General features: G+C 39.1%; 5 protein-coding genes and 1 pseudogene across 7 annotated transcripts; 1 reads left to right on the top strand and 5 right to left on the bottom strand.

The window, feature by feature from the left end:
* Positions 1-17,813: 17,813 nt before the first annotated feature.
* On the bottom strand, positions 17,814-33,886 carry LOC121967682 (cis-3-alkyl-4-alkyloxetan-2-one decarboxylase-like). 2 transcript variants are annotated; one of them, XM_042518054.1, is made up of 11 exons: positions 33,379-33,884; positions 28,249-28,324; positions 27,212-27,294; positions 24,683-24,776; positions 24,535-24,611; positions 23,642-23,769; positions 23,003-23,074; positions 21,514-21,584; positions 19,592-19,667; positions 18,429-18,572; positions 17,814-18,043 (listed from the first exon to the last, which is right to left on the bottom strand). In XM_042518054.1, the coding sequence occupies exons 1-11, from the start codon at positions 33,664-33,666 to the stop codon at positions 18,004-18,006; spliced, it is 1,149 nt and encodes a 382-aa protein (XP_042373988.1). In that variant the 5' UTR covers positions 33,667-33,884; the 3' UTR covers positions 17,814-18,003. The 2 variants fall into 2 exon arrangements, with proteins under 2 accessions (XP_042373988.1, XP_042373989.1); XM_042518055.1 differs by lacking the exon at positions 27,212-27,294 and having other exon boundaries at positions 33,379-33,886.
* Positions 33,887-35,591: 1,705 nt separating this feature from the next.
* On the bottom strand, positions 35,592-40,374 carry LOC121967681 (calcineurin subunit B-like). Its single transcript, XM_042518053.1, has 6 exons — positions 40,080-40,374; positions 39,885-40,009; positions 39,693-39,789; positions 39,503-39,612; positions 36,692-36,766; positions 35,592-35,804 (listed from the first exon to the last, which is right to left on the bottom strand). The coding sequence occupies exons 1-6, from the start codon at positions 40,147-40,149 to the stop codon at positions 35,754-35,756; spliced, it is 528 nt and encodes a 175-aa protein (XP_042373987.1). The 5' UTR covers positions 40,150-40,374; the 3' UTR covers positions 35,592-35,753.
* Positions 40,375-40,567: 193 nt separating this feature from the next.
* LOC121967680 (probable polygalacturonase) lies at positions 40,568-43,596 on the top strand. Of its 2 annotated transcripts, none has more exons than XM_042518052.1 (6): positions 40,568-40,806; positions 40,888-41,247; positions 42,141-42,261; positions 42,390-42,564; positions 42,673-42,743; positions 42,820-43,596. In XM_042518052.1, exons 1-6 carry the CDS (start codon positions 40,780-40,782, stop codon positions 43,524-43,526), a joined length of 1,461 nt encoding a protein of 486 aa, XP_042373986.1. In that variant the 5' UTR covers positions 40,568-40,779; the 3' UTR covers positions 43,527-43,596. The 2 variants fall into 2 exon arrangements, with proteins under 2 accessions (XP_042373986.1, XP_042373985.1); XM_042518051.1 differs by having other exon boundaries at positions 40,592-40,806; positions 40,879-41,247.
* An 11,742-nt stretch (positions 43,597-55,338) lies between these two features.
* LOC121967679 (probable receptor-like protein kinase At5g24010) lies at positions 55,339-58,434 on the bottom strand. Its single transcript, XM_042518050.1, has one exon. The coding sequence runs from the start codon at positions 58,153-58,155 to the stop codon at positions 55,639-55,641; it is 2,517 nt and encodes an 838-aa protein (XP_042373984.1). The 5' UTR covers positions 58,156-58,434; the 3' UTR covers positions 55,339-55,638.
* A 712-nt stretch (positions 58,435-59,146) lies between these two features.
* LOC122055223 lies at positions 59,147-60,216 on the bottom strand (annotated as a pseudogene).
* A 1,587-nt stretch (positions 60,217-61,803) lies between these two features.
* On the bottom strand, positions 61,804-63,134 carry LOC122055222. Its single transcript, XM_042616593.1, has 4 exons — positions 62,319-63,134; positions 62,201-62,255; positions 61,984-62,099; positions 61,804-61,920 (listed from the first exon to the last, which is right to left on the bottom strand). The coding sequence occupies exons 1-4, from the start codon at positions 63,132-63,134 to the stop codon at positions 61,804-61,806; spliced, it is 1,104 nt and encodes a 367-aa protein (XP_042472527.1).
* Positions 63,135-71,421: the final 8,287 nt, after the last annotated feature.

The raw sequence follows: 71,421 nt of genomic DNA, 5'->3' as shown, positions 1-71,421 counted from the left end.
CTATCTCGGCTCCTACCCGAAGGCCCGCGGTCGCTGACCGCTTTCGGTGGGCAACAACTATAGTTCGTAAAGACTATTACAAACTAAGTACAATTTAAAGCAGTAATAAGAATATACCGGCAACAAAAGACTAAATTTGAAGCTTCGGGTCGTCGGGGTGTTCTTGCAGCACTTAGGGATGGTCGAATTCGCAGCACGTTGCAGAAGATTGCTTGAGAAGGTGTTTTTGAGAGCTGCTGGTCGAGACCTCTTATAAAGGCTGTTCAAGGCGCCTTCTACTGTTCACCAAGGCGCCTTGAATGAGCCGAGTCAGCCGCAGAGATAAGGGGCAAACTGGTCGAACCTTATCACAGATTCAAGGCGCCTTCCACTGTTCACCAGGGCGCCTTCATCTGTTCAAGGCGCCTTGAACAGCTTCTCGCAGCCAGCTCCAGCCTTGCACCCGAGGCGCCTCCAAGCTCCATGAAGGCGCCTCGGACACTGTTCATCCGAGGCTTTAGGTTGCTCCTTTGCACCTGCAAGATACGTTAGTCCCAAACACTACCCTGCAACACAAAGTTAGCACAATAAATATGATAAATGAAGTATAGACAGTCTCCAGACTGTCCGAGTCTGACTTCGGGTTTCCAACCGGAAACCCTAGGTCGACCCGACGCCTACTGTTCCCTCTACGAGGAACGCGTCCTCACCTACTCCACTCAGGAGATTTACCTGTTGCCAGTGCGATCCTCTAGATCGACTGGACTTTTGCTCAGCACTCGACACTTCCGGACTTTCTGCTGGACATCCGCTTCCCGGCTAGTCCAGTCTTTCACCTGGTTCGCGACACCAGGACTTTCCACCTAGGGTTACCACCCCTAGGACTTTTGCCTGAAGCCATCGACCTGCCAAGACTTTCCGCATAGGGTTACCACCCCCTATGACCTAGGGTTACCACCCCCTAGGGTTTTCCCTTTGCTTAACCGCAGCTAGGACTTTTCTCCACCTAGGGTTACCGCCCCTAGGACCTAGGGTTACCCCTAGGGTTTTCACCTGCCTAACCGCAGTTAGATAACAACAAGACTTAACTTTGAACCCTTTGTCATTATCAAAACTTGGGTTCAATCGTCGGATGCTTCCCGCACCAACAATGCGACAAGGAGTATCTCAACTCCTTGCCTGTATTGGTCAGGCCGAGCTATGGCAAGCCGCTTTGGATCTACCTGTCATCCACCAAGTATACGGTTGGTTCGGCATTGATAAAGTAGAACGACCACGAATAACCACCCGTATATTTTTTGAGTCATATATTGAAAGATGCAAAATCTCATTACACGTGTCTTGAAAAATTAGCATACGCATTGGTGCTAGCTGCTTGGATACTCCACCCATACTTCTTGGTGCATCCGATTGTCGTGATGACCAACAGTGCCTTGGGAAGGGTCCTTAACCCAGAGGCATCTGAGCGGCTGATCAAGTGGACAACCGAGCTGAGTGAGTTCGACAATCAATATCAGCCCCGAACGGCGATTAAAGCCTAGGCATTAGTTGACTTCATCATCGAAGTCCAAACTACCAAACTAGATGAAACCTAGAAAATTTACATCGATGTCTCATCCACTCGATAGGGCAGTGGGATCGGTATTCTGTTGATTTCACTATGGGAGGACAGGATGCATGCATTGTCCGTTCGTCTGGATTATTGGACCACCAATAATGAAACCGAATATGAAACCTTGATAGCTGGTTTATAGGCAGCTCTGCATGTCGGAGCTAAAAAAATCCTTATCAACTTGGACTCTCAGTTAGCCGCTTACCAGCTATCAGGGGCGTTCGAAATAAGTAGCTCCCGACTCAAGCTATATGCATAAGCCTTCGAGAAGTTGAAGGCAAATTTCCAAGAAGTCATTATACAGAAGATCCCCCGAGCAGACAACTAGGCAGCAAATGAACTGGCTTAGTTAGCTAGTTCATTATCCTTGGTCATGATAAGTCAGCCAATCGAGCAGGTCTCATTGGTGGCGCATATCGATCAGATGGAGGGAATCTCCTTTCTGAGCGACTAGAGGACACCATTGATTAAATTCCTCCGATCAGGCGACACCCCGACCGATTAGGAAGTAGCTCGTCTATTGTAAAAGAGGGTTAGGCGATTTACACTAATCGGAGACCAACTTTACAAGCGAGCTTTCTCGAGGTCGCTGCTCAAGTGTGTGGGATCAGAAGACATAGAATATATCCTCCAAGAAGTACATTAAGGCTCCTGTGAAAGTCATCCGGGTTGTCGATCATGTTAGAGTGTATACTAAAAGTCTAGCTTTTGTAAATATTTATTTTTGAAATAAAAGAATCACATTGATCAAATGTCTACATTTATTTGTTAAGTGTAATTGTTCAATTAATTTATATCATAGATAACATGGTGTGTGGTGTCACACACAGAAGATCGTGTTATCAGTTCTTTATAAATTATAAAAAGTTGCTCACGACTAAAATGGAAAGGAACAAACCGTTGGAATAGTCGTAGTGTAATTAGGTAGTAGCTTATCTTGACTAATAAATTACACTAATACACTCTAAGTGTATTGAGTAGGACCATTTAAGGTAAGTTCTTTTTATACTGACTTAATAAAAGAACTAGACCTCAGTTATTATGGAAGTGTGTGCTCTTAATCCTAATATAATAACAAGCACATATATTTAGTATTTATTTCTTTGACTTATCAAAGAGTGAGATTTAGCTCGATAAATAAATAGGTCTGATAAGTTGGGAAATGATATTACTTATAGTGTGTGTTGTTGATTATAGAAGGAAACTGTGTCCTAGTTATCTAGGTTGAGAATGTCCCCAAGAGGAGCTCATAAGGATTGTCATGTTAAACCTTGCAGGTGGACTTAGTCCGACATCACAATGAGGTTGAGTGGTACTACTCTTGAAATAAGACATTAATTAAAATGAGTTGTCAGTAACTCAATTAATTAGTGGACATTCGATATCTTAAACACAGGGAGACTAACACACTCATGATAAGAAGAAGCTCATAATGTAATTTGGGATTGGTGTGGTAGTGCAATAATAACTCTTTAGTGGAATGAGTTATTGTTGATGAACTTGAGTTGTGTGCTCGGGGCGAACACGGGATACTCAAGCTCATCGGAAGGCCAAAACAAATTTCTCCTCTAGGTCCCTGTCGTAGCCTCATTAAAGCCTCAAGTCCATCCAAATAAAAACCCATCTTAGTGTCCAAGAAGGGGGCCGACCCAAGGCTTGGTGACCAAGCCAAGGGTCGACCACCATCTCCTCAAGAGGGCCATCCCTATGCTTGGTGCCCAAGCAAAGGAGGGGCCGGCCACAATAATTCAAAATAAGGAGAGGTATTTTAAATTTTTAAAATATTCTTTTTGTAGATATCTACAAGTTTTAAAAGAGAAATTTTAAAATAATTTTTTTTTCTTATTTGAATTAGGCCACATGGTTTAAAAGAAAGTTTAAAAATTTGAAAACTTTCCTTTTTTAACCATCCTCATGGTTTTTAGAAAAAAGGAAGATAAGTTTTAAATTTAAAACTTTCTATTTTTGTAACCATGTTAAAAAAGAAAATTTTAGAAGAAAAGTTTTAATTTTTAAAACTTAGTTTTTAAATTTTAAAATTTTCCTTTTTTAACATCCACAAAAGGAAAGAGAGTCTGTAAAATTTTATAAGAGGATTTCTTCTTTTATAAAATTTTTTCTCTTCATGATGATGTGGCCAACCACCCTTGCTTGGTGTCCAAGCAAGGGGCCGGCCATTAAAAGCATTGAATCAATCAAGAGAAAAAAAAGGAAAAATAAAAGGGGAAAAGGAAAAACATGAGGATGATTTTAATTTTTTGTAAAAATCATTCCTTATTTGCCTTGGGCAAATATTATAAAAGAATGGGAGGAGAGGCCTCATGAGATATCAATTCTTATTCTCTTGTTGGAGCTCTCTATTGTGGTCGGCCCTCTCTCCCTTCCCTTTCTCCTTGCTCTCTTTGGTTCCTTGGTGATGGTGGTGGCCGAATACTAGAAGGAGGAGGAGCTTTTGGGTGGTGTTCATCTTGGAGGATCGTCGCCCACACGACGTCCAAGAGGAGGCGAGAAATACGGCAGAAGATCTCGAGGTTATTAGCATACAAAGAAGAGCTATAACTAGTAATTATCTTCCGTATCATACTAGTTCTTCTTTGTTATAATACCAAACACAAGAGGCATATGATTCTAGAGTTTCGGATTTGTTTCGAAGTTGTGTTTTTTTTTGTTTTTCAAATTTGTGATTCGATTGTTCTTTTTTTGTTAAAGCTAGAGTTATATAAGGAAATTAAATATTAGCTTTCCTTAAAAGGCTTTGTCTAGGAAGTGGTGGTTGCTCCCATATCCAAGAAGGCCTAGTGCCTCGCCATGTTTAACCTGGAAGCCAATTTTGGAAATTAATATTTAATTGAATTTATAACATAGGTGGATTTGAATCAATAGTGTTAATTTCCGCTTGCGATCCAATTCTAAACCATTAAGAACAGATAAGTTAAATTTGGAATCAATAATGTTAAGTTCCGTTTGCGATTCCTAATTTAACTTCTAAAGAACACAATAGGTTGTTTAGGAAAAGTTCGACACGTGTATAAAATTTTTGTATAGTGGAACCGATACGATCTTCTTAGGACCAACCAACAATTGGTATCAGAGCTAGGGTTTGCATTTGTGTGTTTAGTTTTCAAATAGATTATGCACATGTCATACATAATTTAGGTAGGATAATAGTAGGATGTGCTAACTTTGTGGTTGCAGGCTCCAACTATTATGACATATAGATATTGTGTGTGATTGGACCCTTGGTCATGTCAAGGGCATTTTATTGTGTGTGCATGATTGTAATATTTGTTGGTGCGGTTAGCACTAACGATTTAACCCAGGTTTTGATGAATGACAAATAAGTTAAGTTAGTTTTGTTGTTGTCTGACACTTTGATCAAGTGTACAGGAAAAGTCCAGACAGGTCGACGGGCTGACCGGATGTCTGGCACGAAGTCCAGCTAGGTCGACGGGCTGACCGGATAGCTGGCAAGAAGTCCAAGCGGGTCGACGGGCTGACCGGACGCTTGGCGAGAAGTCCAGCTAGGTCGACGGGCTGACCGGATAGCTGGCGAGAAGTCCAGACGGGTCGAAGGGCTGACCGGACGTCTGGCAGGTAAGTAAGGTAAGTCACTGAAGGGGAGTGACTGCGAGGACGCGTTCCCGGAAAGGGAACATTAGGCGTCGATCCGGCTTAGATCCATTTCGGATATCTAAGTCGAGATCGTGACTAGATTCCGGTCTCGGAAGGACGGAATCTAAGTCATACTTTGCTTATCTATAAAACTGTGCTAACAATCTTTGCTGCAGGGTACATTTGCCTCGGACTAACCTTTTCTTGCAGGAGAAGGAATTTCTGGAGAAGAGGGGTCCGGGCGCCCGGAGGGGATCCGGGCGCCCGGAAGGGATCAGGGCGCCCGGGAGGCAAGTTTTATCCCGATTGCGCGTCGCCACGTGGAGCTCACTGGTTGGACCTGCCACGTCCCACCAGGGCGCCCTGAGCTTCATATAAAAGAAGGGGCAAGGGTGGAGCTTCAATAAGAACTCAGAATCCAAGATCTGCTGCTCTGTGCTCTTGCGACGCCACGAAAAGCTCTCCGACTCAGTGCTGATTTTGTTTTAATTCTATTGTCGGTATTTTCTTTATCTGTCAATTCTTGTACTTAACTTTGTAATATTCGAATTGATAGTGATTGCCCAACGAAAGTACTCACGGAGTACGGGCCTTCGAGTAGGAGTCGTCACAGGCTCCGAACGAAGTAAAAAACAACTGTGTTCATTTACTTTTCCGCTGCGTATTTATACTCTTGTTTTTCGAATCGATATTCACCCCCCCTCTATCGAATCTAACGGTCCTACAATATTAAATACAGCAGGAGCTGTATTAGTTATTAGGATTTTACATTTTTGTTTCGATCTAGATTACATGTACATTCCTTTATGGAATATAGGATCGATATATGTAAAATTCTATTTTTGTCGCGGATCGTATCCTTGCGAGGCGTGGTGCTATTGGAGGACCAGAGGCGCAGTAGAAAAAGGAAGCTCGATGGACCCGACAACATGATCCCTAGGGATAGCAGCACGCAAAAGACAGTGATGGAAGAAGTCATAATAGTTGGAAAATTAATTTCCATATTTATTGCTTTTATTTACTGTGATGTGTGTTTGCATGTGATGTATGCTAGCATAGGTTAAAATTCCTAACCTTAAATAACTAAGTGGGAGAGAGATTTTTAAATAAATTCCACGGTCTCCATTACTGGTTTGTAAGTGATGCAAACAAACTTGCGCATTGGCTCTGAGTGCCTTCCTCCATATCGGATGAGTTTGTTTGCGGATCACTAGATCAAACTTCCATTTTGGATGACTATAGGAAATTAATCAAGAGCGTGTGATCTTCCCCATCGGAAGGGGCACAATCTTATTAATGGACTAGGTGTCAAGTAATGGTATACACTTAGGCACGTCTAATAGTATCCTCCCCATCGGAGTCACTGCTATTATTTGTGTGACCGAAGGAAAATCAACTATTAATTTTATTTGTCATAAAGTTAGGTTGACAAGAATAAAATTAATGGGTAAATCACCTCTTACAAATGTTTGATTTTGTATACGTCCACACTATCATGACATGCAAAATTCACGGTGATTTGAGGTGTTGGTTAATTTAAATAGTATTGTTTGATGAATCAATATTATTTTAAATTTAGAGTCTTGACCAAAGTTTATTTTTGTGATTCTTACGATGTCTTTCAACCCATTGGCTATTATACTAAAAGAGAACAAACTTACTAGCCCAAACTATATAGATTGGAAAAGAAAGCTGGACATTGTTCTTGCTGCTGAGGGCTATAAGTTTGTACTGTCAGAGGAGTGCCCTAATGCGCCTAATGGTGAGTCTACCCAAGAGGAGATTGAGAATCATAGGAAATGGGTAAAAGCAGATGAGATGACGCGGTGTTACATTCTGGCTTCAATGTCAAATGTGTTGCAACATCAGCATCAGAATTTACCAACAGCTTATGATATAATGAACAATCTTAAGGATCTCTTTGGTCACCAGGATCGGGCCACTAGGCAAGAAGCTATAAGAAAGTTAATGACAGCCACCATGACAGAGGGGTCTCCCGTAAGGGATCATATCCTAAAGATGATGGCTTATCTGAACGAAATACAAATCCTTGGAGGAGAAATCGATGGGGAAACCTAGGTCGATATCATTCTCCAAACGCTACCCAGAAGTTTTGAGCATTTTCTCCTGAACTATAATATGAATAAAAGGATGTATTCATTGGCGGAACTGCTGACAGAACTTTAGGCAGCAGAAGGGTTATTTCGTCAGAATTCTCAGATGCACTATGTTGAAAATGGTTCTACTTCTAAGTCGAAAGGCAAGAAAAATAAGAAACAGGTTGTCTCAGAAAAGAAGGTGAATAAACCTCAGGGTACATGACAAAAATTGGAAGGCGGACTGCCCTCATAGGAAAGAGAACAATAAAGGTATATCTCATGCTCTAGTAGTTGAAACATGTTTAGCGGTGTTATCTACCAGCACCTGGTGTGTAGATATGGGAGCCACTGATCATGTCTACAACTCTTTGCAGGGGTTCCAGGAAATCTGACGACTATTTGAAGGAGAGATAACCGTCTACATGGGCAATGCTACTAAGGTGGCGGCTGTTGCAGTGGGAGACGTCTACTTATCTTTTGATAGGAATAGAAGTTTGATTTTAAGAAATTGTCTTTATGTACCCAGTTGTAGAAAAAAAATTTAATTTTAGTTTCTAAACTGTATTTGGATGGATATTCTGTTTCTTTCAATAACAATGTAGTTATAAAGAGAAATAGGATTATTATCTATTCTGGTGCATTGGTTGGCAATTTATATACTTTAAATCCAATTTCTCCCTCAAGGCAACAAATGGAAATTAATAACACATCTTCTAACTCTAATAAGATAAAAGAACCTTCGGAAATGAATCAAACATATCTTTGGCATCTAAGGCTTGGTCATATTAACTTAAGTAGGATTCAAAGGCTTATAGCCGATGGACTCTTGGGTTCATTAGAGTTGGAAAATTTTTCAACCTGTGAATCTTGCTTGGAAGGTAAAATGATCAAGAGACCTTTTAAGGCCAAGGGGTATAGAGCCAAAGATGTGTTAGAACTGGTTCATTCTGATTTGTGTGGTCCTATATCTATCCAGGCAAGAGGTGTTTCGAATACTTTGTCTCTTTTATAGACGATTATTCGAGATACGGATACATTTACTTGATGTGCCGCAAGTCTGAGTGCTTTGATAAGTTCAAAGAGTACAAGGCTGATGTAGAGAAACGTCTTGGTAAAAGTATCAAAACACTACGGTTTGATCGTGGTGGCGAATACCTCTTAGGAGAGTTTAGGAATTACTTATCAGAGGCCGAGATTCAATCTCAGTTATCCGCACCTAGTACACTCCAACAGAATGGTGTGGCAGAACGAAGGAATAGGACTCTTATGGAGATGGTTAGATCGATGATGAGTTATTCAAAATTACCAAATTCGTTTTGGGAATACGCTCTGGAAACGCCAGTGCACATTCTAAACTTGGTACCTTCTAAATCAGTATCCTCTACTCCCACAGAATTATGGAATGGGCGAAAGCCCAGTCTGAGACATATTCGGATTTGGGGTAGTCCAGCACATGTGCTGAAACCAGATGCTGATAAGTTAGAATCTCGTACAGAAGTTCACGTGTTTGTGGGTTATCCTAGAGGAATGAAAGGTGGTTTATTTTATAGTCCTAAAGACCAAAATGTCATTGTTAGCACCAATGTCCAATTTTTAGAAAAATACTATATAATGGATCACAAGCCCAGTAGCTAAATTATTCTAGAAGAAATTAGAGAGGACACGTCTACTTTAGTACCAACAGTACAAGATGAAGTACCACAAGAAACTACAACACGTGTCACACATGATACACAACCACAGACAGTGCTTCATCGTAGTGAGAGGGTTGTGAGGCAACCTGAGAGATTTATGTTTTTGGGAGAGTCTTCGGACTTGATTCCGGGTAAACATAAACCTGATCCCCGGATATATGATGAAGCACTCCAAGATATAGATGCAGCATCTTAGCAAAAGGCGATGAATTCCGAAATAGAATCTATGTATTCTAATAAGGTCTGGGAGCTTGTAGAACCACCAGATGGTGTAAAAGTCGTTGGATGCAAGTGGATCTACAAAAGGAAAAGAGAGACAGACGGGAAGGTAGAAACCTTCAAGGCAAAGCTTGTTGCGAAAGGGTACACTCAGAAAGAGGGAATCGACTATGAGGAGACCTTTTCGCCAATAGCTATGCTAAATTCTATCCAGATACTCTTATCCATTGCTACTCATATGGATTATGAGATTTTGCAAATGGATGTCAAGACAGCTTTCCTCAACGGAAGTTTTGAAGAAAATATCCATATGAAGCAACCAGAAGGGTTCATTGAAAAGGGCAAAGAGCATCTAGTGTGTAAGCTGAATCGGTCCATTTATGGACTGAAGCAAGCTTCAAGATCTTGGAACATCTGGTTTAATGAAGTAATCCAGTCATATAGATTTATTCAGTGTCCGGATGAGTCTTGTGTATACAAGAAGTGTAACGAAAATGTGGTGGTATTTCTTGTACTATACGTAGATGATATTTTGTTAATTGGTAATAATGTCAAAGTGTTATCATACATAAGGGTATGACTGTCCAAACAATTCAATATGAAGGCTTAGGAGAATGTGCACACATCCTTGGGATCAAAGTCATAAGGGATCGGAAGAAAAGGATGTTGTGCCTATCCCAAGCTTCATATATAGATACAATCCTTGTTCGTTTTAGCATGCAAAACTCCAAGAAAGGTTTCTTACCTTTTAGTCATGGAGTAGCTTTATCTAAAGAGATGTCTCCAAAGACATCAAAGGAGATAGAGGACATGAAGGTAGTTCCTTATGCTTCGGCTGTGGGAAGCCTAATGTATGCAATGCTGTGCAAGAGACCTGATATCTATTTTACCGTGGGCATGGTTAGCAGATATCAGAGTAACCCTGGACAAGGACATTGGACTGCTGTAAAGCATATATTGAAGTACCTGAGAAGGACTAGAGATTATATGCTAGTTTACCAAGCAGACGATTTGCTCCCTGTGGGTTACACTGATTCGGATTTCCAATCAGATAGGGACAACAGTAAGTCTACATCAGGCTATGTGTTTACCCTAGGAGGTGGAGCCATTGCATGGAGGAGTGTCAAGCAGAAATGCGTTTCAGACTCAACCTAGAAGCTGAGTGTGTGGCAGCCTCTGAGACAGCCAAAGAAGCTGTATGGCTCAGAAACTTCCTAATGGACTTAGATGTGATTCCTGATTTGCCCAAAATCATCACAATTTATTGTGATAATAGCGGTGCAGTTGCAAACTCGAAGGAACCACGAGCTCATAAGGCGAGTAAACATATAAAGCGTAAGTACCACCTGATACGAGACATCGTCAAGCGAGGAAAAGTTATCGTCGTCAAGATTGCATCAGTAGATAACCTGGCAGATCCTTTCACTAAGGCCCTTCCAGCGAAAGCTTTTGATCAGCATGTGGAGGGGATGTGAATCAGATGTATGGCAACAGATATGGCAGCTTAGTCTTTTAGTATAAGTGGGAGATTGTTAGAGTGTATACTAAAAGCCTAGCTTTTGTAAACATTTATTTTTGAAATAAAAGAATCGCATTGGTCAAATGTCTATATTTATTTGTTAAGTGTAGTTGTTCAATTAATTTATATCATAGATAACATGGTGTGTGGTGTCACACACAGAAGATCGTGTTATCAGTTCTTTATAAATTATAAATAGTTGCTCACGACTAAAATGGAAAGGAACAAACCGTTGGAATAGTCGTAGTGTAATTAGGTATTAGCTTATCTTGACTAATAAATTACACTAATACACTCTAAGTGTATTGAGTAGGACCATTTAAGGTAAGTTCTTTTTATACTGACTTAATAAAAGAACTAGACCTCAGTTATTATGGAAGTGTGTGCTCTTAATCCTAATATAATACCAAACACATATATTTAGTATTTATTTCTTTGACTTATCAAAGGGTGAGATTTAGCTCGATAAATAAATAGGTCCGATAAGTTGGGAAATGATATTACTTATAGTGTGTGTTGTTGATTATAGAAGGAAACTGTGTCCTAGTTATCTAGGTTGAGAATGTCCCCAAGAGGAGCTCATAAGGATTGTCATGTTAAACCCTGCAGGTGAACTTAGTCCGACATGACAATGAGGTTGAGGGGTACTACTCTTGGACTAAGACATTAATTAAAATGAGTTATCAGTAACTCAATTAATTAGTGGACATTCGATATCTTAAACACAGGGAGACTAACACACTCATGATAAGAAGGAGCTCATAATGTAATTTGGGATTGGTGCGGTAGTGCAATAATAACTCTCTAGTGGAATGAGTTATTGTTAATAAACTTGAGTTGTGTGTCAGGGCGAACACGGGATACTGAAGCTCATTGGAAGGCCAAAATAATTTTCTCCTCTAGGTCCCTGTCATAGCCTCATTAAAGCCTCAAGTCCATCCAAATAAAAGTCCATCTTGGTGTCCAAGAAGGGGGCCGACCCAAGTCTTGGTGACCAAGCCAAGGGCCGACCACCATCTCCTCAAGAGGGTCGGCCCTTTGCTTGTTGCCCAAGCAAAGGAGGGGTCGACCACAATAATTCAAAATAAGGAGGGGTGTTTTGAATTTTTAGAATCTTCTCTTTGTAGATATCTACAAGTTTTAAAAGAGAGATTTTAAAATTAAAAACTTTCATTATTTGAATTAGGTCACATGGTTTAAAAGAAAGTTTAAAAATTTGAAAACTTTCTTTTTTTAACCATCCTCATGATTTTTAGAAAAAAGGAAGATAAGTTTTAAATTTGAAACTTTTTATTTTTGTAACCATGTTAAAAAAAGAAAATTTTAGAAGAGAAGTTTTAATTTTTAAAACCTAGTTTTAAATTTTAAAACTTTCCTTTTTTGACATCCACAAAAGGAAAGAGATCTTGTAAAATTTTATAAGAGGATTTCTTCTTTTATAAAATTTTATAAATTTTTTTCTCTTCATGATGATGTGGTCGGCCACCCTTGCTTGGTGTCGGCCATTAAAAGCAAGGGGCCGGCCATTAAAAACATTGAATTAATCAAGAGAAAAAAAAAAGGAAAAATAAAAGGGGAAAGGGAAAAACAAGAAGATGATTTTAATTTTTTGTAAAAATTATTCCTTATTTGTCTTGGGCAAGTATTAAAAAAGAAGGGGAGGAGAGACCTCATAAGATATCAATTCTTATTCTCTTGTTGGAGCTCTCTATTGTGGTTGACCCTCTCTACCTTCCCTTTCCCCTTGCTCTCTTTGGTTCCTTGGTGGTTGTGGTGGCCGAATACTAGAAGGAGGAGGAACTTTTGGGTGGTGTTCATCTTGGAGGATCGTCGCCCACACGACGTCCAAGAGGAGGCGAGAAATACGGCAGAAGATCTCGAGGTTATTAGCATACAAAAAAGAGCTATAACTAGTAATTATCTTCCGCATCATACTAGTTCTTCTTTGTTATAATACCAAACACAAGAGGCATATGATTCTAGAGTTTCGGATTTGTTTCGAAGTTGTGTTTTTTTTTGTTTTTCGAATTTGTGATTCGATTGTTCTTTTTTTGTTAAACCTAGAGTTATATAAGGAAATTAAATATTAGCTTTCCTTAAAAGGTTTTGTCTAGGAAGTGGTGGTTGCTCCCATATCCAAGAAGGCCTAGTGCCTCGCCATGTTTAACCTGGAAGCCAATTTTGGAAATTAATATTTAATTGAATTTATAACATAGGTGGATTTGAATCAATAGTGTTAATTTCCGCTTGCGATCCAATTCTAAACCATTAAGAACAGATAAGTTAAATTTGGAATCAATAATGTTAAGTTCCGTTTGCGATTCCTAATTTAACTTCTAAAGAACACAATAGGTTGTTTAGGAAAAGTTCGACACGTGTATAAAATTTTTGTATAGTGGAACCGATACGATCTTCTTAGGACCAACCAACAATTGGTATCAGAGCTAGGGTTTGCATTTGTGTGTTTAGTTTTCAAATAGATTATGCACATGTCATACATAATTTAGGTAGGATAATAGTAGGATGTGCTAACTTTGTGGTTGCAGGCTCCAACTATTATGACATATAGATATTGTGTGTGATTGGACCCTTGGACAAATGTCAAGCGGGACGTTAAACCCTTGTCTACGCAAATCAACCGTCAAGTGGCTACATTAAATCCTTGTCTACACAAATCAACCGTCGAGCGATGACGTTAAACCCTTATCTACGCAAATCAATCGTCCAACGGAGACGTTAAACCCTTATCTACGTAAATCAGCGGTTGAGTGGCGACCTTAAACCCTGGTCTTCGTCAACGGTCGAGCGACGACCTTAAACCCATGTCTTCATTAACGATCGAGCGGCAACCTTAAACCCAAGTCTTCACCAACAGCCAAGCGGTGGCTATAAACCCAAGTCTACAACGAATAATGACTAATCTGCCACTCTAAAACTAAATCTATGACAAATGAAGAGGAACGACGAATATATAAATTGAGAATAAGGCTGACCAAGAAGCGTGCTGCTCGAAGAAGTAACAGTTTCCACTAATGTAAAGTCGTTCGGTAGCTTTGGAGTGATTGTTCGGGCAAGATAGTGCCTGGTTACATCGACGATCAGACAAACATGGAACCATACTTAGAAATTTCTCACAAAACGTAAGTGGTTTATAGTCCCACTCGAGTTGAGCGACGATGCATGAATAGATGCGATGACCAAGAAAGCAAAGGAATGCTGAGCGGCGACGCGTGGCGATTCTTGAATAGAAATATTCAAATGAACAAAGGTATGCCGAACGGGTGATCTTGCATTTCCACTTAGAAAAATTTTATAAGATATCAAGGGATAGCACAAAAAGAGACAAACTTTGCAAGAGGCAGTTCACTCGATGTAATTCAACATATCATTGGGCAGTGACTTGGTCAGCTTGTCCCGACTGATGACCTTGTTGGTTAGAGTGGCAAGGATATGGCTGTCGCCCTTCAGCTGGTCGAGCGTCCCATTGATGACGAGGTTGAAAAGGCGGAGGGCCCGGTTGGTGAGTCGTTGAAAGGGTCCGAGAGGAGGTAGTCCCGCTTCAGAAGCTCAAACCGGCTTGACTCAGCGCCTTGATAAACCTCTAAAGTTGTTCGGGAGGCCTCCAGTTCGACTTTCATGGAAGCCAATGTGGCATCCTTAGCATCCAACTCTTCTTGCACCGCTGCCTTCTCCGCCAATCGGCTATCCCGCTCAACCTTCAGTGTTGCTTCTGCCTCCTTTAGACTCTGAGCTACGACCTGAGCTTCTTTGTTCTTGAGCTCTAAATCCCGATGGCTCGGAGCTTCCTGGTGTTGACCGAATGGATCTTCGCTTCGAAGGAGTTGGCCTGCTTATTGAGCCGCGCCAATTGCGAAGCCTGCTCGGCGCTTTTGCCCCTCTCTACCTCCATCAGCTCGGAGCTCTTTTGCAGATTGGCCTTGAGCTGTGCCACTTCGGTAGTTAGCTAATCCAAGTGCACCTGGTAAGTCGCCGATTGGCCGCTCGGAGCCCGCAGCTGCTAGACTTCATGCTCTAAAAAAGTGAGCCTTTGGCACGTGGTTAGGCTCTCTACCCGATATTGCAATGACCAAGGAGTGGTAAGAGCCGAGTGGATAAAAACAAGCAAACACAAAGGTAAGATACATACCCCAGTGGACATCTGGGTATGACTATTCGCGAGCTCCCCTGGAGAAGTGGACATATGGGTATGACCGTCGTGCAGGATCGTGCATCAACCCATATTTACGTGAGCGACCCTTGGATCCTTATCTGGTGCTCAGGGGTACGACATACGACGTCATCTGTGTAGGATCGAAAAGAATTTAGATATCTCCACAATGGTATGATATTGTCCACTTTGGGCCTAAGCCCTCATGGTTTTGCTCTTAGGCTCTACCTAAAAGGCCTCATGCCAATGGAGATATCTTTTCTCTTATAAACTCATGATCTTTCCCATGTGTTTTCAATGTGGGACTATGTTTGCAACCCCAACAGTCTGGACCGCGCCACTCATCTATCGACAATTGGATGATTGCCGTTATTTGTCTTTGGCCACTCGGACTAGAGGGCTCTGAAGTAGCTCTGCCCATAGAGTGGGGCGTTGGAGCCGGTTGGAGGCAAGACACTTGGGCCGCCGACAATGATTGTGGCGGCATGAAGGCAACCAAAGGTGCACAAACGGTCCCCAGTGGCAGCTTAGACAACGATGGCATCAGGTCGGATGACACTGAGGTGTGGAGCATTGTGGCTCCTTGCTTGGGAAGAGCAGGCGTGGATGTCTCGCCCCGCTCGGAGGAAGGTCATGAGATGACTTGTGTTGGAATCTGCAGGGCAGAAGTTACAAAACGGGAGGACGCTTCTGCCTGATGCCTCTTACGGTGTTGCAGGGGTTCGCCCGAAGTGGCCGATTCAAAAGCTATCATGATCAACAGCATCGAGGGTCGTTCGGGAGGAAGGTCCACTGTTGCGGCCGCTGCGTCGCTCGCCGTTGTCTGACTTCTCCCTCCTTCGCTAGCTGGCACTTGCGTTCCTTCGGCTCCGTTTAACGGATCCTCATGGGAGCTGACCGACTACAGGCTACGACTCTCCAGCTTGGCCACTACCGCAACATTGATCTCAGCATTCGCGAGTTTGCTCTTGCCAGCCAGACGCACCCTTAACATGATGCGAGCTGTAAAAAAAAAGCAAAATCAATTAGATTCAAGGATGAAGGGAAGAAAGAGCATACATAGGCTGGACGAAACTCGTGTGCTAATCGGGCTCAAGCCGAACACGTAAAGGACGTCTTGTAGCAGCAATCAATGAATGTGGTAGTTTTGACTAGCCAAACTCGAAGCTGCCTAGAGATAGTCATATCGACTTTTATATTTCCTGAGTGAGAGGGGATTTCTCACCTCTAGCTGTCAGGCGGTCGGGAAGTCTGGCCGCTCGGGAAAACGAAGGAAGAAATAGTTGTCCTTCCAATGCTTATTGAAGGACGACATTTTATCAAAGAAAACCAAGCTCACTCGGGCTTGGAACAAAAGGTCCCCGACTCGGATAATTTGAGGCAATAAAAATAATGAAAAGCTCGAGGGGTCAAAAGAATATCGTGTAAATAGAACAAAATTATGACTCCGCATAGCAATCTAAAAGAGTTCAGCACTAATTGTTTGAGGGAAATATGAAAGTATTTATAAATAGTAAAGAATAATGGATGAATAAGAAAATGAAGGTCGACAGTAAACTGATCTATAAAGAAATATAAAAAAAAATCCGATGATGATTCGTGTGGCCATGCCACCTGATTGATTTTTATTTACGTATTTTTCTTGCTACGCAGATCGTGTCTATTGTAACTTTGGAAGGTTGAAACATGTGATAAAAGGTAATTCGCTCGCCCCAGCGCCCCCGCCAACCTGTCCCTAGGTCAACACGGAAGAGGTAAATCATGGATCGCTACTAGCCATTAGTGTAAATGGTCAAGACATGGGAGAGGTTATACTCGGTCACGTTGAGTTTCGACCCCAAGATCTCATGTGGTAACATGAATCAACGCATACAAAATTTGAGAATAGGAAATATCATTTTCTTTTATATAACCTACGTAATCTATTTTCTCTATAAATTTCATAGATTGAACCGGTCACCGCTAAGGTTAAGTTGGGTTTATTATTTTTTTCTCTTCCATATTTCTTTTTAGTACGTATGTTAATTTTTTTTTATAATCATAATATCTACAAATTTTACCTGTGTTTACTTTTTAGTGATTTTTCTCCAAACCAAACCAGATTAACCTTCAATTCTCGGTTTAACTGATCAAACCTGTAGATCCGGTCTAGTCGTTTCACCTTGTGACCTACTCTTCATCTTTGTATGACATTAATGTTTCCATGCTAGTTTGTGAAGACCAACTTTCGGTTCGCATTCCATAGTAATCAGGCTCGCATTTGTTTTAGCAGGTGGACAAGACAACATCATTATAATATTTGCATAGTAAAATCACGAATATGCATCGTGAATGTTGCATGCGATTAGGTGCTACGGCTGCTTTGGCAACCATCAATTAATGTGATTGTCCTTTACTATTGAGACTCTCATTTACATTAGGCAGTCGGCAGGAGCATTCCAATTGTAAAATTAAATGTTTACAAAACCATTGCAATTAACTCACAATTCATTTTTCACTCACTTCTTTTCCCGTTAATCCATTTGTGTTTCTTCTTTTCCTCTAGATTTTCAAAATTTACAGCACTGACAACGAGAGCAGAGCTTTGCATCAAAACCAAATGTGACCAATACAGAGAAGTTATTACACAACCAACACAAGTACCAAATACTGCAATTAGTTGAATCTATTTCTCATTCATCCAAGAAATTAATTTTACAACAATCTATTTACAAAATACAATGTTCATGTCCCTACCCAATCTCATTATTTTCCAACAAATTACTGGTTAAATACCTGATTCCAACCACTCAGCTTTCTGGTAAAGTCGAAGTGATACAAGCACTTCTCCATTGTATCAATCGCATCGTGGAAATCAGATTTCTTAACAAGAATGATGGGGAAACTTTACATTATAATTTGAAACACAGAATCACAAAATCGAGGAATCTTTTCAGAACATTGGCAGCAAAATGATTTGCTACAACTTTAAAAGCTTAGATACAAAATATGCTCATTATCACTATAATAAAATAAGAAAATGAGGAATAATATACAAACTTAAGTATTGGATGAGGAGGATGTTATCAGCATCAAGTCAAATCATCTTCTCTGCGGCAGCCTCACAAAAAAGCTTTTAGAGCATTGACAGTTTTCTCCGGCCTAAATTTATTCCACAATCAAATTGTTAGAAATGAAGCAAGACAAATAATTAGAAGAAAGAGATCGTAGCATCCCCCTAAACTAAGAAGTATTGTATAGAAAATAGTTAAAAGGGAATCTCATTGCCACCCCTTCATGAAAGAGTTAATTAAAAGCACTAATTTATTATATTATTTGTGAGCCTTTGATATCCTAGTTAATAGACCCAACACAGCCACCGTCCATCCAGTCCATATTACTAGGAAAAAATATGAATGATTTACCCCACAGCAATACTAAGATGTGTCATTGCTATCTCAAAAGATGATGAAGCCATGACAAATTACACTATCAAGTACTGGTCTGCAATTACTTCAATAACACAAAATGCATCATGTTAAAGTACCAGTCCTCCTGTGGCATATGACCAGCTCCTTCAATTTTCATTATCTCTACAGCATCAGGATTTCCCTTTTGAAATTCTTCTGCTTCTGAAAATTTGAGATGCTTGTCTGCCACTCCCCATGCAACCAAAACAGGCTTGTCCCAACTGCCGTTATTTAATTCAGGAATCATTTTTAAATAGATATAGAAAATAAAGAAACCTTGAATTGCTACTTTGAGTTTACTGTGCTACATTTGAAAAAATTGTTGCTTTTGGACCAGAAACTATCCATTATTATTGAAATTGACCCTAAAGAAGCCTTTAAAAAAAAATTTCACAAAATAGTAAGATGATAAGAGATGTTGCACGATTATGTTTCTGCATAAAAGATGAGCATGTAGCTGGATTATTGGAGTAGTCTAATTGAAGTGTGATGGAGTGATATGAGGGTTGAGCTAATCATGAAATTGCCAATAGTGCAGACATACACCCCAGCCCTGAATTATTTCCAACATTTGTGGCTTTCCTATCCTGACAATCATATGCCAACCAATCAAGTACTATGGCGATCAGACCTAGAGTCTACTGATCAAGACTTATTTGGTATTTTGTGAACCAAATTGGTCTTCTCATCCAATCTTAGTTAACAATGAAACATGCTATGTGTCATTTGTGTTTGATATGACACTATTTCGACCTGTAAGTATGCTCTAGACTTCTTACCTTACAAAGGAGGAGTAAATAATCTTGTGTGGCAATGCATGCAATGTACATTATCAGCAATGACATATTTAGATCTCTCACTGTGCCACCATATACATATTTAATTTTCTTAAACCACAAATCGACCACTTGTCCAAGAATGAGAGACATTGCAGTTGGTGAAGATTGACAAATTCGACAACTATTTTGACTGCTAGAAGATGTAAATCCAAAACTAATTGCATCATAAGAAACTACAATACGTCCTTCTAAACAAATAAACTAAGGAAACTGAAATAAGTAATTAAATAATCAAAATATTAGAATATCTAAAATCAGTGGACTAGAAGTTTAGAGACATTTAAATGATTATTGTCATAAGAAGACTAAACCATGGTTTTGCAAAATGAGATAGATTTGGAACTCCTTAGCCAGATAGAACAATTGCTCAAAAGCTTGAGAAAAGAATTAGTAAAGTTCACCTATTGAATGAAAATCCAGTAACTATCCGACTTAATACATCTGCAAAGTTTGCTTTCTTTGCTGCTTCTAACAATGCTAAGGAGAAAAAGAAAACAAATTTGGTCAAAAGCATTTAAATAATCCAAAAAAGAATTGTCTGGCAATTTACAGATAGGAGTTCTTTTTTTTTTAATTGAAAGAACACCTGATTTTGGCAAAACACAGTCTGAGCCTTCAGAATGACTACTTTCAAAACAGAAAACTAATAAAAAGAATTGTTTAGGGTGATATTGAATCATGTAATATCCTATGATAAAAGGCAAACATGGGGCCTGCTGTGGATATCCAAATTTGGATTGGTCTTCTTCCAGTAAATCACCTTTATATTATATATTGAACCTAAAATCTCCCCTTGATAGGAGAAACTTTGAGTTTAACAATGTCACCAAACAACTATAGATGTTGATAGTTGCTGTCATTATTTTGATAAAGGGATAATCTGCATAATTGATATCCCTAGCAGTACAAATGTAGGTTGGGTCTCTCGTGATAGCTATGCTTTCTTTATTCATGATTGCACTCTTTACCCATTTTTGAGTCTATCCACAGAGCACACAAAGTTAACTTGCACTAATATTTTGTATATGCAAATTTCATTTAGCATATAATCTTCTACATTTTTTGGTAAGATAAAAGCAATATTTGAATATTTGAATAAAAACTCGGATGCTTAAAGTAAAACTTCACTGAAAAATTAAACATTCAGCAGAGAACAGCAAGATGCTACACCTTCCCCATGGATAATTAGCAATTTTCTTTAGAGTATTTAGTTATTGATAACATAGACAAACTCATTCACCTCTTATCTCTGTATTTTTTATTCATCCCCTCGTACTCATATCTGACACCAAATATCAGCACAGACGCTACTAAGTCCACACTCAACAATCTCAGTAATCTATAAATTTTATGATAAAACTGTGTTGAGCACTTAGATCTACTCCTATATTGGACTCTTGTAGCTAAATCCAAGTAACATTTATCACACGTGCTTAAATGAGATACAATAGAACAGACTAAAAATAAGACCTTCATCAGGTGATGGCACAACAAATATTAGAGCCGTAAGTGGACCAAATTTCCCAAGTGTTTGTTTTAATCAGTGTGGTCCAGTTTTTTAAATCACGTTCCTGTCTCCTTCCACAAGATCTATTAGCTTCAGATATTAAATCATCAAACCTAGTCTCAAGAGTTAAGAAAAATACAACTACATACATCCGTTCTTGTTTAACATAACAGAATAATATCTTTATTTTATATTTTCAATTTGCACTATAGCGATCGTCAAAAGATTAATAAACCAAGGAAACAATTGCACTGATAAGCAAATGTGGCTATTGGTACCAATATTGAAACTCCACAAATAGAAAGGAATCACAATGATATGGGTTCCAATCTGCCACACCAAATAAAATTAAATAATTCTCAATTGAGTATGGTAGTGCAATATCATGCTGGGTTAAACCAATAGCAATGATCAGTAAGTATAAGCTATGTTATACAAGAAACTTACCGTTAAAACTATTGTATGCCATTATGGATATCAGACAGATTATCAGCCATAGTTACAACTTTACAATTATAGAATAAATTTTATTAATATCAGACTATGAACCTTCATTATCCTCGTCAGTGGCAGTGTTTCAGCAGATGAATTATAAATGGAAGTTACTATTTTTTTTTTTGAAAGAATTCAACTAGACAGTTAACAATCTCATAGTGTATCAATTTATGATTTTTTTTATAGAAAATTTAGGTATGAATTCTAGTATTATGCTCGGAACTTTGCTGTTCAAGATCTTACACACTTTATATCAACTTCTCACTGTTAGCAAAAAACAATAATAATTAAGGGGCATGCGAGTAAATCATGGATACAAACCAAATCCAGGTCCACCACTTGAAAGATACGGCAATCGATACACATCAGCCTTTTCTGACTTCAAGACATATCTGTTAAATTGTCACACAGCAATTCCTCATATATGATGGCATAAGGATGATGGTTTAGCACAAGGTACAGACTGTCAATATACAAGAAACTGATACTTGCCAAAGTCAAGTAGAATACCAAGGGTTGAAGAAATTTTTACAGACTGTTTGAAAGAAGTGTTAAATAAAATAAAAACTTGGTGCAATGCATAATGTACTCTTATGCCTAAATCTTAGGTAAAATTAGTTATGTCTAGAGGATATAACTACATGTGTGATATCCCTATTTATGATGTTGAAAAGATACCAATTCTTGCTTGCTGTCAAAACACCATAGGTAACTGCTTCCCACCACTTCACACTCCCATGTCAAATTAGAACTTGCACAAGTCCCTCTACCAGCCTACCTCTGAATGAACTTGATCTCCTTCTAGAATTGTGAGTTCCTCTCCTTGCTGCAAACACAATCTCTCTGTTCTAAACTTACATCGCCACACAAAGCTTCCCCTCCACTGCCATTATTCCCCACTTTTCTTTTGTAATTCTCACAACAAACTTTATCCTTTATAATCAACATATTTGCTGCCTCCATAACCTCCTTAACCTCCATCCCTCCTCCCTCGAGTGACTTGGAAAAGAATAACTAGAGGTATCAATGTGCTTGGGCATGACCCATGCCCGCCTTAGACAAATAACTAAATAAGAGCCAAGTCATGCTTGTGTCAGCACAAACTGACCAAGACTTGGCCAAACCTTTTTTTTTAATATTCAAATTATTTTAAAATTACAAATAAATTAAAAAAACATTAAAATTGATATTTTTTAAATAAAAGTAAAATCTTGTGATTAACAATGTTTTATTTTAAAAAGGGCAAAAGAATATGCGGGTTGGACTACGCCCATGAGCCATGCTGTTCCACATCCCTACTTGTCTGAGCACAGTCTGCCCCATGGGTTGCTTCCCCATTAATAACTTTGCATAATCAACTCAGTCAGGCATTTGTGTCCAAAGTAAGAGTTTATAAGACTTTCACCCAACCTAAGTTCCAATGTAAAGTAAATTGATAGGTACTATTGTGCATCCTTCTCCACTAATACTCCTGATTATAAGTTTCCCTCTGGCCTAATTCACCAGACATCAGAAATTTTGGATATATAGAAAGAGAAGGTCCATTAGCAAACTTTTGCACAGTTCAATGCTGGAGAACTTTGCCTTTATGGTAGACGAATTTTGCTTTCAACAATAATAAAAGAAAAAATGACCTATCACTAGCAATATAAGTTTATTGGAATAGTGGAATGATATGATATCCATATATCCAAACCCAAATAGTTGAATGACATGATATCCTTTATCCTTCAGTATGTAAAATTTGTTAATGCTTCAAAATCAATGTTGAATAACTTGAATTCAAATAAATGCAAAACAACACACATACGGGCTACCAGCTTCAATGAATCGCTCAGCTATAATTGCATTCTGACATGTAAATTCACCATAAAGAGGGATCCTAAAACAATAAATATATACATAGCGTTAGCCGAAGAAGAGTAGATAGTTAAGATGTTAACAAGTGAAAGTGGATTATGCAAAAAAAAATATATTAATTGATCCAAGGAAAAATTGTCTATTACAGTCCCTCCAATGTCACAAGTAGAATCGTAGAAACATATATGAATTAACAAAAATACATAAGGAAAAGATGATAGACAAGAACAAGGCCACCATCTTCTGTCTCTTTTTATCAAAGTATAATATGTTTTAGACTTCCTTTTTTGCATTGTTGTTTGCAAAATGATTCCTCTGTCTGCAATTCTGGGTTCAATTTAGAAAATATTCTACATAGTTCAAATCGCCATCGCTTTCTTGAAGACAGTATGCTTTCATTACTATGAGATAAAAGAGAACCATCTTTGACCAAATGGCCTAAAGGTAACAGAACCCAGAGAGTATCATAATGAAAATTGGCCTATCTAAAGGTAAAAAATTGAACAAAGAGCTCTAAAATTCATGAAAAGGATGCAACAACATAACCAAAAGAGAAAAATACATTAAAAAACATCAATTGAAGTCTAACCTTAATTTCTGAAACAATCCAGGTAAAGGAGATGAATTGGTCAATGGACTATTAAGAATCACAAGCTTGGAAATCTTGCTCGAGTTATTCAAAGCCCAAGTCAATCCATATGAACCAACAAGGAATCCCTATGAGCATATAAAAAGATAATGTTTATTAGTGACAAAATATTAGTGATACATGCAACAGCACATAAGAGAAGTCTAGCATTACAAAGTTACTGATATGTGAACCAGATTAAGTTAGATATATTAGTGTCCAAAACAGCATGAAGAAATGCATATTGTGTAAAAAACTAAAAGAATGAACAAAGGTCAAATTTTATCAATATCGCAAGAAAAAAAAAAACGTTGACTTTCCTTGGATATATAAACATAAAAATTAGTTAATATGTCTTTATATAACATTTTTTTTGAGTCGGGATGAAAACTTTTGATATTATTTCTTGGTTTCACATTAACCTAGCCATTTCACATTAAAAGAATGAACATACTAGTGTTAGAATAATTAGAATAATGCTATTTTCATGTATATGGCTAACATGTTATTGTGTTTCAATCAAAACTATTTATTGCTCCACTTCAACCAAGATAGAATGGGCTTAAGGGAGTGAATCTCAGTTTTGTATATCAACAATTTTCCATGTTTACAATTTGAGAGCCTAGTTTGCATTCTGAAACACAGTAAAAATGTTAGGTTACCAGCATATGAATATTAAAGAGCCAAGTTAAAAAAGATGTATGCTGCAATCATTTACTTGCTGACGCAAATTTCAATAATTATTATTACTTGATTATTCATAAGAATAAACTTAAAACTTAAGCAGCCCATCATTAAGAAGAATAGTAGGCAGTTAAGTGCAGGAGAAATAATCTGTAGTTTCCTATTTGAACCTGAACAACCAAGAAGAAAGGTGAGCGTATATTGAGTGTGCCAAGAAGCTCATCAAGTACCTTGTGGAATTCATTTTCTGCATTACAGAAACTATACTAAACACAACACTTATATTTAAGCATGTATGAAAAATTAAGCACCAGAAACCTGTATACGAAAATCCATAGCCTGGTTGAGGTTTATCACTGAAACCAAATCCTATCCAATCAGGGGCAAAGCAATGGTAACCAGCATCAGCCATCTGATGAAAAGCAATAGGCAATCAGTAGAATGGAGCCCAGCAGCAAATATAAATTCATACATATTTACAGAAGTTATTTCTCATTCTCTTCTTTCTTCTTTTCTATCATTTTTCTTTTGATAATTCATTTAACTGATGCTATGTAAACATGCATGCTCAGATGTGCACAAATTTTCAAAAAGGTATATAAGCTCAAGTGCATGGTTATGCAATGTAAATCCACATGCCAAACTTGCACATGCTATAGAATTCACATCATAAATAATACAATTGTTCCCATAGACTGATAGAGAGAAACCTATATTCTGAAACATGAACAACGGTGGAGACACAAGTATTCAAATCAATGGACAAGTAAAAGAAGAATATGGCAGTTTGTGAATTAGGGCATTTGATAGCTATTTTTAATTCCACTGCACTTTATACTTCTATTGGTCACAACTCACAACTGCTGCTATTCAAAAGGTAAGCTATCTCCACTATGCATCTAATCATTCATTTTGTTTCTTTCAAATACTTGACTCCCACCTTCATGAGCTTGCTATCTCTAATGAAGGAAAATGATTCTAATGGATAAAGAGCTAGGATATGATGAGGATCCCAGTAACCTTCTAGGACTACACAAGTTGTAATGAACTAAAATGACATGCAATATGGTGCAAGTATGACTGGAAAATGTCTTGAATGAATTAAATAACCCAACAATGAGGTGCCTTCTTGAAAAATTGGTTAAGTTGTTCAGAAGAAGTACAAAAATAAATGTGCATAGAAGAAGTTTCCAAATGGATAACCACTTGGGAATCTCCCCACTTGAAGCCAATTTCCACCATTGGATGCCAATATATTGTATGAAATGTCAATTCAAGCAGACAATATTTCACTGTAATCAATTTTGATATCGAAGCAGAACCTCTGATAAACCACTCTGGTTTCCTTTTTCTCAAAAGGGATAACATACAACAATAAGTCTCAAATCCAGTTTGAAAAGACGTACGAGGTTCATCTTCCTTACTCATCTTAATCTAGTTGTATCTTGACAACGCATCAAGATAGTCATGTTGCCCAGTAATTGATCCATCCCAAAGAGTAATTACAACCTTTCATGTACACTTAATTTACAATTGTAAACTCATCGTACATCCTCCATCTTCCATTCAACTTCTACACTATTACTCATTATCTAACTAAGTTGAGAGCTATCTCCCATACTCTACATCAGCAACTTTCCACCAAGGATGACAATTCATGTCATGTTGTACTAATCATGTTAAAAATTAGTGACATTTGGGTCAATATACAATTATACAAAATAATATAAACTAATTATATGGATTTAAAAAATAATTTTATAATGTTCAAGATTAATTAAGCAGTGACAACAAAAAAATTTAAGCGTTGTCAATTGACATAAGTTGTGTCCTATTATTGAGTCGTGCTTAATATTGCCTACTCTACTTATCACCTTCCATTAATATACATTTTTCTATTTTTTGCTAACTCTGATGCTTTTGTTGGACTAGTATATGACTAGAATGTAGGTGCAACCTTTACTTAGTGATACGTTGACCTATTCCTAGAATGTATCCACAGGCCAAACTAACAAGTCTTAATACTCTTTTAACTCCACCAATGTTTGGTTAACCCATAATCCAAGTGTGAGCACAGTTTTACTGCCTTATCCTCCTTTCTAGACATCAATTCCACCTCCGGAGTTCCCCTTATTCCAACCTAAGAGTGAATTTTACATAAGCTCCTCCCGTGCACTTTGGACTTCCTGAATTCAACTTTGGTGTCTTTGAAAACCTATACTTTCTTAATTGTTGCTTATTTTAATAAACTAAGAATTTTGATTGACTCCTACCCACTCCCCTTGGGGTTAGGAGCATCTTGATCATATGATTTTGGGTACCATGGTTCTTATTTTATTTAGAATAAGCGTGTTCAAATCATATTGCATTCTCACAGCAAGTCAACCAAAAACGTTCACCCTAAAGGTTCTGATGAATGGCTCCTCCCTGGCTAGCCTTACATTAAACAAATCAGTCCATCCCCAAGTCTGAACAGTACTGCTTGTGAATGCAAACTTAAGATAACATCAGCATCAGAATTAATGAAGGTGAGCTTTTAGCTATAATCCTTAATCAAAGGCCAACCTCCTTGCAGATGTGAGCAGTTCTAGTTTGCTTATCTCAATCAAAAAATTTAGTAGTAACTACTATTAGAGACAATTTTCCTATTCCAGCAGTTTAATCTATGATTTATTCAAGAACAGAACCATACAGAATAATATAATCGATTAAAAAATTGTGTGGACAGGATAAACTGGTTGCCATTTTGTAAGATCATCAACACAAGTAGAATCATTATTCTTAGGAAGTTAGGCATGAGAAAAAAATATCGAAAAATATTGCCATAAGCACCACCACCAAACAAACCTGAGACATTACTTCTCGATAGCTAAATGATTGAGTTGGAGCCCCATGGATAAATAAGATTGTTCCACGGGTGTTGGACGATCCTAGTAGCGCAATATCAGTAAGATAAATGTTACAAGGGTAAATGAATTTACTTGAAATTTGAAATGATGTGATAGTGTTTAAAAATGTAATATTAGCGATCAAATAATGTCATAGAAGCAGCAAGTGGATTCACAAAAAACATGAAGTTTCTATTGCAAGTATATAAAACAAAGGTGCCACAGACTACACTACAAAGATTTAATGGCAATGTATTGCAGTCTCTTAAATTGGGGATTTCATATCTAAAATTGAGCAGTTCCATTGAAGTTGTTTAAAAATTTCATACGTACCTTGATTACTTAAGATGTAAATATTCTCTTGCAGCAAGTTATAGTTATAGGAGAAATTAAAATGGTTTTTATTCAAATTAGTAGAAGTGAGCACTTTTAAAGAAATTATCCACTTTTCAATAAACTAGGATAAGTGAGGTATATAATAGGCATACTAAAGGTGATGGGACATTCTTTTAAAAATAATTAAAGTAGGTGTATCCATCGATGACCTAAAATATAAAGGGCACCCTTTTGACTTTTAGCCATTAAATCAATTAAAAATAAGAATAAAAAATATAAAAAATAAGATTAGTCTCTTTATTCTTTTAATTAAAAAGAATCCCACCATACTATGACGACATTATACCACAACGTTAAAGATATATGCAAACTATCCATGACAAATCCTGACTTAGGTGGGACTCACGGGTAAAGACCTTGTCAGGCAATAGACTCCAAGGTTGAGGGAACTGACTTTATCAACAGGCACGGGCTAATCCATAGTACCAATATCAGACTTGAGATACTGACTCAGGATTACCCAGAGCATAACACCAGCCTGGATTAGACCCAAGTCCCAAGGTTAAAAAGAAATCTGAATGAGAAATGAGATTTTGAACTGTTTGTGACCTCTCGACACAATAAATCAAGATGTATAATCCATGAGCAAAAGAAGCATACCAGTTTCTCTAACAAACCATCGAAATTTTCCAGATTTGACGTAAGATCCATATTCTTTCCCCTTGTCTTCTATTCTCTGGTTAACAAAATGCAAAATACATTATTGAATAATCTGTAAATAAAAATAGCAGCTTACTCACATATGACAAAAGGGTGTATCCTATATATATATATATATATATATATGTGCACACAAAAGCTAATATGAGAAGGGAATAAATACAAGCCTCAGTAGCATTAAACTATAAAACAAGTATATGTCAACGTCATGCGTCTATCATTTGTTATAAACTGAAGCAGCAACTCAGCAACAAGAAATTGCTTATGCACTAAGATCAACATGTGCTGTAAAGCCCATAAACCAATGTAAACGCTATATAAAAGACTATGCAACTCTTCTATTGATTATAGATCAATTCTGAACTTTTCACATAACACCAGTAAATAGGGCACTCATCCATGAAGTGTAGGAAATGGGGAAAGTGGGAACGTGGGAACATGCCCACGTTCCCCACTACTCTTAATGGAAAAGTCCATTATACCCCTGGGTTATTTCTCTTTATAAGGGGTGCGTCCAAGGATCATTCGGCAAGAATCTTGAGGAGAGATAAGAAAGAGAGAAGGAGAACATCTGAGACGGTGGGATTTGGTTCTTGGAATTGCGGAGAACTTTCCGATCCTGTGATCGTTCTTCCGACAGCGAGTATTGTCGTCATCAATTGCAGATCTGCGGGAGATCGTTGTAAGCATTTACCGTTTTAATTCGTTTTAATTCATGCATTTAGAATTATCAACAATGGTATCAAAGCACATAATTAGTTCTAAATGCATGACAAATCTCCTGTTTAAAATCGTTGCCCCTTCTTTTTGCTCTTGTTTGTTGCCGCTCCGATCGATTTTATTGCCTGCTGCCAACACATGGCAAGATCGGGTCCATGTCGCGAACTTCCCCAATTGCTAACGTCGTAGGCCTTGAGAGACACCCACGGAGTTTGTCTCCGATTTTGTCTCCGATGGTGGATGGCGGCAACGATCCAATTCCGGCGATGACATCAAGGTTGGCCGACGGATTGCTCATGGTCACCTCTCATTGCGACCCGTGTTCGTCGCGGGTAAGGTGGTGTGCAGTTGTTGAGGTGGCGTGTATGGGATCGTGCGGCAAAGAAAACAAGAAAAAGATAAAGATGAAGTTTCTATTTTGATTTTTTCAAAACAAAAACGGAAAAAAAAACATGGCGGTGCTATGATATGTTCACAGAGATAAGGATTTAAAAACAAAAAAAAAGGAATTGCCACATGCAATTAAATAAAAAAAAATCGAAACCTTTTGGTTTTGAATTGTTTTTCATGAATTTTTTTTTTTAAGCTTATGTGTTTAAAAAATATTTATATATATATATATATATATATATATATAAATTATGCATGTTGGAATTAATTAAAATTAGGATTATTGGTCCAATTTTAATTAACTATGTTGGTTTAACCAAATTAATTTAGTCCACTTAGACCCGATTTATATTAAACTATTGGTTGATTTAATTGAACCAATTTGATCCAAACCTGAATCAATTTGGGTTGATTAATTGGGCTTGGACCAAATATGATCAAATTGTTGGTGCAACCTTAGGTCAAGGTTGACCTGGTTGACCCGACTCGAGGTGACTTGACTCGAGTTGTATTTTGATGTTTGACTTGGGAAGATTGTCGGTGCAACCTTAGGTCAAGGTTGACCTAGTTGAGTTGCATGTTGATGTTTGACACTCGTGAGAAAGTTGTATTCTTGATGTTTGACAAGAATAGGTGTTTGGAAGATTGTAGGTGCAACCTTAGGTCAAGGTTGACCTGGTTGACCTGATTCGGGAAAAGTCCAAGCAGGAAGCTTGGCACGCGAAAAGTCCAAGTATGGAGACTTGGCACTGGAAAAGTCCAAGCAGGGAGCTTGGCACGCGAGAAGTCCAAGTGTGGAGACTTGGCACGGGAAAAGTCCAAGTATGGAGACTTGGCACTGGAAAAGTCCAAGTATGGAGACTTGGCAGGAGAAGTCCGCAGGAGCTTGCACGAGGAAAGACCTAACGGGATGTTAGGCGGTGGAAAAGTCCAGTGAGTGAAGCCAGGGGAAAGTCCTAACTGGATAGGCGGTTGGAAATCCTGGTGAGTGAAGCAGTGAGAAAGTCCTAACTGGATGTTAGGCGGTGTGGAAATCCTGGTGAGTTGGAAAGTCCGGTGAGTGAAGCCGAGCAAGGAAAATCCAGATGGGTGATCGGACATCGGTGTTAGAAGTCCAGTGAGTGAAGCTTGGCATATGGAGTCGGAGAGGGCTCGTTTCTCCGAACTAGGTTAGAGAGGGCACTCTAAACTGGGAGTTGGATCGGTCTGCAGACCCCATGAAACTCAGAGTTTCTGATCGGTCAGTGACCGATCGATTCCACCGCAGCATATCTGGAGTTCTGATCGGTCCTCAACCGATCAGCGACGCATCGTGAAGAAGAGCACTGATCGGTCCAGGACCGATCAGGTGCCGATCGGTCTCCACCCGATCGAGACGAGTGCGCCACTGGAGAGCTGGATCGTCTGGGACCGATCAAGACAGGCTGATCGGTCCCCACGACCATCGCAGTTTGCATCGATCAGCCGTCGATCGGTTCAGTTTCAGCCGTTGCGCAACGCCAGTTTCTTCATTGTCTTCTTCGGTATAAAGGGGTCGAGAGCCGCAACAACACTTCTTCCTCTTCCTCTCTGCGACAGAGCTGCTGTCGTGCTTGAGCTTTGTTGAGCTCTTCTTCGCAAGCTTCGCGTGAGCTTCATTCCACGATTGGATCCGAGAAGCTGCTGCTTCACCGGGTGAAGTTGTTGCTTCATCTGGGCCTTAAGTCGACAACGAGAAGGCAAGCTAGTGTTGTTGCATTCATATTGTCTTGTATTTCTTGTTGTATCTCGTGTACTCTTTGCTTGCTGTTGCAAGATTTTGTGGCGAGGTTTTTCCACCCAGAAGGAGTATATTTTAGCCGGGTTTCCGGGGATTCATCCACCGACGGATTGACAGGGCTCGTCCACCTTACGGACACGCCGAGGAGTAGGAGTATCATCTCCGAACCTCGTACATCGCTGTGTTAAGGTTTGATATTCTTCCTTTCGTTTCTAGTTTATTTTTCCGCTGCGCTAACGAAGTGTAGGAAGAAACGCGAGCGATTTGGGGTCGGCTATTCACACCCCCCCTCTCTAGCCGTACAAAGGATCCTAACACAAATGACCAGATTTGTTCTATTGGAGATTTGATCAATTGATTATAATTGTTCTAATTGGTCAGACTTAAGCCAATGGGCATTGGTTTGATCAAACGGACGTAAGTTTGATCAATAAGTCTGAAATTGGGTGAAATGGACTTAGATCAAATAGTAATACAACATAGGTACAAAGATCTTTATCCAATTTGATCAGTTCTAATTGTGGATAATGGACCAAGGCACCAAGCTTAGGATCTGGATTCTTAATCAACTGATCCAATGGGTCAGTCGACTTAGACTCCTGAAAATCAAGAAGATTTATTTTTCTTAATTTATTATATTGGTACTATGCCTGTATAAATTGAATTAAACTGGTTTTGTACTGACTTATTTAATTTTAATTTTTCAGATGGCACGGACGATTACCACATTGATTCGTCGCGAAGTGCGACGAAATCAGCTCAGGGAGGAAATTCAAGAGATAGAGTATAACTCTACTTATGGAGTCGGCAGACACATTGGACGACTTGATGATCTATTTTGGAAACTTGAGCGAGAAAAGTTTCCGGTCCTGAACAGTTATAGGATCTGGGCTTTGATGCGTTCATTGCCAGAAAATCCTAGGATGATAGCAGACTATATTTGGGGGTATCTTATGGCTATGTATGATTCGGTCTATGAAGCATAACTAAGAAAGCAACTGATTAAAATGAATAGATTCTAGCTAAAAAGGAAGATTAAATATATTTACATCTTTTGATGTTATTCACTGGTCGACCAATTTCTGTTATGTATAGAAATGAATGTGAATATTGGATAGAGAACATGTTCTTGGCATAATGGTCATTATAAGAGATTAGAGATGTTCATATTAATGTAAATGAAAATTATTTAATCTGGGTAAATAGCAAGACATGGATATCTCCAAGATAATGGTTGTATGTCACTTGAAAATTGGATGGATCCTGAATAAAGGCTATGTGCCACCAGAAAAAAGGCTATATGTCATGCAGAGTGTGTCTCTAATTTATTTGAGCGGCTAAGTAAAGTGTAACAACTTTGTTTGCATTGATTGCTCAGAGAGCGACTATGTAAGATGTAACAATCTTCTTAGCAACTATCGCTCAGTGTGTTTGATGTCGCACGAACCATTTTCTCTAAGTATGGATTGGATGCTCTATTATGGTCTTTGTGACCAAACTCTCAAATAGTCTATGTGACTTATTAGGTCTTTGTGACCAACCTCTCAAATAATTTGTGTGACTTATTAGGCCTTTATGACTAACTAGTCTTTGTGACTTACCTGAATGAACTAGTCTTAGTGGCTTATTTTGGACGAGTGGGAGATGTAGGAAATGGGGAAAGTAGGAACGTGGGAACATGCCCACGTTCCCCACTACTCTTAATGGAAAAGTCCATTATACCCCTGGGTTATTTCCCTTTTTAAGGGGTGCGTCCAAGGATCATTCGGCAAGAATCTTGAGGAGAGATAAGAAAGAGAGGAGAACATCTGAGACGGTGAGATTTGGTTCATGGAATTTCGGAGAGCTTTCCGATCCTGTGATCGTTCTTCCGACAGTGAATCTTGTCGTCGTCGATTGCAGATCTGCGGGAGATCACTGTAAGTATTTACCGTTTTAATTCGTTTTAATTCATGCATTTAGAATAATCAACATGAAGAACCTTGTCTGATATATAATCTCCCTTTCTTAGCCTCGTCAGCACTAAGCAGTACTAGTATACAACCTTGGTAAATGTTATAGTTTGTGAGCTGATAAAAAACCCAACCTTACAACGATGAAAAAAGAAGAACGAAAAAAAAAACAGATCATTCGCCTCGTTGATTCACGTTTTTAGCGACAAATTCAATAGTAAGGAGGTGGGTGAGAAGAGATTACAGTACATAAAGCATCTGGCCGACGTTTCCATCCTCAGCAGGAGATTCTGGCAACTGGATGGCACTACGGCTCGACGGGTTGTCTGTCACGAATCCGAACGGATTGAAAGAGGGCTTATCCTCATCCTCCCCAGCCGTGCCCTTGCTCTTCTCTCCAATTCCGTCACTGCCGCAGACAACCTCCATTATTCTTCTCCGGGGAAGCGACAAACTCCTGTTTCCTCCGCGACGGAGTCCGAGATGAGAAAGCGAAGAGGAGCAAAGAGAGGCGGAAAAGAGAGAAGCAGAAGCCATGCCCCTTCTCTCGACTCCACACCAACTGTTGAGGCCGTAACCAATCAATTTGAAAACGGAGAAATAGAGGCTCACACATCGCCAGACGGATGCTTGAATCTCGATCGCTGGAAAGGATTGTGGCTCGGGAGAAGCAACGGCTGCTTTGCAAATCTGCGGCCAGAAACCAATTTCAGCACGAAGGCATGGTAGAATATTGTTTTGGCTGGTTTATGGAATAGGCAAAATTTTAAACAAGTGCAGTGCAATTAAAGATGGGCGAAAAAAAAAAAAGATGATACCGTCCCCGTTAGCCTCGTAGTCAAGGGGACGGTGTCATCTGTTAAGGGCCTTTTAGTGCCCTTATATTTGCTGGAAGGAGGCAAACTACTGGACATTTGCCGACGGGCACGGGGCGGCGATACTCATGGTATTTTTATTTGGGACGTATTTTATTTGATAATTTTCTAGATGTTAAATATCATTGTATGTGTCATTTTTTTTATTGACAATGAAAACGCATCACATTGTAGCAGAGTAATATTTTATAATTTAATGAATTTTCTACAATTGGATGGTTAAGAGATTATGCGTGGTTAAACTTTTCACAACTTATTAATCTTATTAATGGATATAAGCCTTTTGGTAAGAATAGTTTATCCGTATAAACTTAATGTTTTTATTTGGACATCTTGTTTGGGCTTGTGAATTTATTTGTTTGGGAAATCCATGGTTTTAAATTTTTGAAGTGGATAATGACAAGAATGGATTGAAACCATAGTATGGGCTAATGAACATAGTTGGGGGCATTCGTCCTAATACCACGGTCCTTTATAAGGAGAGAACATTCATCCTAATATCACGGTCCTTTATAAGGAGAGATCAAACACTCAACATAAGAGAGATCATGCCCTTAGCAAGATATTTTATACCATTGAAAATTAACCCCTAAATCTAATGAAACACTCGACATAAGAGAGATCATGCCCTTAGCAAGATATTTTATACCATTGAAAATTAACCCCTAAATCTAATGAAACAATCACTCATAAGTACTAACTGTACCAACATATAAGGTATGCATTTAGGATTTATTATCAATAGATAAAATTTAATCATATCAAACATTATAAATCGATAACAAACACCACACCGCCCGTGAGGGCCACAAAAAGGTATAGTTCTCGAATTATCTCAAGCTCCCTATTTAAGAAGGCCGCATAATAAACCTTATAATTTATTCCCTTTTAGAATTCATGAAACTGCCCTGATTAAGACTGAATAAATCCTATAATTTATCTCCTTTTAGAGTAGATGAAACTATCTTTAAAGGACCGCTCGACTAAGATTAAAAAACCTATCAAATTTATCCCTTTCTAAAATGTAAGACCGCGGGCCGTTAAGGGAACGATTTCAGCTTTACCACCACAGACCACAAATACGCCACACAAAAATTGTACCATCTCAACCGTTGTAAATTGTGGTTCTGCTCCAAAATGTCATAACAATCATTGCTCAATAATGTATTCAAAACAAATAAAAAAAATTCAAGCAAATCACAGTCAACACTAGAAATGCACCAAGATATATACATGACCATAAGAAGGAAGGGGAGTTCAGTAAGGGTTTCATCGACTCACCCTGTCATCTAGAAATGCACCAAGATATTATACATGACCATAAGAAGGAAGGGGAGTTCAGTAAGGGTTCCATCGACTCACCCTGTCATCCAGGTCGGCTTCTCAGTCAGTCAGGCTCCGTTCTGTTCCTCATTTTGTTGCTCACTAGGGAAATCTTCACAGCCAGACACCCCTTATCCCTTGAACCTCTTGCACGCATTTTCTATTTTCTTCGCTGGGAAACCATTATTTCACTCCACCGTTCTCATTTCAATATTCCCAGACGGATTCAACAATGCTGACCATGGTGCTACAGCAAAGGGTTCGTAGTAATAATTCCGGCGGGGTAAGAGCCCCACTAGGTCAAGCCCAATAATGGGAAAAACATCTATAACATTAAATTGTATATTGAACAAAAATAAGAAATTTCTTTTATTGTAACAATTATTTGACATGTATAACAACCCAACCTACAGCCACTTCTATAACTTAATCCACGGGTACTTCAACCTCCATTTTCAAACCCGCTTTGGAGAGAATCTGGAACAAATAGAGCATGATTAGGAAATGAAAACAATAACAACCTGATTAAATTATACACCAAAAGACAGCTCGTTGACTCTGTTTATATGTCCAGAGGCCTTATCCAAAAGCAAAACGCTAGACAAAGGTCATATTAAATGAGATTTTGGACTAATTCTTGAACTTGGGGAACTATGAAAATATAACTAGTGATTATCTACATCAACTTTGATGAATATAACAAGTATAACGGTCCATTATTCTGTTGTCCAAAATAATTAATAATCAGCATTACATGTCCACATCAGGAAGGCCTGTAGATTAGCACAAAAGGATGATTCTAAATTGTAAATGAGAATATGCTTGTAAACAAGTTCAATACTTAATAAAAACTTATTTATGTTCATTCAATAGTTTACTATACAATAATGATATATTAACATAGTCAAGACGAATGAACAAGAAATTGGTATGAGAATGCAGGATTTTTTTTTTATCTATTATATAATAATGAGATATTAGATACCATAGTTTCAATAAATATTAAGAGAAAATAAATTGAGATGATATGAACATATTCAGATTATATAATTAGATTAGTTGAATCCATTGAAAATGAAGGCATAGGAAAATAAATTGAGATGATATGAACATATTCAGATTATATAATTAGATTAGTTGAATCCATTGAAAATGAAGGCATAGGGGGTAGAAATATTAGAATTGTAAAGAAATAAAGAAAGAGCATCATAATCTGTAGATAATACGTACAGACAGCTAATGTCAATATGATGGCTTAATGGCAGATACAATCTTTCAGTCATCAGTAAAAGAACACAGAAACACAGATATATTTCAGTTGTTGAAAAACATAGAAGCCCATGAGTAAAGAATTAGACTAGTACCTTCATGAAGTCCTCAAAATAAAGTGTTGATTCTCTTGAGTATCCAGCCTCCTCCAAAACCTGACCTAAAACTTTCTGCAAAAAGTAAGCAAGAATACAAGGAGTTAGATAGTTCTCGAAGCATTCTCCATTTTCAAAATATGTACCTGTTTATTGTGAAATCACATATGACATATATATTGTGATACAAGGTTCAATAGTTCAGTTCCTCAACAATGGCTTAACCTCAGCTACACAATTGAAAATGAGTAATTTTGAATTAGAGGAAAGCAATAACTGCAGCTTCACATATGACAATATGGTGTATTCAGTTTTCCATTCATACTTAATGCACCTTCATTTTTAGCAGAATAATAAAGTTAAATGCCATACCTTACAACAATTTTTAAAATACATAAATAGAGCAAATCTATTTTCATTGATGAAATACTCAGCTAAACGAAAGGAACAAAACAAATAATGATATCACTGTACGCCCACATTAAGACATGAATAATTTGGCAACAAATATAATAACTTTACCCTGTGAGTTTGGTTTCATTCCATGATACACTGTGGTTGTATTTAAATTTTTCCTTGGTGATTTGATTCTCCAATATTATAGTTAAAATTCCATCTATCCAGGCGCTCTTATGCTGTGAAAGGAAACTCATATCCTTTTAACACCTCTCAATTGTGACAGATGTCATGTCCTTTAATACATGTTGAAAAAGAAACTGAATAAAATATAACACCAAAAGAGTACAAAATGCTTTAGCAAATAATTATGCTGATACCTTTGGCTGCTGCAAGGACCATAAGGAGATGTAGCCAATTCTATTTATAATATTAGTAACGTGAAGAGATTATTATGTATATTCTTAAGAAACTTAAATAAAAAGCTGTACATGGTACAAACAAAAATATCAAGTTTTTACAGCATCCACTACATACAGTATCCATTATATGGAACTTATCCCAAAAGCAAACTAAGTATTCACTGAAATTTCTCTAGACCCAAGATTAATCAAAATGATAATGTCTCTATCTAAATTTTCCTGTCTTCTGCCATCTCTCTTGAGACAATTTTTTGCAAATTACAATGAGCAGTTTGGCATCAAGATCAGTGAAGTTCAACTATCAAGTTGACATGCATATGTGGATTGATAGGAACACATCAAACCAGTCAGATAATTAGAATAAGAAGGTTGATATAACAATGCAGGTCTATAGTGTGTCTTCAAAAAAAAAACTCTCATTGTCTTTATAAGTATTCTGTTGTCCAACTTTTGTATTAAGTTGAGGGAGACTTTTTAAGTCATTGAATAGCTAAAGCCCATAGAATGAAAACATGAACCACGAGTTCCCAAAGGCTTGCTTGACGATTTTTAAAAAAAGGAAAAAAAACACAAAGAAAAGGGTTAAAAGGCAGGTGCTTCGGAAGTATTTGAGGTCATAGCTTTTGAACATTCTGACCATGTTGGAATTATAATTTCGGTTGTTTGCACCCAATTTTTGGCATCACATTGCCCAAAATGGAGATCTTATCCCTTTCAAGTCTTCTCAGTCTATTACACATAAACTGTTATCACATTGCTCCCAATTTTGCTTATGTATGTTCTATTCTCCTTGTCTTTTATAAAATCTAATAAATCATAATCAGATCTCTATATCAGAAAGGTGCAAGTGATCAAATAAAGCTTTTCTCCTTTGCCACCTTATAGATCACTCATATAATTGAGGCTCCCAGATTCTATTAACTCAAGCAACAGGTGAGCTTTCTATCAATTGTACTTGATATATATTTGGATCTGACATTGATTTATATCCCTCTTAATAAAAACAAATCCCATTGGCTATTTCAAATCACCCAATATTAGTCATCATAAGAAGACAGATTTTCTTTTGCCCAATCCATTTTTCAATTGCTGGGCATTCTTATATAATTTTTTTCCTTTTTCTTTGATTATAAGTTTAAAAGTTTCTTAGTGTTTCATAAGAATTATGGATCAATGCAATTGTTGTTCCTATGATTCAACTCGCCGGGGATATTAATAAGTATGATTCATGCCTTGTAGTTTTCAGAAGAAGAAATAATAGTTGTGCACTAGTATCAGAATTTAGAAATCATGAGGCTTATCTTCGATGAAAAATCAAAAAGGAAAAAAAAACTGAGATAGTCGTCTTGCAAGATCGTCCATGCATTGTGGATGGTGAGAAAGACAAGAATTTTTTATGTGAACAAATAAATGTATGCTTTATAGAGGATGGTGATGATGAGATGGCTAGGCTCACAAGGGAACACAGACACACAGATACCATTTGAACTTGAGAATTGGGATTCCAATCTCATCAAGAAAAGGTGCCAGCAACTCCTTTTTAAGATGCCAATACGGGCAGTGATCTACCACATTCAAGATGGAAGCCTGCATGCATCTAGTCATAAATTTTTGATAGTTATAATAGACAAGCAAAAACACCGTCAACATCCAGCACATTGTCAAAGGGATTTTAAATAACTCATTAGTAAATAATCTCAAATAATTCATTAGTAAATAATTTCAAATAATTCATTAGTAAATAATTTCAAATCTTATAGTAGTCCTGTTAAGAAACAAGCTTATAAGCTCTTATAGCTAGGGTTTCTTATGCAGAGGATTTGCAGATGACAATTAACTTATTTGCAATTTACTGAATGAATAAATAACCGCAATAGAAACTCAAACAGACACAAATTGATTAACTAATATTCCTGGAAACCCGATATGATATATTGAAAGGCAAATCAAAGAAGACAACAAGAGGGAGACTGCGATTTGAATTAGAGGTAACCTCTCTCTGTTCCTCTGACATGAATGAACCCGTCAAGTCTCGGAGCACCTCCAGCAAATCCTTGAAAGTGACTCTCCCCTTACCATCGGCATCATACACCTTAAAAATGACTGCGCAGCAACAAAATTCAACAAGAAGAAACCATTCAATGGAAAGACCCAAATACAGAATGACTGGACGAACTACTCACATTCAATTTTCTGCTGAGTAGTAGCTTGCGGGCTAAACGCCGACAAGAAGGCAACGAAGTCCTTGAAATTCAACCCATCAACCATCTTAAGCAGCCTCTGCACAAGAAAAATGAAGAGAAAAAAAAGGGTAAAATTGAGAGAACAAACGGTAGAGAAATCCAAAGAGTAAGAAAACGATGAAAATGACGGACTTGTGAGAGGGGATTGAGGGAGAACTCGGGAATGGAGAGGAACTCGTCGGAGGAGATGAAGCCCTTGGCAGTGCGATCGAGCTGGCAGAAGCGACTGTAGAGGGCGACGATCTCTTGCTGCGAAACTGAAAGCAGGGATAAATCAAGAAAGAGCAACCACCGTTGCTGGGTAAGAACGAAAATCAGAGACAGTACAGAGATAGTTGCAGTGGTCTTGGACTTCCTCGATGTCGTATTGGGTGAGCATGGCAGATGCGTTCCCCATCGCGAAAGAATCGCCTTTCTTCGCTCCACTCTTGCTCCTTCGGTCCCAGCACGAGGTTTAGATGAAAGAATGAAATGGAATGGATCGATGGCGGTGGATCAATCAGGGGCGACGTTGTTCATGAAGTCCTCCTTCGGAGATCACGAAGGAGGGAAGTTCAACGAGGAGGGAAGTTGAAGGTTCGAGACGAGGCCACGAGGGGGAGAGAACAAGAAACCAAGTTGTCTTGTCAGGACAAGCGCCTGATAGACCCTGGTACTGGGCCTGGGCCGTTGAATTTGATCAAACTAGTCCATCACAGAGCCGCCTTGCCCGTTGAGAAAGACAACGTGGTTGCGACGTGGGAGAAGCTGGTTCCTGGATCGTGATGGATTAGGGAAAGTCCTATTTGCCCAATGTTATTATGTTGATGGTTAGGACAATCAGTTCGTCAACATGCCCAAATTTGGTAATCGACCTGCCGAACAAGATCCAATGCTGCAGTTTAGAGAAATTTACGAAGATTGACTCACTAATTCCATCCACTCTAACAAGGTCAACGAAACTGGAAGTGCAGCAGAAACGTGAAGGGGAAACGGTCAACCTGTTGGAGACAACCTGCTCCGCTTCTGCTCTCTTGACGGTTTCTCGATGGGCCAGTCGATCCGAAGATTCCATGTAACAACCCCTTTGTTCGTTTTTCATCTTTTGTTTTTAAGATTTAGTTTTGTTCTTAATTGACGTGCGCAGGCATCGAAGATTGTCTTGTTCGCAGTGCTAGCAGCGTCGTTTATAGGCAACGCAGGATGCCGCCCCAACCACCGCCGGAAGGGCGGCGACGGCTGGAGGTTGGCGGAGGAAGTGATCGACTACACGACGTCGGGGGCGGGCGGGTGCCGTGCCCATGTCGCAAGCCTGACGGACTTCGGTGGGGTCGGAGACGGCGTGACGTCTAACACTGCCGCGTTCGCGGCGGCTGTATCCAGCCTCAGCCAGGTTGCCTGCCAAGGCGGTGCGATGCTGGTGGTGCCGGCTGGGCGGTGGCTGACAGGGCCTTTTAATCTCACCAGTCACTTCACCCTCTTCCTCCACCGCGACGCCATCATCCTCGCCAACCAGGTTTGGTCAACCGCCCCTCCTCTCTTTACTTTTCTTCCTGTTTTTTTCATTAATCGCCGACCGTTCACGTGTTGTCTGTCTACTTGCGATGCCCAGGTCTTGTGTCCCTTTGCATCGAGAGTCCGAGACCGTTCGCTTTAGAGGCTGTTTTAATTAGCTTCGTTGGTATTTTTAATTAGTAATTAGATTCGCCATCAGTAGACATATCTTAGATTTATTAGCTTTGGACTTATCTGAAATGAAATGTTAGACCAATTGAGTGTTGGATTGAGATGTCATTTGTCAAAGGTAATTCCGATAAAGCTCTCCGTAATTTGTTTAATTTAAATTTCTCTCCATTTGTAAAACTTAACAAGACTTTTGGTACTTGACTATACAAATTAATTATGGAGTGGGATGAAGGAAGTTGGAAAGGATGGGCCGTGATATTAACTATTTCATTTTCAATCAGCCTTTTCCTAGAGTTAGGTAGATGTTTCTTTCTAACATTTCATTGCTATTTTAATTTCTAAAAGAAATGGATGGCCACATATTTTCTCTTCATATTACCACCTTCATCTTGAGATTGACAGAGTTCTGTACAGAGAATCTATCAATTCAATCATTAATTTTAAGTAATTTCCCTTCTGCAAAGCCTGGTTAGCTGTTATGAGTTTTCAAATACAGTTTTGAACCTCCCAAGTTCCATGCACGTTTAATCTGCTAAATCAAATAAACACTTCACTCTTTTGTACTAAAGGGAAGGAATGGATGGAAATCAAGGGATCGATATTGATTGACTTTACGGGATTGGGATTCATGCGGAATGGGTGGAAATGAAGGGATAAGGTTTTCCTCTTTTAAAAAACTTTACTGGACATGGAATTTGAACTCAGAGCATTATGATTTCTCAGGATATCTGCGCATGGCCGATCATCGATCCCTTGCCGTCCTATGGAAGAGGGAGAGACTTACCTGGTGGCAGATACAGCAATCTCATCACCGGATATAACTTAACTGATGTGGTAATCACAGGTAAGAGTTTTATCAGAATCTCTAATCGTATACGCAGTATTATTGCAATGCAATCTGAAATAGATCTCCATTTGGATATATATCAAACTGCTCTGGTTTTGATGCTTTAATTGCTTGGTCAACACCAGGGGACAATGGGACTATCAATGGACAAGGTCAAACCTGGTGGGACAAGTTCCAAAGCAAAGAACTCAATTTTACTCGTGGATACCTCATCGAGATCATGTACTCCAGTCAAATCCTGATATCCAACATCACGTTGATCGACTCTCCCTCATGGAATCTCCATCCAGTTTATAGCAGGTCAGAGATCATTCTTTATCCTTTTTTTCACTTTTTTTTTTTGTTGTTGTTGTCCTTTTGTTTTAGTTCAGGATTAAACAAGCGCAACGCAAATTTGCTATTGTGCAGTGATGTTGTTGTGTCCGCCGTCACAATTCTTGCACCGGTCTACTCACCAAATACAGATGGAATAAATCCAGGTATTTTATAAAAAAAATTACTCTAAAATTGTGTAGAATTTATTTTAAAGTCGATAATTGGTCTCCCGCTTGGCAGACTCCTGTTCCAATGTCCGCATCGAAGACTGCTACATCGTCTCCGGCGACGATTGCATCGCCATCAAGAGCGGCTGGGACGAGTACGGCATCAAATTCAACATGCCAAGCCAACACATTCTGATCCGAAGGCTCACCTGCATCTCCCCGACCAGCGCCGTCATCGCCCTCGGCAGCGAGATGTCCGGCGGCATCCATGACGTGCGAGCTGAGGACATCACGGCCATCGACTCCGAATCCGGCGTCCGCATCAAGACGGCCGTCGGAAGAGGCGGCTACGTGAGGGACATATTCGTGAGGAGGATGAACCTGCACACCATGAAGTGGGTCTTCTGGATGACCGGCAGATACAGGCAGCACCCGGACGAAGGGTACGACCCTGGCGCCGTTCCTGTGGTGGAGGGTATCAGCTATAGCGACGTGGTGGCAGAGAACGTGACGATGGCGGCCAAGTTGCAGGGCATTCCTGGCGCACCCTTCACTGGGATATGCATCTCGAACGTGACGGTGGAGGTGATTAGGTCGAAAAATCCGATATGGGACTGCACCGACGTGGAGGGTGTGTCCGCTAGCGTGAGTCCACCACCTTGCGCTCAGCTTCAGTTGAAGCGAGGTGAGCCGGAGTCGTGCCCGTTTCCGGAGGATGCTTTAGCTGTTGATTCTGTTGCACAGCTGGAGCAGTGCTCTTATCGGAGAATCAATCCGTGAGGTGGATTAATTGGCATATGAACATTGATTCCGTCTTGCAATCATAAGGGCACCTATAACGAGATTTTAAAGAGATATTATAATATCTATTTAGCATCCTTATTTTTTTTAACAATAAAAATTTTAATATTATTTTTTAAAAAACAGTATTTTTTTTAAAAAAGTAATAATAATAATAATAATAATAATATTTTAAATATTTTAAAATATATTTATTTGATATGATATAATTTAAAGATGATTAAGTGGATGATGAAATCCATAAATAATGAGTGTTAATGTTAAAAAGAATGTGTTTGAAAGAGATATATTATTATAATGAGTATGTGACAGTGAACCCAGAAAGTAATGTGTAGGTGGGGTGAGTTTACATGGGTTGCAAGGATTTACGCCTCGTCAGTCCTGAGATTCAACCCCAATATCCTATGTGGCAATCAACCTGTCATTTACCAACTCAGCTAAACTCATGCGGCTGGAAAAAGGGTTAATGAGTTTGTATAGATGTCAGTTAAAGTCCCTGATAAGGCAAATAACAGAATATAGCTAGTCTAGTAGGGCTCTTCACTTTTGATCAGCCCTATCGATCAAACAAGTTCCCTATAGGCTTCACTCCTAGCACGGATCGATCTCACTCAGGACTCAACTCCCTTCACTCTCAATCGATCATGCTGATTGGATAGGTTCTTTATGGGCCCCACTCTCGGTGCAGATCGGTCTCACTTAGGGCTCAGCTCCCCTCATTCTCAATCGACCCTGTCTATCGAGCAGGTTCTCTATGGGTCTCACTCCCGGCGTTGACCGATCTCGCTCGAGGCTCAGCTCCCCTCACTCCCGATCGGCCCTGCCAATTGGACAGGTTCTCTTTGGGCCCCACACCCAAAGCAAACCAAATTCATGGGGGGCTTAGCTCCCCTCACTCCCGATCGGCCTTGTCAATCAAAAAGGCTATCTAAGAGCTCATTCCTGGTTTGAACTAGATTCGGTTGGGGCTCTATCCCCACTCTCCCAACCGATTATGCCGATTGGACGAGCCCTAAAAGAGTCAATATTGACTTGCCAGACCACCCATCAAACTCTGCTTCCTTTGAGAATATTACTACGACCCTGTTAGATCATATACATAAATGGGTTCCCTAATAAACCCATCTTCTAACTAGCAGCACAAGAGGACTCTCGACCTAAAAGTCTAGTTACTGTCATTAATACAACACGTGGGTTTGTTAGAGGATCATATCTATGTGTAGATACTTACGAGATACGTCTACTTTATACCGATGTGATTGATGGGCATGGTATAAGCTTGATGATGAGACAGATTGATGGATTGCATGATAATGCTTCATTATTGCAGAGGTTGTGAGGGCATTATAAAAGAGAGTTCTTCTGCACAGGTATACGCGCACACACACTTACACATCTCCTTCTACTTGCTACTGCTTGCTTTGCTCCACCATCATTTTTTGGCTTAATCGTCCAAGTAGCTGCGCCAAGGACTCTCTTAGCCCACTTACTGATAATTTCCTTCTTTTCTTAGGAGTTCTTGTTGCCAATCAACCAACACGCCACATCACCGGCGATCCACCCTCATTACTTCCAGACATGATCAAATTTGGTACCATCTGTGGGAACCTCTCTGCTTGATCTAGACCGTGAAGATGGATGACACCAAAAAACTAACTGTAGCTTTGTCACAAAAAGATTTCAACTTGTTTGTAATGGCGAAAGCACAAGCACTTATGCAAAAGCAGCAAGCAACAAATCTTGCCCCATTAAAAACATCCACTACATTTGTAACATCATCCGAAGGACCACCTGTCGCTGAGCGAGAATCCAAGTCCAAACAGCCAATGGAGTTCCCCTAGGCATTTGTTCAAATGTTCGTCGAAGGCTACTTAGGAGCCAAGCGGTCCCAGGGATCTTCAACTAGAAATTCACCTCCTAAGGATATGAAACGAGGTAAATCCCCAACTGGTGCTAGCTCGCCCGAGTGGCTGGAAACGCTCTTCTCACAAGAAATCTTAGAAGATAAACTACCCAAACACTTTTGGCCTTTGTTGATCGAAGAATATGAAGGTTTTACCAATCCCGAGAATTATCTCAGCAAGTTTGAGAATGTCGCCCTGCTGCATCAATGTACTAATGGCGTCAAGTGTCGAGTGTTCCTAACAACTCTCTCCGGTCGCTCGGCGCAAAGGTGGTTTGACCAGCTCCTTGTCAGTTCGATCACTAGCTTTAAGGATTTCAAGAAGGCTTTCCTCCAACACTTTGCCAATAGCTGAAAGTATCCCAAGACCAACTTAAGTTTATTTGCCCTCAAGCATAGAGCAAAAGAGTTCTTAAAGGCTTGTATAAAGATATTTGACCGAGTGACTATGGATGCCCCCTCTGCCACATCTAACATTCTGGTGAGTACTTTCTCACTAGGGCTTTTGGATGAGGATTTCTTTCACTCTTTGGCGAGAAAGCCCTCGAAAGACTTCGACAGTTTGCTAGGCTGGGCGGTCAAATACATTAACGTGGAGAAAACTCAAGAAGCCCGTAAGAAGGAAATATCTATCTTAGTCCCTCCTTTCCAATCCGAGTGGAAGGCTCCTTTAGCTCCTTTGCCACACAACGAGCATCGATAAGCTCTTACGTCCCCGGTTCAATCAGCTCTGGCTCAACGAGGAAGAGTTGTGCAGTGTGTGGAGGTAGCTCGAACATCATTTGTCGAGCTACATCGATGGATCCCTACTTTCTATACTTACCATCGAATAAGGATGCACAACACCTAAGAGTGCCAACAGTACGCTCGGGATAGTCGTCGAGCGGCTAAGCAAGGACATCCACCCCTCCCCAAATTGCCCCACAATTACTTAGGTCGCTAGCGCTAGGCTCCAGTGTAGCCAGTTGACCGACCAATAGGTCAGTTAGCGTACCGCCACCTTCCGGTAATCTTTCTGCCGGTATGAGGGAAGAGCATCTATGTTGACCAAACAGGAGGAAAATCAAAGTAACACAGTAGTAAGAAGAGTGTTGGTGCAGAAAGTACCAGATGATTGAACTTGAGTTTTGATAATGACAAAGAGTTCTAAGTTAAGGGTTATTATTGTTCTAACAAATTGAACTAAGTGTGCAGGAAAGTTCTAAGTGATTTTATGCAAAGGAAAGTCCTAGTTGAGGTTAGGCAGGTAGAAAGTCTTAGCTGCAGTTAGACAACGAAGTCTTGGTCAAGGGGACTGGGCAAAGTCTTGACGGGTCGAGGACATTGGGTGAAATTCTAGAGTCGAGGATGTTAGGTGAAAATTTTAGAGGTCATGGACACTAGGTGGAAGACTAGATGGGTCAAAATCAGACGTCTAGCGAGTAGTCCTGGTGTCTCAGACGTTGAGCAAAAGTCCAGACGGTCTAGAGGACCGGTCTGACAAAAGTTAATTTCTCCTGAGAATAGCAGGTGAGGGCATGTTCCCCATTGAGGGAACAGTAGGTGTCAGTTCGACATAGGGTTTCTGAAAAATATGAAAGTTAGAACCAGACAGTCCAAAGACTGTCAAAATAATATATTTTGCTTGTTATTCTAACTTTGTATTGTAGGAAAACTAACAATTTATAGGTTAGGATTTTACCTTGTTCGATAGCTCGAACATCGGGATCAGTCGATCGAACCCCATAGATCAGATAAGCTCTCAATGAAGTTTCGACCAAGGGATCGGTCAACCGAACCTCAAGTTCAGTTAATCAAATAATAGATAAACATCACTTGATTAGACCGGGTTGATCAGACCAGATAAGCCGGGGAGCATCGAAGGTTCGGTCGATAGAACGACTTTATTGGTTAACCAAGCGAAGACTTTTATTCGAAGAGGCAACATCTAGACAGAAGCTGGGTGGATTGAGAAGGATCAGTCGACTGATCAGGGAGGATCGGTCGATCGATCAATGTCAAGTCTGTTGGACCCTTGGTGGCTGGCAAGAGGAAGGGGTGAATTGCCTTGCAAAAACAAACTCAACCCTTTCTCAACTATAACTTAATAAAGAACACTTGTAATAAAAAACTAAGAGACTAATTATAGAGACAGAAATATAAGGAGACTTATATGGTTTGCAATCAGAAAATTGTTAATCTAAGGAAAATGAAGCGCACTTTATGACGATCTCCTTCGGGCGGAGAAACCTCTTACAACGTTAACAACTCACAAATGGAAGTAGAACAGAAAGAAATGAATTACAAGTTGTTGTTTGAACTACTGAAATCAGAACTCTATTTATAGCACTGTTCTGGGTACTTGGAAGGATTCCGAGCGCCTGGAGTGGGATAGAATTTTATCCCTGACGCGTCGGTCAACGTACACGTCGATTCTAATAAGAGTTGAGTTCCGGGCGCTCGGAATGGCTCCGGGCGCTCGAATCCACAAAAGTCAACATAGTTGACTTTTTCGGTCCAGACCCTCTGCTCCGGTTCTGCTCGCCTCGGTCCGGCTCTTCCACTCCGGTTCCGCTCACTTGGGTGATCTGGGGCATTTGGAATAGGGTTTACCCGAACCCAATTTCTGGCCTTCTCCTCGAGCAGCCTTCCTCCCTGGCTTCTCGTCCATCGAACATGACGTACGTTCTTCTCGTCCACCGGTGTACTCTTCCGCGACACCTTGTCCCTCGGACGCACTGAACCTATCGACTCTCTCTCTCGTGTCGTTCTTCTCGTTAGTCGCGTCTTTCGCTCGACTTCCTGTGCTCCTAAACTCCTGCACACTTAGACACAGGAATTAAACCAAACAGGACCTAACTTAACTTCTTTGATCACATCTAAACAACCTTGGGGTTCCAACAATCTCCCCATTTTTGATGTGAGCAGCCCAAGTTAAGTTAGGGTAAACAAATATAAAGTAAAAAACAAATAATTTTGCAAATAAGTGCAAAAAGGATTTTACAATTTGAAATTTGGATAATACCTCTCCCTAGACTTAATAGTCCCTTCTCTCCCTTTAATCACATTAAGAAATGGAGTATCACAATAGGTCTAAGGGTAATTCTGATGTTTGTGTAGAAAAATTTCAAGCAGAATTTTTTTTCTAAGTTTAAAGATAGAATTTTTGTGCACTGTATAAAATAACTTAAAAAAATTAAGTTAAATAGAAAACAATAAGTTTTAACAAAAACAATTTAAAATTTGGAAAAAAAATTTAAGTGAAGTTAAAAATTTTCAAGTAGAAAATTTTTTCTAAGTTTAAAGATAGATTTTTTGTGCATCGTATAAAATAACCTAAAAGAAAAAAATAAGTTTTAACAAAAATAATTTACATGAAATTTACAATTAAAGACAAATTTCTAAGTGAAATTTGAAAAAAAAATTAATTTTTTTTAAACACATGTTAAACCTTTGACAAATATTGAAAGCATTGAATTTAATTAACTATTTCATGCTTATCAGTTTGTCAATTAAATATTTAATTCAGAAATTAGTTTCTAGGCTATGGCGAGGTACTAGGCAGTCTTGGTTATTGGATCATCAACCACTTCTAGACAAAGCCTTTTAATGAATTCAAATATTTAATCTTCTATATGAAAGCTCTAAGTCTAATTTCACTTTTTAATTTAAATAAGTTTTTGGAACCCAATATAGGTTCCTTCCTACAGGGTTAATCAGATATTTTATAGGGATATAAGATTTTGTAACTTTTTTGATATGACCTTTGTGAAATCTATAGTACCAGTTTAATCCTCTATAGTTTCTAAAAACAGAAATATTTGAACATTCAGAATTTTTTAAGTTTTCTATTTCTTCTTTTAATTTAACATTTCCAGGTTTTACTTTTTCAAAATCTTCTATCAGGCATGCTTTTGCTAAAATTCTTTTTATTTCTAAGTTTTCAATTTTTAATTTATCATTTTTATTTTTTAACTTATACATAGATTTTGCTATAGACTTAATACCAAAATATAGTTGATCAGGAGGCAAGAGGCATACCTCACTTACCATATCAGACTTGTACATAGAAATTTTTAATTTCTAAGTTTTCCCCCTGCTTCGCTGCATTCATTTGAAGTCGCTCCCCCTTCATCGATGCTGGCTTCTGAGGTGATTTACTCTTCATGGCTTGCTATTAGTGCTAGTCTGACATATTCTTTTATTTCTGATTCTGATGATGAGTTGTCGTCCCAAGTAGCAGTTAGAGTCTTGTGCTTGTTTTGCTTGGGCATCTTGCCTTTTTCCTTTTTGAGTTATGGGCAATCCTCTTTTAAGTGTCATTCCTTTTGACACTAGTAGCATCGAACCCTTATTATATTTCTTGGATTTTTCCTGTTCTGCATTTCTTTAAATTTATTAGATCTAAAGAATTTTCTAAAATTCCTTACCATGTAAGCTTCTTGATCTTCTTCTGAGTTTGACTCAGGTGCATCCTTCTTGGTTGCATTTAGTACCAAAATCTGGCTTGATTCTTTTGTTGTACTTGCACATTTTGTTTCATGTAATTCTAAAGTAGAAAAGAGTTTCTCTAAGGTACTTACTGTTAGAGTATATACTAAAAGCCTAGCTTTTGTAAACATTTATTTTGAAATAAAGAATCACATTGGTCAAAAATATCTACATTTATGCTAAGTGTAGTGTTTCAATTAATTTATATTATAGATAACATGGTGAGTGGTGTCACACACAGAAGATCATGTTATCGGTTCTTTATAAATTATAAACAGTGGCTCGCGACTAAGATGGAAAGGAATAAACCATTGAAATAGTCGTAGTGTAATTAGGTGTTAGTTTATCTTGACTGATAAATTACACTAGTACACTTTGAGTGTACTGAGCAGGATCATTTAAGGTAAGTTCTTTTTGTACTGACTTGATAAAAGAACAACACCTTAGTTATTATGAAAGTGTGTGCTCTTAATCCTAATATGATAACAAGCACATATATTTAATATTCATTTCTTTAACTTATCAAAGGGTGAGATTTAGCTCGATAAATCAATAGACCCGATAAGTTGAGAAATGATATTACTTATAGTGTGTGTTGTTGATTATAGAAGGAAACTGTATCTTAGTAATCTAGGTTGATAATGTCCCCAAGAGGAACTCATAAGGATTACCATGTTAAACCCTGCAGGTGGACTTAGTCCGACATGACAATAAGGTTGAGTGGACTGAGATATTAATTAAAATAAGTTGTCAGTAACTCAATTAATTAGTGGACATCCGACATCTTAAACACAGGGAGACTAACACACTCATAATAAGAAGGAGCCCAAAATGTAATTTGGGATTGGTGCGGTAGTTCAATAATAATTCTTTAGTGGTATGAATTATTATTGATGAAATTAAGTTGGGTGTTCGGGGCGAACACGGGAAGCTTAATTTCATCGGGTGACCAAAACCAATTCCTCCTCTCGGTCTCTATCGTAGCCTCTTGTATATAGAGAATTATACCCACCTATACCCATCTTTCTACCCACCTTAAGGTAGCGGCCAAGCTAGCTTGGAGCCCAAGCTAGGGCCGACCAAAGCTAATGGTGGAGCCAATTTTAGGTGACCGACCAAAGCTTGGGTCCCAAGCTTAGGTGGTCGGCCACTAGAAAATAAAAAGGGATTTTTATTTAAAATTATTTCTTATGTGGATATCATAGTTTTAAAAGAGAGTTTAAAATTTAAATCTTTCCTTTTATAACTTTCTACAAAAGATTAATAAAAGATTTGATATCTTTCCTTATTTGTAGATTGAAAGGAAGATTTTAATTTTGATAAAACTTTCTTTTTTTTGTAACCATGTTCATGATTTAAAAGAGAGTTTTAAAATTAAATATTTTCTTTTATAAGTTTCTACAAAAGATTAAGAGAAGATTTGATATCTTTCCTTATTTGTAGATTGAAAGGAGATTTTAATTTTAGAGAAAACTTTCCTTTTTGGAAATCATCCACATGTTTAAAAGAAAGATTTTAATTTATAAAATTTCCTTTTATAACCCACCATGAAAGGAAAAATTATTAGAGAAATTTTTTAATAAATTTTCAGAAATAAATTAGGAAGTTTTAATTCTTGTGTGAATTAAACTTTCCTTGATTAGAGCTAATAAGTCGCCGACCATGTTGTTTAAGAAAAGGAAATTGATTTTTAAATTAATTAAATTTTCCTTTTCATGGCAAAAGAATTAAGGAAGTTTTTATTTAAAATTCCTTATTTGCCAAGGCCAAGGATTATAAAAGAGAGGGTAGAGGTGCCTTCATGGGGAACAACTCTATTCTATTTCTTCCTCTCTTTTCTTCCTTGGTTGTGGCCGGCCCTAGAGGTTCTCCCTCTCCTCTTCTCTTCTTCTTTAGTGGCCGGTTTCATCCTTCTCTTAGAGCTTTTGATGGTGGTCGGTTCTAGCTAGGAGAAGAAGGAGAGAAAGGAGACTTTGTTTCTTGCATCCCTTGGAGCTTGGTGGTGGTGGCCGAAATTCTACATCCTTGGAGGAGTCTTGGTTTGGCCGAAACTTGCAAGGAGGAAGAAGAAGGGCTTGGGTGGTTCTCATCTCGATAGATCGTTGCCCACACAACGTCCAGGATAAGAAGAGGAATACGGTAGAAGATCAAGAGGTCGTTACATACAAAGGAAGGTATAACTAATAATTATTTTCCGCATCATGCTAGTTATTTTTCTTTGTATGAATTCTAAACACAAGAGACATTAGATTCTAGATTTTTGAATTTGTTATTCGAGTTTGTATTTTTTTTTATTTTTCGAATTTGTGATTCGATTGTTCTTTTTGGTTAAACCTAGAGTTATATAAGGAAATTAAATATTAACTTTCCTTAAAAGGCTTTGTCTAGGAAGTGGTGGTTGCTCCCATATCCAAGAAGGCCTAGTGCCTCGCCATGTTTAACTTGAAAGCCAATTTTAGAAATTAATATTTAATTGAATTTATAACATAGGTGGATTTGGATCAATAGTGTTAAGTTCCGCTTGCGATCCAAGTCTAAACCATTAAGAACAGATAAGTTAAATTTGGAATCAATAATGTTAAGTTCCGTTTGCGATTCCTAATTTAACTTCTAAAGAACACAATATGTTGTTTAGGAAATGTTTGACACTTGTATAAAATTTTTGTACAATGGAACTGGTACGATCTTGCTAGGACCAACCAACACTTATCTCCAGGTTCTTTGAGATGTAGTAGGCGTCGATTATCAAGGTCAATTTTCGAGTCCTGGGAAAGACATTGATTGCGTAGCGAATCGAGTCCCGGTTGGTTACCGTTTCACCGAGGTTTTCGAGTCTGGTGATTAGTTCTTTGACCTTCGCGTGTAGATCGACTACCTTCTCACTTTTTTCCAGACGGATATTCGTCAGTTTGTTCCAAGTATATCTCGTCTTGTAAGTTTGGTTTCGGATGTGCCTTCGTGGAGTTCCAGGAATTTTTCCCAGAGTTCTTTAGCTGACGAGTATCTCCCGATACGGTTGGCTTCTTGAGGTGGCAGCACTCTCAGCAAGTGATGTTCCGCTTGGTTATTTACTACGGAATCATTTTCTTCTTTTTTCGTCCAAAGACTCTCTTCCTTCTCCTCTCCGTTTTGATTCATAGGAGCTAAAAAACCATACTTGATTATTAAACGAATCTCAAAGTCAGTTTTTAGAAATACCTCCATTCGGCGTTTCCAGTGTGTGAAGTCTCCCTTAAATTTTGGTGGAATGATGTTTAGTCCGGCCATTAGTTTCTTTGCTTCGGTTGGCGGTTAGTCCTTCTGAAGCGTCATTGCTTTGATACCACTTGTTGGACCCTTAGTGGCCGGCAAAAGGGGAGGGGTGAATTGCCTTGCAAAAACAAATTAAAACGTCCCAGAATTGATTTTTTTTTTAAAAAAAAAGGAAAAAAATTTGGAAGGCTTAAATTTGGACCTAGAGATATCAAAATTTCATGAAACAAGTTTCTATGTGTTCGTATCATTCTTCTTATCATAAAAATATCTCCGTCCATAATTTTGATCTAATATTTTGAGCGTGGTGATTTTTTAACCTGAATTAGGTCAAATTCAGATTAAAAATTCCCAACACTCAATATATTACATTAAAATTATAGATGAGGACATTTTTACGATTAGGAGAATGATACAAACACATAGAAACTTATTTAATGAAATTCCGATGTCTCTAGGTCCATATTTAAGCGTTCTTATTTTTAACCAGAATTTGATCTAATTCGGGTTAAAAAATAACCACACTCAAAATATTACGTTAAAATCATAGATGATGATATTTTTACAATAACGATATAAACACATAGAAACTTGTTTCATGAAATTTCGATGTCTATAGGTCCATATTTAAGCTTTTTATTTTTTTTCCTTTTTTTAAAAAAAAATTTCAATTCTGAGACTGGATTCGTCCTAGATTTGGGGACGAATCCAAGATTCGTCCCAGATTTTAGTACGAATTTGACAACGACAATATATTTTGTTGGGAATTTGAAACGAAAATATTTTATTACAGATTTCATTATTAATTTGGATCTATTTTTATTTTTATTGTCAAAGTTATTATGATTTTAAGATTGAAAAATATTCATCTCAAATTTTCATCTCTAAATCATTAATTTTTTTAATATCAATCTATCATTAAATATTAATTTCTTATTTACTTTAAAAATTAATTTAAAATAATCTACTCACAAAATAAATATTTTATCCCTATTTAATTTATTCATCTCCAAAAAAACTAATTTTTCAACGCTGAGTCCCAACATTCTTCAAAGTGGATTAGCATCCCGTGTCGCACTGCTCACATCTATATAACTTCACAACCTTTTCAGTTTTTGTCATTTATATCTATGCGCTTCAAACATTTTAAGAATTCATATACACACGTATTGCAGTTTCTTAGTAATTAATTAAGGGGATACATAATCACCAACTAGAAGATACAAGAACTTTAACTTCTAAAGGGAGATAATAAGCCACGAATTGATTTATATCCTTTCTTCTTCTTCTTCTCTTTTTCACAAATTCAATGACCTTTAAATCCGTCCCTTAAAAAAATAAAAGCAAAAGATCAGTGAACCAAAATTAAGCACGTAGTGTTGATTAGGCAGAAAAGATGAGTTACAGACTTACGATTGATTTCTTGCAGTGAAGAATTGCGTCGTAGATTGAGATGTCGGCGTTGGCACGACACCACTGCATATTTGAGGAATAAATACTGGAAGCACTACTGCTACTCCTGGCGGAATCCTTCGCCGACGTCGTCAACGAGGGGACCAGGTAGCTCAAGCACTTCCGCGCCGTCTTCTTCGCGGCTCTCATGCAATCCCCAAACAAGCACCGCAACTTCCAGCTGGTCGAGTTGCGCGAGTAGTCTTGTTTTGCTGGGGGAATTGTTGTCCTGGTGACTAGTGACTCGGAGGATCTCATGTTAATCAACTGCTGTCGTTAGATGGTTAGCGCGAGGCGTGGTGGGCATGCCATTGACAAGCTATTTGAGATTGCGTACACGGTGAGACAGGAAGAAATAGCAGTTAGGAGAGGAACGAAGGAAAGTAATTAGAAATCGACATGAGAAATAAGGAACAAGAACCATCACATCCGAACAAACTAGAATGAAGGGGCCAACTCGCATGAAGCCGCCTAGCTCTTACAATCTGCACGATTTGACAGATTTAGTTCCAACCGTTCAATTACGAATGGCTGAGACTGAATCTGGTTCGAGGGGTTGACGTGAAATCGCGTGAAGCCCCTCGATCTTCATGTGAATAACATAATCTGGGTGATCGAAGACCATGGCTTGTTGGCCTCGAGTCTAGTTTTTGTCAATAGTTTGATCCTAGCATGTTGGCCCGATGTGAAATTATATTAATGAAACCAAGTGACTTGATCAAACTAATTAAACGAAAACTAACGTTTAATGGAACTTACTGAAAATTAATGCTACACAAAAATTAACTAGGAAAAGCTCCAATTAATTGAACGTCTCCAATTTAAATAATGGATTTCAAGAACTATAATCCATAATTTAAAATCCTTCCAATTAGCAGGAGCCAATACTCATGCCTCATCCTTGTCAATGGGATCCATATAGTTGAGAACTTGATCAGATGCTTTGACAAACATGCAGTCGATCTAATTTTTGGTTCTGTATTGTTAATAATAATTCTGTAGATCATATCATGGCTATCTTCCGTCGCTGTTGACCAATTGGGAGAACACGGCGCTCGCCGACGAATCCAATGTCACCATTCTCCTCGAACTCCAGTTCTCTTCCTCACCAGTCTCCTTCACAACACCCGCCGAATCAACCTCCCGCATCGCCGGCACATCAATTCGCGACTCCACGGCGCCGCTGTCCTCGTGCGGTTCCCTCTTCAGCTCCGTCACATGAAGCTGCAGCGCGTATTCCAAGTTCCACAGCACGTCGGCGAACGGAGGCCTGTCCACGCCGTAGTCAGCTAGACACCTCTCCGCCGTCTCCCCGAACTTCCTTAGTGAGTTTCTGTTGATCTTCCCCGCCAACCTTTGGTCTATGATCTTCTCCAGCTGGCCCCTCCTCTGCCAGTGCAGCGCCCACTCCGCCAGGTTAATCTGCTCATGCGACACGCTCCTGTCTATCACCGGCCGCGCGCAGAGCACCTCGAACAGCATCACGCCGAAGGAGTAGACGTCGGATTTGTCAGTCAGCTGCTGCGTCTTGAAGTACTCAGGGTCGAAGTAGCCGAAGGTGCCCTTCACCCCTGTGGTCACGTGGGTCTCGCCCATGGAAGGCCCCAACCTCGAGAGTCCGAAATCGGATACCTTCGCCAAGTTGATTTTGTCGAGCAAGATGTTGGTGGACTTGATGTCGCGGTGGATGATGGTGTCGCTGTAGCCGGTGTGGAGGTAGTGCAGCCCGCGGGCAGCCCCGATGCAGATCTCCAACCTCTGCTTCCAGGAAAGGCACGGCTTGTCGTCGGATCCTCCGTACAGATAGTTCCGGAGCGGACCCTTCTCCATGTACTCGTACACCAAGATCCTCTCTGATTGCTCCTCGCAGTAGCCGATGAGCGAGACGAGATGGCGGTGGCGGATCTTGGACAGCACGAGGATCTCCGCCTGGAACTCCGGGTACCCCTGATTCGACCCGGGCATGGCCCGCTTCACCGCCACCTTGGTGCCGTCGCCGAGGACGCCCTTGTAGACCTTCCCGAAGCCGCCGTTCCCCACCACGAAGCTCTCGTCGAAGTCGTTGGTGGCGGCCTTGATGTCGAGCAGCGGGATGCTGAGATCGAAGTTCACTCTGGGGGACGCCGTCGGCGCTGCTGAGGTCGAGTTGCTGGAGAGATCCACGAAGTTTCCCCGCCGCGCCGTTCCCTGGCGGTACGGCGACGACGTCTCGTTCGATAGCAGCGACAGAGACTTCGATCCGTGACGACGCTTGCGAGCCCAAAGGATCAGGCCGAAGACGAGGAGGCTCAGGAGGACGGCGCCGCCGGCCGACGCAGAGGCAAAAACCGCGACGGTCGTGCTTCTTCTGTTGGTGGTATCGCCGGAATTGACGATCGCATTGCTGAATTTAAAGATTTCGAGACCGTTAAGAAAGGCGTTAGCGTCCGATGGCTGGGTTTTTAACGACCTGCCAATGCTAATGTTAATCCACACCGAGGGAGGTCGCACCTCCACCGTTACTTCCTTATAAAAGGGCACGAGAAAGTCATGATCAGTGTCATCGCCTGAGAATATCTCCTGAGACTGGTCGGCAACGTAGAGGACGAAGGTGATACTGCTCTGTGAGATGAAGTCGCAGAAATGTGCACGAACCAGATAATTGTAGCTCGTCTCCACCCGAAATTTCCAAGTAACGTTGAAGTTGAAATCTGGATTGGCAATCCGCATGTCATCTGGGATATTCATGGTTCGAGCCGTGGAGTAAACAAACTTCGGAGCGACAACGTTCGTCACATCTGACTTTTCGTAGTTGATAACGCTGATGTTGGTGCCGTTCAAAAAAGCCGTGTTGCTGTTCGAGATGTAGGCATCATCAGGGATCCATGTTCGCCACATGGTGTCGTTGGCCGGAGTAACCTTGGTGCCGCCCACGTTGATCCTGTAGACAGTCTCCATAGTCTGATTCGATAAATTTGAAGTGGTAGAGCTATCGAAGAGATAGGCGGGGGCGGTTAAGACCTCGACGACGTTGACGAAAGCGAAGGAAGGAGAAACGGGGAGGAAGTTGAGTTCAAGCGCGGAGGAGGCGGCAGAGTCGACCCAGAGGAAGTACTCCTTGATGACGGGGGTGGCGGAGGAAGCGACGGAGAAGTTCTTGAGGAGGTGGAGGAGCTGGACGGTGACGTCGAAGCGAGCGGCGGAGAGGTCACGGGCGTCGGCTGAGAAGGGAAGGAAGTGGAGACGGATGACGTGGACGCCGGTGGAATTTAGAGGGAAGGTGTAGGAGACGGGGCCAGTGAAGACGCGGGCAGTGGAGTAGATGGAGGGTCGGAGGTTGCTGGAGGAGGGGTTGGAGAGTGACAAGGAATCGGCTTTGCTGGAGAGGTATTCGGAATCGGTAACGAAAACGCGGGAGGGGCTGTCATCGGTGGTTATGTCGGATTGGCCGCCGCAGTTGAGAAAGTATTGGGGGGCGAAGTCGGAGGAGGAGGAGGCGGCGGAAAGGAGGAGGGACACGATGAGGAGGTGGTGGAGGAAGAGAGGATCCATTTCGGCGGTGTGTTGTCGCCGGAAAGCTATTTGTGTTCAGCAAAGCATTAGAAGGGAGCGGAGATACGAAGAAGAGGGCGGCGATTTGTCAGACGCGTGGAAATTTTGACTGGGTTCAGTGGAAGCAATGGTGGCCGTGGGACGAGTAGGGTGGAAAATGCACAATCGCCGGTCCCAGCAAAAAGAGAATTTTCCCGTCCGTGACAAATGATTTGGGTGACGCGCACAATCGCATTCTTCAATAAAAAATTGGAAAAACTACAGAAAAAAACAATACAGAAATCACCGACCCTCGATGACTCTCAGATGCTCGAGCAAGAACCAATCGCAATATCTTGTTTATACGTTTCTGCGTGACATACATTGACCAAAGTCAATGACGAAATCTAGTTGGAGGCCATTACCTTGATGTCATGTCGCCTTCGTTGTTCGTCCAGAAGAAATTTCTATGACAAACATAATTTTTGGGGAATTATTTTTTCCTATAATTATGAGCCTATCAGAGTTTTTCTTTGAAAAAAAATCAGGCAATTATTCTTTGTTTGATACACTGATTAATTTTAATAATGACGGATCCGACCTTTAAAAAAAATTTCACATAAATCGGAAAGCATTTAAAGAAGACATCACGTGGCTACACTTCTGCCTCGGGTAATCATGCAATTGTTTGATCAATATATACTTGAGATGTTGTTCATGTAGAAATTAACGTCAAACAAAAATAATCATCTTTATTTTGTGAATCAAAAAAGATAAAAAGTACAAGATTGTATATAGTTAATTATAAGAAAAAACTTTAAAAAAAAATCTAAATAAATTCTAAACTGAAAAATTAAAAGACTAAATTACCCTCAAGACTATAAATAAATAATTTTAATAAATTATATAATCTAACATCCCCCCTCAAACTCACGATGCTACAGCCAGAAACATTGAGAGTTTGTCAGATAAAAATTGGAAGCGTGAAGCGGAGTGAGCCTTGGTAAACATATCAGCTATCTGTAGTGAGGAAGAAACAAAAAGTAGTGTGATAGTGCCAAGCTGTAGATGATGACGAGTAAAATGACAATCTATCTCAATATGCTTCGTTCTCTCATGAAAAACTATATTGCTCGCAATCTGAATGACACTCTGATTATCACAATGAAAAGCAGTAGGTTTTTGAAGAAAAACTCCCATATCTGCAAGCAACCAACGTAGCCAAACAATCTCACAAGTGGCGGTAGCCATGGCACGATACTCGGCTTCTGTGGAGGATCTAGAAATGACATCTTGCTTCTTACTCTTCCAAGAGATAAGAGAATCTCCAAGAAAAATACAGAAGCCGGTGGTCGACTTACGATTCGTAAGATCACCTGCCCAATCAGCATCAGAATATGCACAAAGTTCTAACGAGGAAATAGAAGGGAATAAAAGACTCTGAAACTGAGTTCCCCGAAGATACCGAAGAATGCGAAGAATAGCAGCCCAATGAACTATGGTCGGTGCAGTGACAAACTGACTAACCACATGTACAACATATGCAATATCAGGACGAGTCACAGTGAGATACACCAAGCTCCCCACAACTGTACGATAGAGATTAGGATCAGGCAAAGGAGAATCATATGAAGGAGAGTACCTAACATTAGTCTCAAGGGGAGTATCAACTACCCTATTATCAGTGAGATGTGCACGCTCAGATAGATCAGCTATGTACTTTGACTGAGACAAAAGATAGCCTTTAGGTGAAGAAGCAATCTCGATCCCTAGAAAATAACATAGTAATCCTAAGTCTTTCATAGCGAAACAATGAGGTAATTCAAACTTTAAGGACTCAATTCCATTAAAATCATCACCGGTAATTATCATGTCATCCACATATAAAGACAAAAGTATACGACCTGTACGCGTACTCTTGACAAATAAAGTTGAATCATAATTACTGGAATGAAAGCCAAGTGAGGTAATCACCGTGGAGAACTTTGCAAACTAAGCACGTGGCGCTTGTTTGAGTCCATAGAGAGCTTTGCGAAGCTTGCAAACTTCACAAGATCGGTGAGAAACTCTAGAAGGAGGCATCATATACACTTCTTCTTGAAGATCACCATTCAAGAAAGTATTTTTGACATCCATCTGAGATATTTTCCATTGACGAACAGAGGCAACGACAATCAACATACGAACAGTGGTCATTTTAGCAACAGGAGCAAAAGTTTCCTCATAATCCATGTCATATTCCTAAGAGTAACCTTTAGCAACAAGACGAGCTTTGTACCTTTCGATAGGACCATCAGATTTAGTTTTGAACTTATAGACCCAACGAGAACCAATGACGCATTTTCCTGGTGGTAGAGGTACCAAATCCCAAGTATGAGTATGATGCAGAGCAGTTAATTTCTCATCCATAGCATTCTGCCAAAGAGGATTACCAACATCTTCTCTATAGGACAAAGGCTCAGAAAGACGATGAACAGAGGCAACAAAAGAAGCAAAGGAAGTGGAATAACAAGAATAAGCAAAATTAGGTAGTCTAGTAGACTTACGAGGACGTGTAGACCGACGAATAAGATTGTCCGCAATCTCTTGAGGTGATGGAACAGGCGCAATAGGGGGAGGTGGAGGTGGAGGTGGAGCTGGTGTCTCGAGAATACTAGATTCACTGAAGTTGTCATGTGGAAGAGTAGCCGTGGGGGAGGCTTTATCGGTGCCGGTACTGAAGGGATCAATGCGAATAAGATCTGCATGAGTCATGTCATGTGATAGAAGAGGTATAGAGAAGAAAGGAATATGCTCAAGAAACACAATATGACGAAAGACATATAATTTTTTACTGACTGGATCAAAACAACGATATCCTTTTTGACCAACACCATAACCAAGGAAGACACACAAAGCAGACTTACAGGATAATTTATCACGCTCGATGTGTGGTCAAAGAACAAAGCAGGTACAACCAAAAACACGTAAAGAGGCATAATCAGGAGCATGACCATACACTTTTTGAAAAGGAGACAAACCCGAATTCTGAGAAGTTGGAATCCTATTAATTACATGAGTAGCAGTAAGAACTGCTTCTCCCAAAAAAATACTAGGAACATCTGCAGATAATAAGAAAGAACGAGCTGTCTCAACAAGGTGTCTATGTTTTCTCTTTGCAATCCCATTTTGTTCAGGTGTTTCTCGACATGATATTTGATGTATAGTACCTTCTGATGTAAGTAAGTGAGAAAAAGTATTGGAAGTGTATTCACCCCCCCAAATCACAACGAAAACACTTGATAACTGCTGAATGTTGAATTTTGATAAGAGCTTTAAAGTTATTGAAGATGGTAAGATAATCAGATCTGTGTTTCATAAGATAAACTCAAGTATAGCGAGTGCAATCATCAATAAAAGAAACATAATATCTTGATCCCCCTTTTGTAGTAACAGGAGAAGGCCCCACACATCAGAATGAATAAGATCAAAAGGATTAGGAGAAAAAGATAGACTTTTATTGAAAGGTAGTGCAGAAAATTTTGCTAGTTTACAACCACTACAATATGAAATATCATGACTTTTTAAAGTTCCTAATACTTCAGATGAAGCTAAAAATTGTAAACGAGAGGCTGAAACATGACCTAGACGAGTATGCCATAAATAAAAATCAGAAGAAGAACGACTCAATCAGAAAGATAACAAATCGATACTAGAAGCTGCAACATCTGGTACTTGAAGCTTATCCAAAACATAGAGTCCCTCTTGCCTACGGCCTATCCCAATCACCTTCTGAGATTGCGGGTCCTGCACATAACAATTGGACGAGCAAAAAGAGATTAAATATCCAGACTCAGACAATTGACTAACAGAAACAAGATTAAGTGTAAGACTAGGAATAAAATAGACATTGGGAAAACATAAGCAAGTTGTAACAACAGAACCAACACCTAATAATGGCATCGGAGTACCATCATCCGTCATAACTGATACAGATGAATAGAAGATAAGGAGATAAAAGATGACAAGTTAGGTGGCATATGATGAGAGGCTCCAGAATCTAAGATCTATAAAGAGGAAGATATACCTGATGCACTAGAGGATGACAAACTTATATGAGAAGAAGCAGACATGGCAGAGGGCTGTGAAGCAAGGAATTATTGAAACTGCTCAAGCATATACGGATCTAAAGAGGGGGTAGCTACTGCATTACTAGACTGTGGTTGATTACTAGATTTCCATGAAGCATTCTGATGTTGCAATGGTGGTTGTTGAGATCTTTGCTGCTGATATTGTTGTTGCGGTGATCGTTTTTGCTGCTGCGGTTGTTTACCTTTGTTCAATAGTAATGGACATTGAGACTTCCAATATCCTTTTTCTTTGCAATAAGCACACTCATCAATAGAAACCTTCGAAGTCGACCTACTTTGATTATGCGACATATACCGCTGTGGTGTTGCAAAAACAGATGGCGTAGATGATGCAATAGTCTTCTTATCAACCTGGGACTTAAGGCGAATCTCCTCAGCTAGCAATTCATGTACTACTGAATCAACAGAAGGGAGAGGACTACGATGTAAAATTGTTCCACGCAATCCTTCAAAGTCATCGCGAAGAGCCATCAAAAACTGGACCAGACGTTGTTCTTCTCTACGAGTAACATAAGCCAGGAATGCTCGCAATTCTGAGGATTTTGTGAGCGCTAACTGATCCCATAGTTTTGACATGGCAGAATAAAAATCTTGGATGCCCATATCTTGTTGCTGAAGCGCGCGGATATTTGCTTCCAATTGATATTGTTTGGCAAAGTTAGACTGCGTGTATAATCTTGCTAGATGATCCCAAACCTCTTTGGTTGTCTCGTACTTGGTCAATTGAGTATCAATGGAGTGTGAAACAGAATTATTGATCCACGTAATAATCTTCGCATTATCGGTCTCCCAAATATTTAACGACTTTGCATAATCATCGGCATTGATGTCCGTAGGTTGAACTCGCACACCTAAAATATTTCCCCACATAGATTTTCCTCGTAAAATTTTTTTCATAACATATCCCCAATACGAATAATTTTTTCCATCCAATCGGACACTGATCGATTGAAGCGAATCTTCTGTGCGGCCACTCATGATGATAGAACAAATTGTGTTCAAGAATAATCGAATACCAAACACAACCAAGTATTGTGAAAACAAAAGGAACCCAATCAAAACTGTACGATCCACAAAAATTATGGATCGAATTAACAATGATTCAATCAAATTATCAAAAAGATAGAAATAAAGACTCTGATACCATGTAGAAATTAACGCCAAAGAAAAAGAGTAACCATCTTTATTTTGTGAATCAAAAGATAAAGAGTACAATACCTTATATAGTTAATTACAAGAAAAAATCTAAAGAAAAAAATCTAAACAAATCCTAAACTGAAAAGGTAAAAGACTAAATTGTCCTCAAGGTTATAAACAAATAATTCTAATAAATTATATAATCTAACAGTTCAATTATTTTAGATAATTTTACTGAGTTGTTGACTGTGGAGGGTCTGATAACTTAAGTTGGACCGCGTCGAGTTTGATACAGGATGCACAGTTGGAGAAAGACTAGATAGAAGAATATCAGACTTCGAGTAGGAGCATCCTACAAAACATCGTACTCGATCATCGGTAGGTATACAAGCTGATTGGGCTATAAGTTATGGCGTTCCTCCTTAGATTTTTACACCCACGCCAATCATCATTTTCAAGCTTGATAGCAATGCTTAATTTTTAATGGACGTATATTTTTTAGAATTTTTTTTTATGATCCTCCAGTGATTTAACGGTCGATTATAAATAAACTTTATAATTTATCTCCTTTCATGTAATATGGGAACGAACTATGAAAAATATTTGAGATGAGCATAATCACCTTTTGCTATAATTTTCAAATTTGATATTCATGACGCAACGCTATTGTATGGTGATATTAGTCCTCTCGGACCGACACAGATGATTCATGTAGAGTTGTTGTCATAATTAACTTTGGATCGATTCTCAACGTGTATACAATGCCATGTTGTTTATCTCATCCATCCTTGCACGTGTTACTATTACTAGGTGAAGTCCTCTGTAATTTATCTATTGGAGAAAGTGTGTAGCCACCTTGGAGAGGTCGCCAAGGTGATGATTTTATCTTTTGCTGTAGATTGTATGGTGATATTCATTTGTGTTCATGAGCGGGGATGCTAAAGGTAGCAATGATCTATATGATGTTTGGAAATTATAATGTTTATCTAAGTATATCCAACTCTTCGAACCAACTAATCTTGGAGGCGATCGATTCGGTCCTACAAATGTTTCCAACTAGCTATTAGTAAATTCGGGAAGCGCTCACATCATGCACTCAATGTCGGATGTTCATTGTCCATAATCCCACTATAGGCAAATACTTTCTGGGAAAGATTCGAACTGTGATACTCTTGTTTGTCATCAAAGTATTTTACCATTGCACATTGACCCGAGAGTTATATTATTGTACTCCTTTTTTTTTTTTTGATAATTCTAATATTCATCTCTTACGATCCAACTAATCCAAGAGACGACTTGTCCAAGCCCACTAAAATTTTTTATCGGTCATCAGGATAAATCAAGAATCACAAATAGGTCATTGTGGATGGTCCAACGCCACAAGTAATTCAAACTCTTTAGGTGTCATGTGTCAGAAGTAAGAATCGAACCCTCGTTACCTAAGGATCCCACCACTTACCATCCCACCATAGTCCGCGAAGGGGGTTGTAATCTTTTATATATATATATATATATATATATAAGTGTGCAATTGGACCTTGATTGTTTAAGAAATGCATGTTGCCTCTTACCATCACACCAAGCTGGGGTGGAGATATTGTAAATTTTTTTTATCTTCAATATGAAGAAAGAGAATTATTTATAGAGTTGAAGCATAAACGAAGATAGGAAAAATATTAATTAATTATATCTTTTCTAATTTTGCAACAATATGACAATTACTAAAAGGAAAATATTATTTAGTGATCGAAATTTCAATCACTATTCGATCAAAAATTTTGATTGCAAGATTTTTTGTCGCTGCTGAAACCCATGATATTTTTTATATATTTTTAATATAGGATTTTGATTGTATTCCCAATAATCCTCTCCTTGAACAAAGAATCTATTAGGATATGTTTGATACGGGTGCGTGCTAGAACACATTTCATAAACATGTGCAGTGGAAAATAAAATAATAATAATTCCTACTTAATACATCACACACACTATATGCATACAAGGATACAACATGTCAATCATGATCGCATAATTAAAATTTTATGAGAAGTAAATTTACATTAAGTATACCATATGGATGACTTATTATTAGAAGGGCGTAACCATAGCAACGTTGTCGAACCTCGCCTCTATTCATATCCATGCCAAGTTCCTCAAGACAACTCCTTAAGTACAAGCCTCTCTTCTAATTACATCTATATATAATCATCTTTAATGTGTTGGATTAGAAAGCCCAACTTTACCACAAGAGATTAATCCATCTGTGCTTCCATTATGACAAATATTTCCATATTTATCTTATGTAAGGTCCAACCAAACATTTATCTCTTGATCTAAGAATCTAATTATTTAACTTATTTTACATTTTTTAGAGACTCATTAGTGCGTGTGACCCAACATGTTCTCAGTTCATCTTGGTCATTCATAATTAACTACTTAATTATAAAACGATCATGAGTGACACCTAGTAATACATCATGATTCCCAATTAGCTGAAAAATCATATTCTAAACCTTTCAACAGCTACAGTGAATCGTGTCTTATTCCTTTCAGTCGTCTTATACCCACTTTGTTCAGGATATGATCTATGTGTCTGCCCCCACTAGATTGACTGCATCACACCTAGCCCAAGTAATACTTCCTCGTTCTACGGATTCAAATTACTCATATATGTGTCTAAGAGTCTCGCACTCTTAACATGTGATGCTTTAGCCAAAGACTTTGAGTAATAATCCTAATGAGTGGTCATAGGGTATAGTCTCCTCGTAAGGAGCATCGAATCTTCTGCATGTTATCCAAAAATCTTCGGACATTTCAACTTATACCCAATCATCCCGGGTCCACACCTCAATGAGGTGCTTGCTTAAGATGTCAAAGTATAAGTCTCTATGACCAAGATGACTTGTATACCTCAAGTCGAAAGAAACTTGCACTCGAGCTGTAGTAAGAGCTTCACAGACATATCTATATATATATAGATAATCATATGAAGTCTTACAGAGAGTCACTCCAATGAACTAGTTATCATAACTAGCATTCACATTTAACTCTCGTCAGCCAATGGGAAAATAGCTACTTGGCGAACCAAGGAGTATAACCCGCGCTAGTTTTATAGAATTGGTTATGTCTGAATGCATCAATTCGACGACTAGAAAAATTCTAATATGTTCATAATTATACATGTAGAGATAATCACTAGTTGTGATCCAATCATAATTTCTTTCATGATATGAATTATATTGCGGACATTCAATAAATGAGTTTAAGACAAAATATATAATATGTGTTGGATCGTGAAAGTCGATAGAGGGGGGGGGTGAATATCGATTTAAAAAATAACGAGAGTACGCAACGGAAAACAGAAAGAGAGAACACGGCTAACACAGTCAATTTACTTAGTTCGGAGCCTGTGTCGACTCCTACTCCAATGCCCGCACACAAGGGTGCTTTCGTTAGATAATTACTAATAATTCAAAATCAGAGTTACAATTAAAGTATAGGAAATATTAGTAAAGAAAATGCCGACAATTATGAAAACTAAGACAGGAAGAAATAAAACTTGTCGGTGAGCTTTTGGCAGCGTCGCAGGAGCACTGAAGATCTGATCGTTAGTTGTGTTTTGAGCTTCAGCCTTGACCCTCCTTATAAAGGAGGTTCAGGGCGCCTGGAACCATTAGGGTGCCCTGGTTGTGACGTAGTCGAGCCAATCAGTGAGCTCCATGTTGCACTGTGACGTTGGGATAAAAATTCACCTCTGGGCGCTCGGACCTCCGGGCGCTCGGACCTTATTTTCCAGCAGCTTCCTTCCTACAAGAAAACGTTAGTCCGGAGGCAAAGTATATAATGCATATGTCCTGCAAAACAGATTATTAGTATAGTTCATAATTTAATAAAAAGAGTATGACTTAGATTCCGTCTTTCCGAGACCGGAATCTAGTCACGATCTTGACTTAGAGTTCCGAAATGATTCTAAGTCAGATCGATGCTTAAGTTCCCTTCCCGGGAACACGTCCTCACAGTCACTCCCCTCCAGTGACTTACCTGTCAAACGTCCGGTTAGCCCTTTAACCCTCCTGGACTTCGCACCAGCTATCCGGTCAGCTCGTCGACTTAGCTGGACTTCGTGCCAAATGTCTAGTCAGCCCGTCGACCCGTTTAGACTTCGTGCCAACTATCCGGTCGTCCCGTCGACCTAGCTGGGCTTCGTGCCAGACATTCGGTCAGCCCGTCGACCTGTCTGGACTTCTCTTACATACTTGATCAGAGTGTTAGATCAACAACAAAACTAACTTAACCTATTTTATCATTCATCAAAACTTGGGTTAGACCATTAGTACTAACTGTTAGGATGTATACTAAAAGTCTAGTTTTTGGTATAAACATTTATCTAGAAATAAGAATCACATTGGTCAAATGTCTACATTTATGATAAATGTAGTTGTTCAATTAATTTATATTGTAGATAATATGATGTGTGGTGTCACACACAGAGGATCATGTTATCAATACCTTATAAATTATAAACAGTAGCTCACGACCAAAATGGAAAGGAACAAACCATTGGAAGGTCGTAGTGTAATTAGGTATTAGTTTATCTTAACTATATAATTACACTAGTATACTTAGAGTGTATTGAGTAGGACCATTAGAGGTCGTTTCTTTTATACTGACTTTATAAAGGAATAAAGACCTCAGTTATTATGGAAGTGTGTGTTCTTAATCCTAATATAATAACAAGCACATATATTTGATATTTATTTCTTTAATTTATCAATGGGTGAGATTTAGTTCGATAAATCAATAAGTCCGATAAGTTGGGAAATGATATCACTTATAGTGTGTGTTGTTGATTATAGAAGGAAACTGTGTCCTAGTAATCTAGGTTGAAAATGTCCCCAAGAGGAGCTCATAAGGATTGTCATGTTAAACCCTGCAGGTGGACTTAGTCCGATATGACGATAAGGTTGAGTGGTACTACTCTTGGACTAAGATATTAATTAAATGAGTTGTCAGTAACTCACTTAATTAGTGGACATTCGACATCTTAAACACAGGGAGACTAACACACTCATAATAAGAAGGAGCCCAAAATGTAATTTGGGATTGGTGCGTTCAATAATAGTTCTCTAGTGGAATGAATTATTATTGATAAAATTAAGTTGTGTGTTCGACGGGATGTAATTTTATCGGAGACCAAACCAATTTCTCCTCTCGGTCCCTATCGTAGCCTCTTAATTATAAGTCTTATACCCACCTATACCCACCTTCTTACCCATCCCATGGGGCCGGCCAAGCTAGCTTGGAGACCAAGCTAGGGCCAGCCAAAGTTGCTTCAAGGTGGTCGGCCCTAGCTTGGGTTCAAGCTTGGTGTGGCCGGCCCAAATTAAAATAAAAGGATTTTTATTTTTTAAAATTTTTCTTATGTGGATAACATGATTTAAAAGAGAGTTTAAAAATTTAAATCTTTCCTTTTATAAAATTCTACAAAAGATTAAGAGAAGAGCTCAATCTCTTTCCTTATTTGTAGATTAAAAGGTTGATTTTAATTTTGGTAAAAACTTTCCTTTTAATTAATGTTCATGATTTAAAAGAAAGTTTAAAAATTAAAAATTCTCTTTTATTAGTTTCTACAAAAGATTAAGAAAAGATTTAATATCTTTCCTTATTTGTAGATTGAAAGGAGATTTTAATTTTTAGAGATAACTTTCCTTTTTGAAAATTATCCACATGTTTAAAAGAAAGATTTTAATTTATAAAATTTCTTTTTATTAACCAATCGTGAATGTATTAAAATTATTGGAGAAATTTTTATAAATTTCTAGAAACAAATTAGGAAGTTTTAATTTTTGTTTTAATTAAAACTCTCTTTGTTTTGGGGAAAGAGGTGGCCGGCCAAATAAATTGGAGAAGAGAAAATTATTTTTAATTAAATAAATTTTCCTTTTCATGGCAAAAGAATTAAGGAAGTTTTTATTTAAATTTCCTTATTTGCCAAGACCAAGGATTATAAAAGAGGGGGTAGAGGAGGCTTCATGAAGAACGACTCTATTCTTTTTCTTCCTCTCTTTTCTTCCTTGGTGTGGCTGGCCCCTAGAGGTTCCCCTTCTCCTTCTCTCTTCTCCTTCTTGTGGCCGAGACTTCATCATCTCTTGGAGGCATAGAAGTGGCCGGATCTAGCTTGGAGAAAAGGAGAGAAAGGAGTCTTGTTTCATGCATCCCTTGGAGCTTGGTTGGTGGAAAAAGATCTTCATCTTTTGGAAGCATTGTGCTTGGCCGAAACTTGAAGAAAGGAGAAGAAGGTGCTTTGGTGGTTTCTCATCTCGGAAGATCGTTGCCCACACAACGTCCGAGGTTAGAAGAGGAATACGGTAGAAGATCAAGAGGTCTTTCTAAAAGGTATAACTAGTATTTTTTCTTTCCGCATCATACTAGTTATTTTAGGAAATAATACTAAATACAAGAGGCATATGATTCTAGTATTTCGAATTTGTTTTCGATGTTGTGTTCTTTTTGTTTTTTTTCTTTTCCTTGTGATTTGATTATTCTTTTCGGTTGACCTAAAGTTATTTAAGGAAATTAAATATTAACTTTCCTTAAAAAGCTTTGTCTAGTCGGTGGTGGTTGTTCCTATATCCAAGAAGGCCATGTGCCTCGCCACGTCAGTACTGGGAGCCAATTTTGAAAACTAATATTTAATGAAATTAATAACCTAGGTGATTTGTATCAAACGTGTTAAGTTCCGCAGGAGATCCAAGTCAAAACCTAAAAGAACAAATAGATTAAACTTTGGATCAAACGTGTTAAGTTTCGCAGGTGATCCAAGTTTAATTTAAAAGAACACATGGTAGCTAGGAAAAGGTTCAGACCTTTGTACAAAATTTTTGTACAGTGGAACCATTAGGTTTTCCGAGTAGCAACCAATACTAACCGTACCAACAATCTCCCCCTTTTTGATGGAATGACAACTTGGTTAAGTTAGTGTCAAATGCAAGTTAACACAAGCATTAACAAGTTTTTAGGTTAGTTTGTATTTTCAATTAGCTTTAGCTAATTTAACCATCTAACCCTCCCCCTTTGGCATTCATCAAACATGTACATAGATCAAATGATCATATTTATAGAGAGAGAGAAAAAAAAAATTTCAAAAGGAATGCAGACTATTGGATCGAAAGCACTAGAGGGGGGTGAATAGCGCTCGTGGCTTTCACTTTTCGTTTCGGAAATCTTACGAGTAACGCAACGGAAATAAATAAAGCAACAAACATACAGAAGACTCCAAGATTTACTTGGTTCGGAGCCCAAGGCGACTCCTACTCCAAGGCTCATGCTCGTTGAGCGTTTACGTTGGGCAATAACTATAATCACGAGAATTATTACAATCTAAGTATAGAAAAGACAGTAATTAATTGATACCGACAGTAGAGAGATGAAAAATTGAAGTTCCGGGTCGTCGGGATGATGTTACAACACCTCGGGGTCATCTCGTTAGCAGCTTGTAGCGTAAGGATTGCTTGGAATTCGTTGTTCTAAGCTGCTACTTGAAGTCCCCTTTTAAACAGTGCTGGAGGCGCCTCTAAGGCTGTCCGAGGCGCCTCCAAGATGCCGAGTCGCACGCGTGGATCAACTCTGATATGGTCGCACCTTATCCCACTGAAGGCGCCTCCAAGCTGCTCCAAGGTGCCTCCAACGCCTAGTCCAAGGCGCCTTCAGCTTCCTCCGAGGCGCCTCCAGCTCCTCTGGACAGCTGGCTTCGGCTAGCACCCGAGGCGCCTCCAAGCCCCATGGAGGCGCCTCGGACACTGTTCATCCGAGGTCTAAGTTGTTTCTTTGTTCCTGTAAAATGTGTTAGTCCCAAACACAAACCCTGCAAAACAAAATTAGCACAGAAACAACAAGATAGATATTATTGACAGTCATCGGACTGTCCGGGTCTGACTTCGGATTTCCAGTCGGAAACCCTAGGTCGACCCGACGCCTACTGTTCCCTCTACGGGGAACGCGTCCTCACCTACTCCACTCA

Source organism: Zingiber officinale, chromosome 3B (genome assembly GCF_018446385.1).
Source record: "Zingiber officinale cultivar Zhangliang chromosome 3B, Zo_v1.1, whole genome shotgun sequence".
NCBI lineage: Eukaryota > Viridiplantae > Streptophyta > Magnoliopsida > Zingiberales > Zingiberaceae > Zingiber > Zingiber officinale.
The sequence above is the reverse complement of the archived record's forward strand: the minus strand, read 5'-3'. Positions and strand labels throughout refer to the sequence as shown.

Coding starts and splice junctions, on each gene's coding strand:
- LOC121967681 (XM_042518053.1), bottom strand. CDS start 40,149: ATGGGGAACGCATCTGCCATGCTCACCCAATACGACATCGAGGAAGTC. Junction 39,790..39,884: donor CCCTCAATCCCCTCTCACAA/GTCCGTCATTTT, acceptor TTTCTTGTGCAG/AGGCTGCTTAAGATGGTTGA. Junction 35,805..36,691: donor ATTTTGAGGACTTCATGAAG/GTACTAGTCTAA, acceptor TATTTGTTCCAG/ATTCTCTCCAAAGCGGGTTT.
- LOC121967682 (XM_042518054.1), bottom strand. CDS start 33,666: ATGGCTTCTGCTTCTCTCTTTTCCGCCTCTCTTTGCTCCTCTTCGCTT. Junction 28,325..33,378: donor ACGTCGGCCAGATGCTTTAT/GTACTGTAATCT, acceptor TTTGTTAACCAG/AGAATAGAAGACAAGGGGAA. Junction 19,668..21,513: donor AAGTGGTGGACCTGGATTTG/GTTTGTATCCAT, acceptor TTTTCTCCTTAG/CATTGTTAGAAGCAGCAAAG.
- LOC122055222 (XM_042616593.1), bottom strand. CDS start 63,134: ATGTGGGGAAATATTTTAGGTGTGCGAGTTCAACCTACGGACATCAAT. Junction 62,100..62,200: donor GTCATCCTCTAGTGCATCAG/GTATATCTTCCT, acceptor CATCTGTATCAG/TTATGACGGATGATGGTACT. Junction 61,921..61,983: donor TTACACTTAATCTTGTTTCT/GTTAGTCAATTG, acceptor TGTTATGTGCAG/GACCCGCAATCTCAGAAGGT.
- LOC121967680 (XM_042518051.1), top strand. CDS start 40,780: ATGGGCCAGTCGATCCGAAGATTCCAT. Junction 40,807..40,878: donor AGTCGATCCGAAGATTCCAT/GTAACAACCCCT, acceptor TGACGTGCGCAG/GCATCGAAGATTGTCTTGTT. Junction 42,565..42,672: donor CTCCATCCAGTTTATAGCAG/GTCAGAGATCAT, acceptor GCTATTGTGCAG/TGATGTTGTTGTGTCCGCCG.
- LOC121967679 (XM_042518050.1), bottom strand. CDS start 58,155: ATGGATCCTCTCTTCCTCCACCACCTCCTCATCGTGTCCCTCCTCCTT.